Here is a 72,089-nt window from a genome sequence, read left to right on the forward strand (position 1 = left end):
ACAAACAATCTCCCAGATGTAACAGTGGCCAAAGGACCTAGGGTAACGGAGAAACTGAAGGAAATTCGCATCAGGCACAAAATGGTGTTGGATAAACTGTTGGGACTGAAGGCTGATAAATCCCCAGGGCCTGATGGTCTGCATCCCAGGGTACTTAAGGAGGTAGCTCTAGAAATCGTGGACACATTGGTAATCATTTTCCAATGTTCTATAGATTCAGAATCAGTTCCTGTGGATTGGAGGGTAGCTAATGTTATCCCACTTTTTAAGAAAGGAGGGAGAGAGAAAACAGGAAATTATAGACCAGTTAGTCTGACATTAGTGGTGGGGAAGATGCTGGAATCAATTATAAAAGATGAAATAGTGGCATATTTGGATAGCAGTGGCAGGATAGGTTCAAGTCAGCACGGATTTATGAAGGGGAAATCTTGCTTGACTAATCTTCTGGAATTGTTTGAGGACGTAACTATGAAAATGGACATGGGAAAGCCAGTGGATGTAGTGTACCTGGAGTTTCAGAAAGCCTTTGATAACGTCCCACATAGGAGGTTAGTGGGCAAAAAGGCGGGAGGAGAAGATGGCGACGCGACGCAGCGCGCGCAGCTCTCCGGTGAAATGATATCGTATTTGTAAGTAGGATGCCATGCACAATTCTGATTTAATGGAGACAGACGTGAGAAGCAGAGGAACATCTGGAGAAATTTCTGAAATGCCAGGTTCACTGCCGCTGCTAATGTGCAATCGAGAATCTCCGGAGGGAAGACCCCAAAATCCCCGGCTTTACCTGCTGCTGGCGACCGTGGCTGAGGTCGAAGCGTTCAGCAGAGATGGTGCTCGGTACTCAGTGTTGGAGAGCTGATCAGAGCTCGAAGTTTTCGGACGACTCAGAGTCGCACTGTGGTCGGGCATGGCAGGGAGAGTTTTCTTCCTTCTGTCTGCGTGAGATGTGGGACTTTCGAGAGACTTTGAACTTTTTTACTGTGCCATGGCCTGTTCTTCATCAAGTTATGGTATTGTTGCACTGTTGTAACTATATGTTATAATTATGTGGTTTTTGTTAGTTTTTCAGTCTTGGTCTGTCCTGCGTTTCTGTGATATCACACCGGAGGAACATTGTATCACTTCTTAATGCATGCGTTACTAAATGACAATAAAAGAGGACTGCGTGTCCTCATAATCTAATCTAAAATTAGAGCACATGGTATTGGTGGTAGGGTACTGACATGGATAGAAAATTAGTTGGCAGACAGGAAACAAAGAGTAGGGATTAATATGTCCTTTTCAGAATGGCAGGCAGTGACTAGTGGGGTACCGCAAGGCTCGATACTGGGACCGCAGCTATTTACAATATACATTAATGATTTAGATGAAGGGATTAAGACAGGGGTTCCCAACCTTTTTTGCACTGTGGACCAGTTTAATATTGATGATATTCTTGTGGACCGGCCGACTGGGTTGGTGCGTGTTCAAGTAGGGTTAAACTCAACTCAGCATGTCTTTTACCGTTAGGGTTGCCAACTTTCTCACTCCCAAGTAAGGGACAAAGTAGCAGTCAAACACGGACAATGTTTACAGATCGGTTTTGACCTAATCTTGCCGACTAGACTGTACATACATTATTTCTACTTTATATAGGCTGTGTATTTATCATATCATTCCTGCTTTTACTATATCTTGGTGTTATTTTAGGTTTTATGTGTTATTTGGTATGATTTGGTAGGTTATTTGTTTGGGTCTGGGAACGCTCAAAAATTTTTCCCATATAAATTAATGGTAATCGCTTCTGTGCTTTACGCCATTTCGGCACGAAAGGTTTCATAGGAACGCTCTACCTTAGCGGGGGAAATATGGGACAAGGGCGGTCCCGTATGGGACAAGCCAATTTAGCCCAATATACGGGATGTACCGGCAATACAGGGCAATTGGCAACCCTATGTTCAAGCTCAACAGTGCATGACAGGGAATGAGGAAAGGTGCAGCTGACTCGTATCTTTTCCTCGTGGCCTGGTAGCGCATGCTTTGCGGCCCGGTGGTTGGGGACCACTAGATTAGAAGTAACATTAACAAATTTGCAGATGACACAGAGCTAGGTGACAGTGTGAAATGTGAGGAGGATGTTATGAGAATGCAGGGTGACTTGGACAGGTTGGGTGAGTGGGCAGATGCAGTTTAATGTGGATAAATGTGAGGTTGTCCACTTTGGTGGCAAGAACAGGAAGGCAGATTACTATCTGAATGGTGTCAAGTTAGGAAAAGGGGAAGTACAACGAGATCTGGGTGTCCTTGTTCATCAGTCACTGAAAGTAAGCATACAGGTACAGCAGGCAGTGAAGAAAGCTAATGGCATGTTGGCCTTCATAACAAGGGGAATTGAGTATAGGAGCAAAGAGGCCCTTCTGCAGTTGTACAAGGCCCTGGTGAGACCACACCTGGAGTACTGTGTGCAGTTTTGGTCTCCAAATTTGAGGAAGGACATTCTTGCTATTGAGGGAGTGCAGCGTAGGTTCACGAGGTTAATTCCCGGGATGGCGGGACTGTCATATGTCAAAAGGTTGGAGCGACTGGGCTTGTATACTCTGGAATTTCGAAGGCTGAGAGGGAATCTTATGGAAACATATAAGATTATTAAGGGATTGGACACGCTGGAGGCAGGAAGCATGTTCCCACTGATGGGTGAGTCCAGAACCAGAAGCCACAGTTTGAGAATAAGGGGTAGGCCATGTAGAACAGAGTTGAGGAAAAACATTTTCACACAGAAGGTTGTGGATCTGTGGAATGCTCTGCCTCAGATGGCAATGGAGGCCAATTCTCTGGATTCTTTCAAGAAAGAGTGAGTGAGAGCTCTTAAAGATGGCGGAGTGAAGGGATATGGGGAGAAGGCAGGAACAGGGTACTGATTGTGGATGATCAGCCATGATCACAGTGAATGGTGGTGCAGGCTCGAAGGGCTGAATGGCCTACTCCTGCACCTACTGTCTATTGTCTATTGACTCTCACCTCCCCTCCCTCCTGTGTCACTCAGTTACTCCACCCCTCTGTTCATTCCTCCCACTCCACTCTCCCCAAGCCCCAATGGAGTCCGTCATTATGGACTCTCGCCATCCAGGACACACCGTCCTCTCACTGCTACCATCATGGAGGGGAATTCAGGAGCCTGAAGACACAAACTCAACATTTTAGGAACAATTTCTTCCGCCCACCATCAGATTTCTGAACGATCCATGAACTCATGAACACAACCTCACTATTCCTCTTTTTGCGCTATTTACCTATTTTATTTTTATTTGGAATGTACAGGAATATTTTTTATGTCTTACACTGTACTGCTGTCAAAAAACAAGAAATTTCACAAGAGATGTTAGTGATAACAAACCTGATTCTGATCCTGAATCTCTTATCACTGGCCATAAATCTATGTCCTCTAGTTATATTCACCCCTGATCAGTGGTAATATTTCCAGCAGGAGGTCCCACACCACCAGCTTCAGGAACATTTATCACCCCACAACCATCAGACTCCTGACCGGCGTGGATAACTTCACTCACATCAACTCTGAACTGATTCCACAACCATCAGACTTCTGAACGGCGTGGATAATTTCCTTTAATTTAGTTAAAAATATTTACTCATTTATTGAAAGGTTCAGCAGGGTAACGGGTCCTTTCGGCCCAACAAGCCCGTGCTGTCCTATTACACCCATGTGACCAATTAGCCGACTGACCCGAAAGTCTTTGCAATGTGGGAGGATACAGGGACAGAGACGTGGGAGAGGGGGAAACACCGAAACATCGTCCCTCTCTCCCTCCACTGACTCTCCTCCAAAATCTTTGTCACTCTGAGACTCCTGACAGTAGGAGGGATAAAAATATAGGACTGACCATGGGGATCAGCATTGCCTTTGATGATTCCAGTCACTCATTCCCGAGCTGGACTGTCCAGCTGTGGGCCTGTGAATGTCCAATGTCCCTCTTCTCTACATACTCTGCTCCCCAAACTGTCTATCCCCCTCTCAGCACCACTCCTCCTCTCCAGTCCTCTTTCTTCATCCCACATCAGAGACCCCACAGTCAACCCAACAATACTCTCTCTCCTCTACCCTTTCCAACTTCCCTCCACCCCAGTGTTCAATCTTTCCCATCAGACTCCTCCCTTCTCCTCCACTCTTTGCCATCCCCTCATCTTCACATGGTTCCAGATTAGGCACACTGAGGAGTGGGATGGGGGAGGTTCTGGTCACCTCAGAATAGGAAGGATGTAAAACCTTTAGAAATGGGGCAGAATAGATTTACCAGCATGATATAACAACACACACAAAATGCTGGTGGAACGCAGCAGGCCAGACAGCATCCATAGGAAGAAGCACAGTCGATGTTTTGGGCCGAGACCCTTCACCAGCATAATACCTGGATTAGGCAGCATGTCAATAGACAGTAGACAATAGGTGAAGGAGTAGGCCATTCGGCCCTTCCAGCCAGCACCGCCATTCACTGTGATCATGGCTGATCATCCACATTCAGGAGGGAGGGATGGAGAGAGAGGTGGGATGCTGGAGTGGGAGAAATGTAGTGAGTGAAGACTGTGTAAGGAGAGTTGGGCAGAGAGATCAGTGAGAGTGACACTACAACTGGAGGGAAGGAAGGAAAGACTGACAAGAGAGTGATGCAGACAGAGTGAATGCTGTGAGAGGGAGATGTGAGGAGAGGGATTTGAGAGACAAGGGTGGAGGTGTTAAAGTGCAAAGGAGAGGGAAGTGTGTGTATTTCAGAGGACAGATTTGATCTGGACTTGAGCCTCCTGTTTCTGCCTTTGAGTCCCTTCCTAATCTAACATAAAACTTGTTTACTGCTTTCACTTTCTTTTGTACTTATTCTGAATACAGATTCTCTGTCGGACACAACTCGGGAACCCCAGGGATCACCAACTGGAGAACCAGGTCTGGGTTTGACCACCACCCCTGCAGGTTCTGTGAACACAGGTACAGATCCCCAGTCGGACATAACTTGGGAAGCCCAGGGAACAGCAACCGGAGAACCAGGCCCGGGTTTGACCACCACCTCAGCAGGGTCTGTGATCTCAGGTACAGATTTCAATCGAATACAACTCAGGATCCCCAGGTAGCAGCAATGGGAGAAACTGGTCCAAGTTTGTTCACCACCCCAGCAGGGTCTGTGAGCTGAGGTATCTGTGAGGGGGGAGGGGTCAATGAATGGAGCAATCTCTCCCTTGATATTCACCTGGGTTTTGTCTAAGAGAATAGAATAGAATATCTTTATTGTCATTGTTGTGGAGCAATGAAACACAGTTTAGCAGCTCAATGTTTTGCAGCATAACAAAGAATATATACATAAAATAAACTCTAAAACCTCAGGAGTGCAGTCCAAAATTAATAATATATGGATTGGGGGTGGGGTAGGACTATTGTACACCTGCCATTCCTGGAAGTGTGATGCATTTAGCTGCTGCCGTCTTAGGAGGGGGGCAGGAGAAGGGAAGGAGGTGTTATACATTTTACTGCTTGTGGGTAGAAGCTGTTAAGGAGTCTCTATGTTTTCGTCCTTAATGCTCTGTATCTCTTCCCTGAAGGTAGAGGGGAGAACAGGTGATGTCCAGGATGAGTGGGATCCTTTGAAATACAAGTAGCCTTCTCTTGAAGTCTGCCAGTATAAATGTCTCTGAGGGAGGGTAATGTTGTGCCAATAACCCGCTCTGCTACCCTCACCACCTGCTGCAAGTCCTTCCTGTTCTGTTCTGTGCAGCTGGCAAACCACACTGCACAGCAATACGTCAGGAGGCTCTCTATAGTTGTCCGATAGAAGTTGATCAGCAGGTGATGAGAGAGGAGAGTGTGCTTTAGCTTCCTTAGGAAGTAGAGCCTCTGTTGGGCCTTCCCCACCTGATAAGAGTCCAGTCACAGAAGTTTTGGGAGGGAGAGTTGGTGAACAGGGACAGGATGGTTTTAGTTTATTTTCAAATCAGAGACCTCTTTGTCAAATTGCTGTTCTGGTGGATACCCATTTTAATTCTATGTCCCACTCCCACTCTGACATGACAGACCATGACTGACATGATGAGAGCACCCTCAGGTTCGAGGAGCAATACCTCCTATTCTGTCAGGGTAGCCTCCAACCTGATGGTGTGAATATCAATTTGTCTAACTTTTGGTAGTTTCTCCTCTCTCCCACTTCTCTCTTTTTCCATTCCTATTCTGGCTCCCCTCTTAGTCCTTCTCTTCTCCTCATCTGCTCATCTCTTCCATCTGGTCCCCCTGCTCCATCTCTTTAATCCATTGTCCACTGTCCTGTCTCATTGGATTTCTCCTTCTTCATCCCTTTACCTCTCCCACATATCACCTCCCAGATTTTCGCATCATCCTGTGCCCTCACCCAGACATTGTCTCACTCTTTTGGCTTCAACGATCACCTACCAGCTTGTACACTTCCCACCTTCTTATTCTGGCCTCTGCCCCCTTCCCTTCCAGTCCTGATGAAGTGTCTCAGCCCAAAACATCGACTGTTTATTCTTCTCCAGAGGTGCTGCCTGACCTTCTCAGTTTCTTCAGTATTTTGTCTGTGTTGCTCTAGATTTACAGCATTTGCAGAATTCCTCGTCTGTACATCTCCCTCCTGGCACTTATCCTTGTAAGCGGAACAAGTGCTACACATGCCCTTACACTTCCTCCCTTACCACCATTCAGGGCCCCAGACAGTCCTTCCAGGTGAGGCGACACTTCAACTGTGAGTCGGCTGGGGTGATATACTGTGTCCAGTGCTCCTGATGTGGCCTTCTATATATTGGCAAGACCCGACGCAGACTGGGAGACCGCTTTGCTGAACACCTACGTCCTGTCCGCCAGAGAAAGCAGTATCTCCCAGTGGCCACACATTTTAATTCCACATCCCATTCCCATTCTGATATGTCTATCCATGGCCTCCTCTACTGTCAAGATGAAGCCACACTCAGGTTGGAGGAACAACACCTTATATTCCGTCTGGGTAGCCTCCAACCTGATGGCAAGAACATTGACTTCTCTAACTTCCGCTAATGCCCCACATCCCCCTCGTACCCCATCTGTTATTTATTTTCATACACACATTCTTTCTCTCACTCTCCTTTTTCTCCCTCTGTCCCTCCGACTATACACCTTGCCCATCCTCTGGGTTCCCCCCCCCCCTTGTCTTTCTCCCTGGGCCTCCTGTCCCATGATCCTCTCATATCCCCTTTGCCAATCACCTGTCCAGCTCTTGGCTCCATCCCTCCCCCTCCTGTCTTCTCCTATCATTTTGTTTCTCCCCCTCCCACTTTCAAATCTCTTACTAACTCTTCCTTCAGTTAGTCTTGACGAAGGGTCTCGGCCTGAAACGTCGACTGTACCTCTTCCTAGAGATGCTGCCTGGCCTGCTGCGTTCACCAGCAACTTTGATGTGTGTTGCCTGAAGTTATTGTCCCTGTTGTGTTGTTAAGCTCTGCCCATTTCCCATGTCTCTGTTACTTTGTTCCAGACCTGGAGGTTTCCACATTGGAACAGTCTACAGGACTGTCGACTGGAGAACACTCCCAGGAACTGTCTTCTGTCCCAGCGGGAGACACATCCTCAGGTACCAAGTCTCAGTCTGCCTGTGTTCATTCAGTGTCTGTCACTCTGTGAGGTTGAACCTCCCGTGGACCAGTTCACCTACTGGATGTACAGTGCATTGTGGGGAGGGGTGTGAATGATGGAGTCAGTGTTTCCTCTCTCCTGTCTGTTGGGTTGGGTTTGGTGAGTCGTGAGGGATGAGGCTCTGTTGGGGGTTGGTGAGAGTGGGGTGGGAGGAATGAACAGAGAGGGGTGGAGTGACTGAGAGTGACACAGGAGGATGGTCACAAGGAGAGGGAAGTGTGTGTATTTCAGAGGACAGATTTGACCTCGACTTGACCCTCCTGTTCCTGCCATTGAATTCCTTCCTGATCAAATATAAAGCCTGTCCACTACTTTACCCTTCCTTTGTACATCTTCTTATTGCAGATTCCCAGTCAAATACAACTTGGGAACCCCAGGCATCAACAACCGGAGAACCTCGTCTGGGTTTGACCACCACCCCAGCAGAGTCTTCAAACTCAGAAGCTGATCTCCAGTCAGACACAACTCGGGAACCTCAGGCGTCAACAATCGGAGAACCCAGTCCAGATTTATCCTCCACCCCAGCATCGTCTTCAAGCTCAGAATCAGATCCCCAGTCAGACACAACTCAGGAACCCCAGGGATCAGTGACTGGAGACCCTGGTTCAGGTTTGACCACCACCCCAGCAGGGTCTGTGAACTCAGGTATCCATGGTGGGGACGTGTTTCCCTTCTTCAGTCCTCAATATTCTTCTGGACTTTGACTGAGGGTAGTGGCTGGTCACGGACATTCACGAGGGAGAGTTGCTGAACAGGGACTGGATGGTTTTGGTATCTCTTCAGATCAGAGACCTCCTTTTCAAATTGTTTTCCCAGTGGCTACCCATTTCAATTCAACTTCCCATTCCCATTCCAACATGTCTATCCAAGGCCTCCACCACTGACCTGATGAGGTCAAACTTAGATTGGAGCTGCAACACCTCATATTGTGTCTGGGTAGCGTCCAAACTGATGGCATGAACATTGATTTCTCGAACTTTTGGCAACTTATACCCCTACCAATTCTCTCTTTTTTCATTCTCTTTTTGGCTCCGCTCTTAGCCCTTCTCTTCTGCTCACCTGCCCATCATCTCTCTCTGGACCCCCTCTTCCATTCCTTTATTCTCTGGTCCATTGTCCTCTCTCTTTAGATTACTCCTCTTCAGCCCTTTACCTCTTCCACATGTCACCTCCCAGCTTCTCAATCACCCCCTCCCTCACCCACCCACCTTCCTACTCACCTGGCTTCACCTATCACCTGTCAGCTGTACTCCTCCCCACCTCTTTATTCTGGCTTCTTCCCCCTTCCTTCCCAGTGCTGATGAAGGGTCTCAGCCCAAAACATTCACTGTTTATTCCCCTCCAGAGATGCAGCCTGATCTGCTCAGTTCTTCCAGCATTTTGTGTGTGTTGCTCTGGATCTTCAGCATCTGCAGAATCTCTCATCTTTATGAGTTATTGTCCCTGTTTAATCTCTGCCACTCTCCCATGTCTCTGTTACTTTGCTCCAGACCTGGAGGCTTCCACAATGGATCAGCCCGATGGATCATCTACAGGACAACCCACCCCATCACCGTCCTCTGTCTCAGTGGGAGAGACATCTTCAGGTATTAGATCTTGTGACCATCAGGGTCTCTCAGTCTCTCACTCTGTGATGTCAAACTTCTCATAGACCAACTCAGCTGTTGGATGTGCATTGTAACAGCTGGCAATGAGTGTTCAGTTATTCCTTCCCTCCTGTCCGTGTGAAATTTCTGCTTCATCCAAGATACTCACAGTTGGTGTGCTTTGTTATGGTCATGAATATAAAACACAAAATAATTGATTCAGCCCCTTCAAGTCAGTATTTAGTAGGTGTACTTTAGGCAGCAATTACAGCCTTGAGTCTGTGTGGAGAGGTCTCCATCAGCTTTGCACATCTGGAGACTGCAATTTTTCATCATTCTTCTTTACAAAACTGGTTAAGCTCTGTCAGATTGCATGGTGATCGTGAGTGAACAGCCCTTTTCAAGTCCAGGCACAAATGCACAGTCGGATTGAGGCCTGGACTCTTCCTGGGCCACTCCAGGACATTAACTTTGTTGTTTTTAGGCCATTCCTGTGTAGCTTTGGCTTTATGCTTGGGGTCATTGTCTTGCTGGAAAACAAATCTTCTCCCAAATCACAGTCCTTTTGCACACTGGGTCAGGTTTTCCTCCAGGATTTCCCTGTCTTTTGCTGCATTCATTTTACCCCCTACCTTCACAAGCCTTCCAGGGCCTGCTGGAGTGAAGCATCCCCACAGCACGATGTAGACACTACCGTGCTTCAGAGTAGGGATGGTGTGTTTTTGATGATGTGCGGTGTTTGGCTTACACCAAACATAATGTTTAGTCTGATGGCCAAAAAAAATTTTGGTTTCATCGGACCACGGAACCTTCCTCCAGCTGACTTTGGAGTCTCCCATATGCCTTCTGGCAGTGTTCATGTGAATTTTTTCAACAGTGACTTTCTCCTTGCCACTGTCCCATAAAGCTGCGACTGGTGAAACACCCAGGCAAGAGTTGTTGTATACACAGTCTCTCCCATCTCAGCCACTGAAGCCTGTAACTCCTCTAGAGTTGTCATCGGTCTCTTGGTGGGTCGCTGTCTCGTCCCCTTCTTGCTCACTCTCTCAGTTTTTGAGAACAGCCTGCTGGAGGCAGATTTCCATTTCTGGATGATTGACTTAACTGTACTCCAGGGGATATTCAGTGACTTGGGAAATCTCCTGTTTCCATCTCCTGACTTGTGCTTTCCAATAACCTTTTTGTGGAGTTGTTTTGAGTGTTCTTTTGCCTTCTTGGTTTAGTTTTTGCCAGGATACTGACTCACCAACAGTCGGACATTCTGATTAAATCCTAAGGGGACCAATATCCTAGTGGGGAGATTTGCGAAGGCTACTGGGGAGACTTTAAACTAGGACGGTTGGGGGGGTGGGAATCAAATTGAAGGGACTAGGAGAGAGGAGGTTAGTTCACAAATAGAGAAAGCTAGTAGAAAGTGTGTGAGGGAGGATAGGCAGGTGACAAAGAAGGGGAGTGCTCAGACCAAAGATGTAGGGGAGAAGGAAGAAAAAGATAATAAAGTTGTTGCACCATTAGGGATAAACAGAGAGTAAGAGCTGGATAGTTTCTTAAATGCATCTATTTTAATGCTAGGAGCATTGTAAGAAAGGGGGATGAGCTTAGAGCATGGACTGATACCTGGAAATATGATGTTCAGGGATCTGTACTGGGTCCAATGTTGTTTGTCATATACATTAATGATCTGGATGATGGGGTGGTAAATTGGATTAGTAAGTATGCAGATGCTACTAAGATAGGTGGAGTTGTGGATAAGGAAGTAGGTTTTCAAAGCTCGCAGAGAGATTTGGGCCAGTTAGAAGAGTGGGCTGAAAGATGGCAGATGGAGTTTAATGCTGATAAGTGTGAGGTGCTACATTTTGGTAGGACTAATCAAAATAGGACATACATGATAAATGGTAGGGCATTGAGGAATGCAGTAGAACAGAGGGATCTTGGAATAATGGTGCATAGTTCCCTGAAGGTGGAATCCCTGTGGATAGGGTGGTGAAGAAAGCTTTTGGTATGCTGGCCTTTATAAATCAGGGCATTGAGTATAGGAGTTGGGATGTAATGGTAAAATTGTACAAGGCATTGGTGAGGCCAAATTTGGAGTATTGGGTACAGTTCTGGTCACCAAATTATAGGAAAGTTGACATAGAGAGTACAGAGGAGATTTACTGGAATGTTACCTTGGTTTCAGCACCTAAGTTACAGAGATAGGTTGAACAAGTTGGGTCTTTATTCTTTGGAATGTGGAAGGTTGAGGGGGAACTTGATAGAGGTGTTTAAAATTATGAGGGGGATAGATAGAGTTGACGTGGATAGGCTTTTTCCATTGAGAGTAGGGGAGATTCAAACAAGAGGACATGAGTTGAGAGTTAAGGGGCAAAAGTTTAGGGGTAACATGAGGGGGGGATTTCTTTACTCAGAGAGTGGTAGCTGTGTGGAACGAGCTTCCAGCAGAAGTGGTAGAGGCAGGTTCTATTTTGTCATTTAAAAAAAAAATGGATAGTTATATGGACAGGAAGGGAATGGAGGGTCAAGGGCTGAGTGCAGGTTGATGGGACTAGGTGAGATTAAGAGTTCGGCACGGACTGGAAGGGCCGAGATGGCCTGTTTCCGTGCTGTAATTGTTATATGGTTATATGGTTGTAAAGGTGTATTTTACTGCAATCAATTGAAACACCTTGACTGTACACAGGTCTCCAAAAACAGATCTCCGTTCAACTAATTTTGGGTGTGTGTGTATGTATATGTACACTACTACTGCAAAACAAATGAATTTCATGACATATGCTGGTGATATTAATTCTGACTCTGAATAGAAGATGTCAGTGAAGGGAATGGCTGGATGAGGTGTGTGGGTGCGAAAGGAGGAGATGGGCATTTAGAGAGAGTGGTGTCAACTGTGCCTTAGGAGAGTAATGTAGGGGATGAGCGGTTTGATTTGTTACACCCGTGATGTTTATTGGGTTCTTACGAATTGGTACCTCCCATTCTCTGCAGCCAGGTTCATCCTGACCAGCTTTTCAATGTCTTTTTCTGTAATCACTCGCACGTCCCCACCCACCCTGTCTCTCTCCTTACAGATCCCCACTCAGACACAACTCAGGAACCCCAGGGAGCAGCAACAGGAGAACCTGGTCTGAGTTTGACCACCAGCCCAAAAGGATCTACAAGCTCAGGTATCCATGGTGAGGATTCTTCACTAAGGAGGACATAAATAATCTTCCGGAAATAGTAGGGGGCAGAGGGTCCAGTGAGATGGAGGAACTGAGCGAAATACATGTTAGTAGGGAAGTGGTGTTAGGTAAATTGAAGGGATTAAAGGCAGATAAATCCCCAGGGCCAGATGGTCTGCATCCCAGAGTGCATAAGGAAGTAGCCCAAGTGGATGCATTAGTGATAATTTTTCAAAACTCGTTAGATTCTGGACTAGTTCCTGAGGATTGGAGGGTGGCTAATGTAACCCCACTTTTTAAAAAAGGAGGGAGAGAGAAACCGGGGAATTATAGACCGGTTAGCCTAACGTCGGTGGTGGGGAAACTGCTGGAGTCAGTTATCAAAGATGTGATAACAGCACATTTGGAAAGCGGTGAAATGATCGGACAAAGTCAGCATGGAATTGTGAAAGGAAAATCATGTCTGATGAATCTCTTAGAATTTGTTGAGGATGTAACTAGTAGAGTGGATAGGGGAGAACCAGTGGATGTGGTATATTTGGATTTTCAAAAGGCTTTTGACAAGGTTCCACACAGAAGATTAGTGTGCAAACTTAAAGCACACAGTATTGGGGGTAAGGTATTGATGTGGATAGAGAATTGGTTAGCAGACAGGAAGCAAAGAGTGGGAATAAATGGGACCTTTTCAGAATGGCAGGCAGTGACTAGTGGGGTACCGCAAGGCTCAGTGTTGGGACCCCAGTTGTTTACAATATATATTAATGACTTGGATGAGGGAATTAAATGCAGCATCTCCAAGTTTGCGGATGACACGAAGCCGGGTGGCAGAGTTAGCTGTGAGGAGGATGCTAAGAGGATGCAGGGTGACTTGGATAGGTTGGGTGAGAGGGCAAATTCATGGCAGATGCAATTTAATGTGGATAAATGTGAAGTTATCCACTTTGGTGGCAAAAATAGGAAAACAGATTATTATCTGAATGGTGGCCGATTAGGAAAAGGGGAGGTGCAACGTGACCTGGGTGTCATTACACACCAGTCATTGAAAGTGGGCATGCAGGTACAGCAGGCGGTGAAAAAGGCAAATGGTATGCTGGCATTTATAGCGAGAGGATTCGAGTACAGGAGCAGGGAGGTACTACTGCAGTTGTACAAGGCCTTGGTGAGACCACACCTGGAGTATTGTGTGCAGTTTTGGTCCCCTAATCTGAGGAAAGACATCCTTGCCATAGAGGGAGTACAAAGAAGGTTCACCATATTGATTCCTGAGATGGCAGGACTTTCATATGAAGAAAGACTGGATGAACTGGGCTTGTACTCGTTGGAATTTAGAAGATTGAGGGGGGGATCTGATTGAAACGTATAAAATCCTAAAGGGATTGGACAGGCTAGATGCAGGAAGATTGTTCCTGATGTTGGGGAAGTCCAGAACGAGGGGTCACAGTTTGAGGATAAAGGGGAAGCCTTTTAGGACCGAGATTAGGAAAAACTTCTTCACACAGAGAGTGGTGAATCTGTGGAATTCTCTGCCACAGGAAACAGTTGAGGCCAGTTCATTGGCTATATTTAAGAGGGAGTTAGATATGGCCCTTGTGGCTACGGGGATCAGGGGGTATGGAGGGAAGGCTGGTGCAGGGTTCTGAGTTGGATGATCAGCCATGATCACAATAAATGGCAGTGCGGGTTCGAAGGGCCGAATGGCCTACTCCTGCACTTATTTTCTATGTTTCTATGTTTCTATTACTGAATGGAATGTTGTTCCCAATGGTCAGTCTCTAAAATTCATCCTGTGTCAGACTGAGGGCGATGATGGAGGATTGGGAAGGAGAGGGATGGTGTTGGTTTCACCACAGACCCAGTCTCCCATTCCCTGAACTCCTGCCCCACTTTGATGACCTGTTTCAGTGTTTCCACTCGTCTGTCTCTCTGTTCCTCATTACAGACCCGGAGGAACCATCCTCTGCCCCAACAGGTACCTCAGGTACAAAGTCTTGTGACTGTTGGGGATATTTGATCTCTCCCTCTCTGTCTCTGTCTGTCTCTCTCACTCTGTCTGTCTCTGTCTCTGTCTCTCTCTCTCTCTGTCCCAGACCTGTTCACCTGCTTGACCTGCGGTGAACGACGGTGTTTCGGGGAGATGGAGGGCAAAGGGGCCAATAGGTAGGTAGGTGGCTGGAGAGGGAAAGTGTGGTCAGAGAAAGAGTCACAGTAACTGGGAGAGTGGGCATGCAGGGGGTGAGGAGTGACAGGAAAGTGATGGGGAGACGGAATAGGATTCATCATTAAAGACACTTGTCACTCAGGAATGCCCTCTTCACATTGCGATCATAAAGGAGGAGGAACAGGAGCCTGAAGACACACAATCAGCGTTTCAGGAACAGATTCTTCCCTCCATCATCAGATTTCTGAATGGACAATGAACCCATGGTCACTACTTCCATTACTCTGTCCTCTCTTTCTGCACTACTAGTTTATGCGGATGTGTGGTTTGTGTGTGTGTGGAGATCATGCCGATGACATTAAACCTGATTCTGATTCTGAACAGAGAGATCTGATGTCACTGAGGAAGGGAATGACTGGGTGTGGAGGGAAGGATGTGCGGGTGAGGAGAGATGGTAGGACTGATTGAGGAGAGGGAGGGTGACTGAGGGGTGGTGTGGGGAGGCTGACTGACGTCTGGTACGGCCCGAATACAGAGAGATGGTGAGTGAATGAGGGAGGTTTCTTGCCAGTTTCCATAAAACGTTCCTCCATGAGTCCATTCTCCATGTGATCATAAGTCTTCACTCCTCATTAACACACCACACCCAATAGCAGGAGCTGTAATCTTCTGCACCAATGACCGCATACTGCTCTAATCTTACACGTGGATGTAACTGACATCATTTCCCAGCCCATAAAACTGTCCGATGCAGGTAATTGGGAAATCTCACATTCCATGTCTCTGTCTCTCTCACTCTGGATTCATCCATCTTTCTCTTTCTTTTCTCACTACCACTTCCCACCCCACTCACTGTCTGTCTCTCCCTCATTCTCTGCCTCTCTTCACTACCTGTACACGCTCTCTCCCTGACCCCACCCCTGCCCTTTTCTCACACTCTCCCTGCCCCTGTCTAAAGGAATATTGACATAGATATTTGATGAGGGTGTGGGGAGGAATCAAGGTGTTAGAAGGTGGGGAGGGGGGAGAAGAGATTGCATGATCGAAGGGACGGAGACGAGGGAACACATCCTGTGAGCAGCCCTTGACCTGACAGTGACACCATGTTGACACTGGGCTGTTTTGTTCAGGAGAAGAGGACGGGTGGATTGACGTGCACGTGACATCGAGTGGAGACATGAGTGAGGAAGAAGTGCAGGAAGCCGTTCGAAATAAGGTGAGAGAGTGAACTGAACGGGATGGGGTGGAGGGAGGGCGGGACACGGGGACAAATATCCTCTCCTTCCCTTCCCCTCCTCCTCCCATTCCCTCCCAGTCCCTCATTTCTCCATCACCCTCTCAATTTTCTCTCCTCTCATCCTCCTCTTTCCTCTTAGCTCCCTCCCTCTCTGTCACACCTCGGCCTCCCGTCTCAATGCTCCTCTCCTCCCGTTACTCCTTCAACTTCTCCTTCGGCAGTCATTCATCTTTCCTCCTCTCTGGCTGCAGCTCCGGGAGATGTTCGATGATCCGGATCCTCAGATCGAGCTTGTGCAGTGCACGTCGGAGCCTCCGGAGGAGTGAGGGAGCGACCCGTCAATGAGTGAAGGAGTCTGCAGTTCCATCTCCCTGACGCTTTACACCCTCTCCCTTACTCCAGCCTGCTTTAGACAAGTATACAGCCCACAGAGGGTTAATAATAGGAGAGCCCTGAGATGTTGCTACACTCTGCTGATTCCCCAGGGTGCCGCAGCCTACAAGCTTTTAGTTGGTCAGAGTGTGAAGTATGATCCCATTGAGTAGGGACGCCAGAAGCCTAGAACTGAGAGTGAGCACACAGACCCGGCCTGTTTCAGGAGGAGCAGATCTCCCGAATGATGAGATTAATCACAGAACATCCTGGGTATGGTCCCGTAAACACCGACACCCCTCACTACTGGACTGGGTCAGTGTGAAATGTCACACACTTTCCACAGTGTATGGTCTGTAAACACTGACACCCCTCACTACAGGACTGGGTCAGCGTGAGACGTCACACAACTTCCACAGTGTATGGTCCCGGTAAACACCGACACCCCTCACTACAGAACCGGGTCAGTGTGAGACGTCACACACCTTCCACAGTGTATGGTCCCATAAACACCGACACCCCTCACTACAGGACTAGTTCAGTGTGAGACGTCACACACCTTCCACAGTGTATGGTCCCGGTAAACACCGACACCCCTCACTACAGGACTGGGTCAGTGTGAGACCTCACACACCTTCCACAGTGTATGGTCCCCGTAAACACCGACACCCCTCACTACAGGACCGGGTCAGTGTGAGACACATGGCTGAGTTTACAATAAAATGGGAAAATTAGCTGATGTTGGGCCTCATTGCATTAATATATCATCAATAATTTGCTCTCAACTGATTGAACTGAAATTATGTGTGAAATAATTGCTTTTTGATAAAAATGCAGAACCATGAAGGCTTCATGGTCTGTGGATGTAGTGAGGAAGGTCCCCGATCTCCAGAGGTACTGAGGAAAGTCTCCTGTCCACCTTTGCACAGACATCTGTGTACACTCGCAGACCACAGAGCAATCCTGCACATACCCACCCAGTCAACATAACACCCCGACACATCTCTGTCTGACACAGTCCCGATCTCCATCTCACACTCTGACACACTCTCTTCTCCATCTCTCACCCTGACACACTCTCATTCTCCATCTTTCTCTCTGACACTCTTGCTCTCCATCTCTCTCTCTGACACACTCTTGTTCTCCATCTCCCTCTAATGCTCTCGTTCTCCATGTCTTCCTCAGACGCACTGTCATTCTCCATCTCCCTCTGATGCACTCTTTTTCTCCATCTCTCCTGCTGACACACTCTTGTTCTCTATCCCTCTCTCTGACACACTCTCATTCCCCATCTCTCTCTCTCTCTCTCAAACTCATACTCCATCTCTCTCTGACACTCTCATTCTCCATCTCTCTCTCTGACACACGGTCTTACTCAATCTCTCGCTCTCTCTGATGCACTCTCATTTCCATCTCTCACATTGAACAAGTCAGTCAATCTTTAACCACAGATTCCCACAAACGGAGAGAGGGAGATTGGGACAGGGCATTGGAGAACAGAGTGCAGAAACTGTCTAATGTGTCCTCAGTCTGCAAGGGTTTAAAGAGTTGAAATCCAAGGGTTCTTTGACATTCCTGAATATTATTTAGTAATTATTCAGTAATAAGCTGATGATTTGCATTGCTATTGCTTGTAGTGCGTGCTCAATAAACATGGAACTGTCTGAACGGAAGATTTTGAGAGATGTGTTCCTTTTATATCATCTGTAATTGCGGGTAAATGTGGAGAGCTGAGCACTGGCGCCCTCTGCTGGGGAGAAACAGTGGGCAGAGCAGAAACAGTGGGTGCTGTGAGGTCAGGGAGTGTGTGTACGGGTCACTCGGGTGGGTGGGTCGGGGGCAAGTCCGTCAGTGGACTTGGGGGAATTTGCAGCGTCTGCCCTGACGGGGTGGGGTGGGGAGTGATTTGAGTGACGATGAGGAGGTGGAGAAAGAAACTGACCATTACTCTCTCAGGTGCCTATTTTGTTCTCCTCCCTCCCTGTACGCTCATTTTGTCCTTCTCGCTCTCCCTCCTCTCTCTCTCCCCACCATGGCACCATATCCCTGTACAGGGAAGAGTACGTATATCTGCAGAATGTCTGCCTTCGTCCTTTCCTCCGGTTTCCCTTCTCTCCTCCAATGTTCTCTCTACCCTTCCCACTCTCTCATTCTCCCTCACATACTTTCACTCCAGCCCTCCCTATCATTTTATCTCTCTCTCTCTCTATCCCATTCTCGTTCACTCCTCCTTTACCTCAGCTACCCCCTCCAGCTCAGCACTCACCCCCCAGCGCAGGGGAGGATCCAGTCTCCTCCGCAGGGGTAGGGCCTGGATGGCGCCAGCAATCCTGGATCATCATCTATTTCCGCTGGGCTTCGATGATCTCCGGGATCTCGGGTTTGAGGTCCCCCACCCCTCCTCCCACCCAACCCGGAATCCGTCCACATCTGGCATCCCGGCCAATTCCTGACACGTGGCCGCTGTCACCGAACATTTGACAGAGAGAAGAGGGGGGTTAATGACGCGGTCTGGGAGTGGAGGCGTTAATTTAAAAAGCAGGGTGTTAATGTCCGGGGCCAAAAGAGGAGGGCGTTAATGTCCCGGGCCAAAAGAGGAGGGTGTTACTGTCCCGGGCCAAGAGAGGAGGGTGTTAATGTACTGGGACAAAAGAGGAGGGTGTTAATGTCCCGGGCCAAAAGAGGAGGGTGTTAATGTAATGGGACAAAAGAGGAGGGTGTTAATGTCCCGGGCCAAGAGAGGAGGGTGTTAATGTACTGGGACAAAAGAGGAGGGCGTTAATGTTCGGGGCCAAAAGAGGAGGGTGTTAATGTAATGGGACAAAAGAGGAGAGTGTTAATGTCCCGGGCTATGAGAGGAGAGTGTTAAGGTACTGGGTCAAAAGAGGAGGGTGTTAATGTCCCGGGGACGAAAGAGGAGGGTGTTAATGCGAAAGGCCAAAAGAGGAGGGTGCTAATGTACGGGACCAAAGGAGGAGCGTTTTTATATCTGGGGCCAGGGGTACAGTTTGTTAATGGCGGGGACCAGAAGAGGAGGGTGTTAATGTCTGGTGGCGAAAGAGGAGGGTGTTAATGTACAGGGCTATAAAGAGGAGGGTGTTAATCCACCAGGCTGGGAGGGGGGACAAGTAAATTAGTCCGCATTGAACTATTTACTTGTGTCGTCCCATCGACCTGAACCCAGACCAGACCTCTCCCATCCGTGTACCTGTCCTAATTTCTCTCAAACATTGCAATCGATGCTGAATCCATCACTTCTGCTGGGATCTGGTTTCACACTCACACCACGCTGAGCAAAGTTCCCCTTATGTTCCCCTTAAACCTTTCACCTTTCAAAACACGAGAAGATGCTGGAAATCCAGAGCAACGCACACAAAATGCTGGAGCAACTCAGCAGGTCAGGCAGCATCTGTGGAGATGAATCGATAGTTGACTGTTCGGGCCGAGACCCTTCTTCAGGGCTGAGAAGGAAGACGGAAGATTCCAGAATGTAGAGTTTGTAGACGGTGAAGCCAGGTGAGTGGGAAAGGTCAGGGCTGAAGAAGGAATCTGATGGGACAGGAGAGCGGACAGTCGGAGAAAGGGAAGGGAGGGGGAACCCAAGGAGAAAAGTAACAGGTGAGAAGATGTAACAGGTGTGAGTGGCGAATAGGGGTAGGGCCTGGGGTGGGGGGGGTGGTGGGGTGATTTGTTCTCCGGAAGGAGAAACCGATATTCATGCCTTCAGGTTCCAGGCTACCCAGACGGAATACAAGGTGTTGTTCCTCCACCCTGAGGGTAGCCTCATCTTGGCACAAGAGGAGGCCAAGCACTGACACATTGGAATAGGAATGGAAATCGCAATTAAATTGTTTGGCAACCTGGAAGTCCTGCTTGTGGCAGATTGTGTGGAAGTGCTCGATGAAGCGGCCCCACAATTCAGGCCAGGCCTCACCGATGTAGAGGAGGCCGTACCAGGAACACCGGACACAGTAGATGGCCCAGCAGATACTCAGGTGAAGTGTTGCCTCACCTGGAAGGACTGTTTGGGTCTATGAATAAAGGTGAGGGAGGAGGTGTATGGGCAGGTGGAGCACTTTGGGAATTTGCAGGGATAATGAGGGAGGGAGATTAGTGAGGAGGGATGAATGGACAAGGGAATCGTGAAGACAGCAATCCCAGTGAAAAGCAGATATGGCGAGGTGGGGAGGTAAAACTGTTCTGAGTTAGGATCCCATTGGAGATTGCGGACGTTGTAGAGGAGAATGTGTTGGATGTGGAGGCTGATTGGGTGGTAGGTCAGGACAAGAAGACTCTCACTATTAAGGTGGCGAGAAGATAGGGTGAGTACAGATGTACAGGAAATGGAGGATGTGTGTGTGAGGGCAGCATCAATAGTGGAGGGAGGGATAACCCCATTCTTTAAAGAAGGAGGACATCTCCGATGTCCTGGAATGGAAAACCACGTCCTGGGAACAGATGCGTCAAAAACGAGGAAACTGAGAAGAAGGAATAGCATTTTTACATGGGATAGGGTGGGAAGAGGTATTGTTGAGACAACCGTGGGAATCAGCAGGTTTATAAAAGATCTCAGTTGACATTTTGTCTCCAGAGATGGGGACAGAGAGATCGAGAACAGGGAGGGAGGTGTCAGAGATGAACCTAGTGAATTTAAGGTGGAAGTTTGAGGCAAAGTTGATAAAATTGACGAGCTCTGCATGGGTGCATGAAGCAACGCCAATGCAGTCGTCAATGTAGCGGAGGAAGCGTGGGGGAGTGTAACCGGGGATGGTTTCAACCATGGATTGTTCTACGTAGCCAGTGAAGAGGCAGGCCTAGCTGGGGCCGATGCGAGTGCACGTGCCTACGCCTCGAGTTTGGAGGAAGTGGGAGCAGATCAAGGAAAATTTGTTCACGGGGAGAACGAGTGCTGCCAGAGGGAGGAGGGTGGTGGTGTAGGGGGATTGCTTGGTTCTTTTCAGAAGAAGGAATCAGATAGTTTTGAAGCCTTCTTGATGGGGGATAGAAGTGTTCAGGGACTGAACATCCATGGTGAAGATGAGGCGGTCAGGGCCAGGGAATGAAAGGTACTGAGGGGATCGATTTTTACCTTTCACTCTTAACCCATCACCTCTAGTTATAATCCCACCCAACCTCAGTGGAGAGGTATGTTTGCATCTATAGGCCTCAATTTTGTACACAGTCGGAGTGGGATCCATTACCATTAGAGGCCACAGTGAGCCTCAGCACCCTTTCCCCTGCTCGGCACTCTCTGCAAGCTTTGATAATCTTCCTCACTGTCCACTACACTCCTAAACTTGGTGTCATCCGCAAATTCTCTGATCCAGTAAACCACATTAACATGCAGATCATTGACATAGATGACCAACCATGGATCCAACACTGATCCCCGGCACCCCACTCGTCACAGGCCTCCAGTCAGAGAGGTGACCATCTACTGCCACTCTCTGTCATCTCCCACAAAGCCAGTCTCTCATCCAATTTACTCCCTAATGTCGAATGTCGAGCAATTGAACGTTTTTACCAACTACCCATGCCATACCTTGTCAACTGCCTTGCTGAAGTCCACGTAGACAGCATCTACTATCTTGTCTGAAACAACCTTCCTGGTAACTTCCTTTAAAATCTTTATTGAACCTACCAACCGCAGAGCCATGCTGACTATCCTGAATAAGTCCAGGTCTATCCAAATAAACCTCCCACCACTGATGTTGCGTTTACCTGCCTGTAATTACCCTGTTTCCATGGTGAATTTTCTGTTTGGATTCAGAACTGGATTGCCCACTGAAGGCCAGGTTGTTCTAGGCTTTCTTTCTGGAGGTCTGTGATTCCTGGTGTTCCACAGGGATCTGTACAAGGAAGGTATGATGCAGATTTATAAAACTCTCGTGAGGCCACATCTGGAGTGTTGTTTACAGTTCTGGGTGCTCATTATTGGAAAGATGTCGAGGCTTTGCAGAGGATGCAGAAGAGGTTTACCAGGATGTTGCCTGGATTAGAGGGCATGTGTTATTACAAGAGGCTGAGCAAAGTTGGGTTGTTCTCTCTGGAATACAGAGGCAGAAGGGAGATCTGACAGAGGTTAATAAGATTATGAGAGGCATAGATAGAGTAGATGGAGAAACCTTTTTCCAAGGGTTGAAACGTCCAACACCAGAGGGCATGTATTGAAGGTGAGAAGCAGGTTTTTTGCACAGAGAGTGATGGGTCTCTGGAATGTGCTGCCTGGGGTGGTGGTAGAGGCAGAAACATTAGAGACTTTTAAGAGATGTTTAGATAGGCACATGAATGTGAGGAAAGTGGAAGATATGGACATTGTGTAGGCAGAAGGGATCAGTTGGGTTGGCATTTCATTACTAATTTATTCGGTCCAGCATGACATTGAGGGGCCGAAGGGCCTGTTTCTGTGCTGTACTGTTCTATGATTGACCCTGACCCTGACACCAGGGAGGTGATGAACCTTGCTGTCAGCTACAGAATTACTCACTCTTCCTGTCACTGATGATTCCCCACAGTCCCTGCTCGCCATGGAATTTGCCCTCCTCCGCTCAGCATCAGAGACAACCTGGGTACAGGAAGGGAAGAGATGAAATATGAGGGCAGGCTGGACAATAACATAAAGCAGGATACCAAAAGTTATTTTCAGTTAGATAAAGAGTAAAGAGGAAGTGAGCGTTGATACTGGACCACTGGAAAATGATGCTGGTGAGGTAGTAATGGGGGACAAAGAAATAGCAGACGAAATTAATGGGGACTTGTCATCTGCCTTCACTGAGGAAGACACTAGCAGTGTGTCAATGGTCTGTGAGTGTCAGGGAGCAGGAGTGAGTGCCATTGCTATTACAAAGGGAAAGTCCGAGGCAAACTCAAAGGTCTTAAGATGGATAAGTCCCCTGGACGAGATGGACTACATGTCAAAGTCCTGAGAGAGGTTGCTGAAGATACAACAGATGCATTAGTCATGATCTTTCAATAATCACCTGATCCTGGCATGGTCCAGGAGGACTGGAAGATTGCAAATGTCAGTCCACTTTAAGAAGGGAGGAAGGCAAAAGAAAGGAAATTATAGGCCAGTTAGCCTAACCTCAGTGGTTTGGAAAGTGTTGAAGTCTACAATTAAGGATGAGGTTTGGCGGTACTTGGAAACTAATGATTAAATAAGTCAAAGTCAGCATGGCTTCTGTTAAGGGAACTCTTGCCTGACAAATCTGTTAGAGTTTTGTCATATGAAGAGCCTTTGATGGATCTAGGTCTTCATTCACTGGAATTCGGAAGAATGAGGGGTGAACTCGTTGAAACCTATCAAATGGTGAAAGGCCTTGATAAAGTTGTTGTGGAGATGATGTTTCAACTCGAAGGAACGTCTAAGATCAGAGGAGACAGCTCCAGAATAGAGGGGCGTCCTTTTAGAATGGAGTTGAGGAAGATTTTCTTTAGCCTGAGAGTGGTGGATTTCTATGCCATGGGTAGATATGTATATTTAATGCGGAGATTAATAGATTCCTGATTGGTCAGGCCATGAAAGGATACGGGCAGAAGGCAGGAGACTGGGACTGAGAGGGAAAGTGGATCAGCCGTGATGAAATGGTGGATCAGACTGTCATAAGGTGGGAGTGGCTGGGAACTGACCAAAGTGCAAGACACAGACACTGAAGTACTAGGGACAGGACTAGGATACAGGGCGATGGCAACGACATGGACACGAAAACCAGGAACCTGGAACAGGACTGGGCAAGAGAGCTAGGAGCCCGGGCTTGGACTCCGAGCCAGAGACTGGACAAGGACCCGGTACCTGGGTCTTGCCTTTCACTTGGACCCCAGGACTAGGCAAGGACGAGGCTTGGCAGGCAGGCAGGACGAGGCTGCAGTCTTCAAGCTTGAGGCTAGAGGCGAGGCTTGGCAGGAGGCAGGATGGACTCCGAGCCAGAGACTGGACAAGGACCCAGTACCTGGGTCTTTCCTCTGGCTCGGACCCCAGAACTAGGCAAGGACGAGGCTTGGCAGGCAGGCAGGCAGGCAGGACGAGGCTGGAGTCTTCAGGCTTGAGGCTAGAGGCGAGGCTTGGCAGGAGGCAGGAGGCAGGAGACGAGGCGAGGCGAGGCGAGGCTAGGATGGAGGCTGGAGGCAGGAGGCTTGAGGTGAGGCTAGGCTGGAGGCTGGAGTCAGGAGACTTGAGGCGAGGTGAAGCTAGAGGCTGGAGGCAGGAGGCTGGAGTCTTCAGGCTTGAGGCTAGGCAGGCTCCTCCGGGGAAGGGCGTGAATCACCTGGTCTGGACGCAGATCACCTGGGCAGCGCACGGATCACCACCCGACGGAGGTATGGGACAGGAAGGGAGCTAGATACAGGGTGGCTCCAGGACAAGACTGCAGGCGAGACGAGGCAAGAGTTACCAGCAAGACAAGGCAAGGGTTCAGGCAAGGCAAGGCAAGGTGAGACGAGAGCTTCAGGCGAGGCGAGAGTTACCGGCAAGACAAGGCAGGGCTACAGGCCAGGAAACAGAAGGCAGAGGAAGGGATACAAGGAGTAAGGACAAGAATAATCCAGCAGCCACACCCTGGTCTCTGAAGGTACTTATGCAGCCAGCCCCAACAAGCATCAGCTGCCTCAATTAGCTCAACAAGAACAGAAACAGGGTAGATAGGAAAACCTGGAGCAAGGGTCGATGGACCGGACCGTGAACCGGAATACGGACTTCATGGACCGGACCATGACACAGACTCGATGGGCCCAATAGCCTAATTCTGCTCCTATATCTTATGGCCTTATGGTAATCTACCATAGTCCTCTTCACTATGAACAAGACTTCGTGCTTTCGTGTCATCTGCAGAAGTACTGATCCTGTGACGAGAGACGTTGACAAAGTTGGTTCGGACCCACATGCTGGTTTGTCCGATGCCAGGATCGAGCTGCGGTCTGAAACTGGAACGAGAACTGAGGAACAAAACCAAACGCTAGATGAGATCTTCAGTTGAGCTTTCTATTGCGCATTAAGGCCCTGTACAAGTGCTCTTTAAATACTAAATTTTTGGTGCCAAAGCGCGATTGTAATTACCTGAAACCTTAAAGGGCTGCACCAGTCTTTCATACTGTGGAGAGTGAGAGAGTCTAAACTCCGGAGCCTGGCGCGGTTGGGTGTGTCTCGTAACAGATGCAGCCTTCTGCCTTTACATTCAAATCGCTCACATAAATGGCAATTAACAAGGGTCTTGACACAGATCCCTGCAGAGCCCGTCTAGTGACCGGCCTCCATTCAGAGAAACACACTTCAACCAACACCCTCTGCTTCCTGTCTCTGTCAATTTTCAATCCAACTAATTAGCTCTACGTTGATTCTATAAGCTCAATATAATAGTTCTCCCTGGAGAGATCTGACAGAAAATTGTAAGATAATGACGACAGAGATAGGGTAGATGGTCAAAGTTTATCTCCTGGGACAGAAATGTCAAATACCAGAAGGCAAAGATTTAAGACGAGAGTAAGAAATTAAATGGAACATTTTCGAGGCAAGTTCTTTGACAAAGAGAATGACAGCAACCTGGAACACGCTGCCAGGGAGGCGGTGGGAGCAAATACGTCAGAAATGTTTAAGAAACATTTAGACATCCCCCACCCCCGTCTTTCCTTTGTGCATCCCTTTCTATAGCGAATGAAACATCAGAATCCTCAAATATTGAGCTACCACTCCTGCCCGTGTCTCACCACAGTTCTGTGACAGGGGAAGGGAAATGGTGGAGGGAAGTGAGAAGGAGGAGATGGGTTGGTGGGAGGGACCCTAGAACCAGGATCGGAGGCACCAACCTCCTACGGTCACTTTAGCAGAACCCATTGGGTGGGTTCTGAGGTTCCAGGAGCAGGGAAGTAGTGGGAGCCCAACAGCATGGAGGCCGGACCTTATCCCTCTGCAAACCCCTTTCTCCTCCCCACTGACAAAACCCCCTTCTCCCCAGTTCTCTCCTGTCCATATTCCCGGAGGTCCTGAACACCCTGAACCGCAGCCTTATCCCATCACCCTCAGATCTTCAGCCCTCCACCACACCCTCACCCTCACAAACCCCATTTCTCACAGGGACACTAGTGAGTAGATAGGCTCCAACTAACCGAGAGAAATCTCCTCACATCCTCTCTCCTCTCTCTCCCCACACCCTCACCCTCATAAATCCCAGTTCTCCCAGGGACATCGATGAGTAGATAGATCCCAACTACCCGAGTGTAATCCCTCTCAGCCCCTCTCTCCCCCAAGTACAGATTCCTTCTTCTCCAGCCTTTTTTACCTTTCCCACCCTTTTGGCTTCACCTATCATCTTCCAGTTAGTCCTCCTTCCCTTCCCCCACCTATTTATTCTGCCGTCTTCCCCTTTCATTCCCAGTCCTAAAGAAGGGTCTCGGCCTGAAACGTCGACTGCACCTCTTCCTACAGATGCTGCCTGGCCTGCTGCGTTCACCAGCAACTTTGATGTGTGTTGCTTGAATTTCCAGCATCTGCAGAATTCCTGTTGTTTGCAATTAAACATGTTGTTAGCCAGGGCATCACAAGATGAAGCAACTATTTCTGCAAGGGTTTACTCGATTTCTTCCTTACTTTTCCACAAGGTCCAAAGGTAAACTTGCTGTGGCCGTGGGGATTTTACCCACCTCAGGGTAACCAATACCTCTCACGTGGTAACCGGTGAACATCACTGACGGCCCTTGGTTTTGGCACGGTACATAGCAGTTAGTGTAACGCTTTACAGCGCCAGCGACCCGCGTCACTTCCGCTGTCTGTAAGTTTGTACGTTCTCTACGTGGGTTTCCTCAAGATGCCCCGGTTTCCTCCTACATCCCAGAGACGTGCGGGCTAACAGGGTAACTGGTCACATGGGTGTAATTGGACTGTTACTGTACTGTATCTTTCAATAAATAAATCAATCAATAGAGATGGAAATGAAGCTGACATCAATACGGTGGGAGATGCGATAAAAGTGAGATTGTGCGTCTCTTGAAAGTAGAATGTTAAGTGCCGTCAGCATCTTACCCAGAACGTCAGCTTCAAGTAATATCGCTTCAAGAGTCGGTATGGCATTCAGGGCACAAAAGGAAAAAATGGCTACATCTCAGTTTGAGTGTACAGAAGGACCAAATGCGTGGTTTATAGCATCGATACCCGGATACAACAACAATCACCACAGCAGCAGCGAGAATGCAAAACCGAGCTCGATATTTTCAGGTGTAATACCAGCCTCTGCCCCGGGGCGGCGCTGTGGTCCCGTCAGTGCCGATGGAATTGATCTCACGGAATTGTGGGAAGTAAAGTGCCATATTTACTGATGAACCGGAGGGAAGGAAAAGTCCCCAAACGCCAGCGGCTTCCAGTGAGACCGTCATTAGTTACAGTCACTGAACAAACACACCAATTTAACTGTTTCCAGCTCAGAACGACTACCGCAATATCAGTTGAAACAAACGTGATATTAAACATATAAATTTCTCAAAGCTCCAGAACGATGTTAGGTGCTGGGAATAGTGAGGGTGGAGCGCCGCGGGTGGAACAGGGGGCAGAGAAGGGTGCCAGGGACGGGTGGGTGTTGCATAGGTGCAGACACACCCAGAACTGAGACACCGGGCAAGGTAATTTTATTGCAAACAATTGGTTTATTGATCATCACCGAATGTCTCCCTGGTGCTTCCTGTTCCCTCCCCTCTCCCCTCCCCTTTTCCCAAACATGATTCCTGTCTCCCTGCCCCCTTCCCACTCTCAGTCCACAATAGAGACCCGTATCAGAATCAGGTTTGTCATCACTCACATATATCATGAAATTTGTTTTTCGGCGACAGCAGTATGATGCAATACATAAAACTACTACAGCACTGTGCAAAACTCTTAGGTTTCCAAGCTATTTATATGTGCCCAAGACTTGTTCACATTACTGTGCAATGAATTTGCTGTGGTGTGGTCATCAACAAGAAAAACATGCGATAGAATAACCCAACTTTCAGCAATGATGAAGAATAAAGAATGTTATAAAATAAATTAGTGATTAAAGTACGGATATGCAATAAAGTGCATTTCTACAGTAAATATTATAAAAAACGGTTTAAAATGCTGACGGTGCAGTGACGATGGTGAGGTAATAGGTAGAGGAGGTGGGGGAGGTCTAACTAAAATACTTGACCAGATTATCCACGCAGAAACGGGGAGAACGTACAAACTCCTTGTAGGTAGCGGCAAGGAGAGTGGAGAACAGTTTAGGGGAGATAGAAACATAGAGACATGGAAAACCTACAGCACAATACCGGCCCTTCGGCCCACAAATTGTGCCGACATGTCCCTACCTTAGAAATTACTAGGCTTACCCATAGCCCTCTATTTTTCTAAGCTCCATGTACCTATCCAAAAGTTTCTTAAAGGACCCTATCGTATCCGCCTCCGTTGCCGGCAGCGCATTCCACGCACTCAACACTCTCTGCGTAAAAAACTTACCCGTGACATCTCCTCTGTACCTATTCTCAAGCACCTTAAACCTGTGTCCTCTGGTGGCATCCATTTATGCCCTGAGAAAAAGCCTTTGACTATCCACACGATCAATGCCTCTCATGATCTTATACACCTCTACTTTTCGTGATTTTTATTAACGACCTGGATGTGGGGGTAGAAGGGTAGGTTGGCAAGTTTGCAGACGACACAAAGGTTGGTGGTGTTGTAGATAGTGTAGAGGATTGTCGAAGATTGCAGAGAGGCATTGATAGGATGCAGAAGTGGGCTGAGAAGTGGCAGATGGAGTTCAACCCGGAGAAGTGTAAGGTGGTACACTTTGGAAGGACAAACTCCAAGGCAAAGTACAAAGTAAATGGCAGGATACTTGGTAGTGTGGAGGATCAGAGGGATCTAGGGGTACATGTCCACAGATCCCTGGAAGTTGCCTCACAGGTGGATAGGGTAGTTAAGAATGCTTATGGGGTGTTAGCTTTCATAAGTCGAGGGATAGAGTTTAAGAGCCGCGAGGTAATGATGCAGCTCTATAAAACTCTGGTTAGGCCACACTTGGAGTACTGTGACCAGTTTTGGTCACCTCACTATAGGAAGGATGTGGAAGCATTGGAAAGGGTACAGAGGAGATTTACCAGGATGCTGCCTGGTTTAGAGAGTATGCGTTATGATCAGAGATTAAGGGAGCTAGGGCTTTACTCTTTGGAGAGAAGGAGGATGAGAGGAGAAATGATAGAAGTGTACAATATATTAAGAGGAATAGATAGAGTGGATAGCCAGCGCCTCTTCCCCAGGGCACCACTGCTCAATACAAGAGGACATGGCTTTAAGGTAAGGGGTGGGAAGTTCAATGGGGATATTAGAGGAAGGTTTTTTACTCAAAGAGTGGTTGGTGCGTGGAATGCACTGCCTGAGTCAGTGGTGGAGGCAGATACACTAGTGAAGTTTAAGAGACTACTAGACAGGTATATGGAGGAATTTAAGGTGGGGGCTTATATGGGAGGCAGGGTTTGAGGGTCGGCACAACTTTGTGGGCCGAAGGACCTGGAAGGCGCTGTACTATTCTATGTTCTATGTTCTATCAGGTCACCTCTCATCCTCCGTCGCTCCAAGGAGAAAAGGCCGAGTTCATTCAACCTCTTTTCATAAGGCACGCTCCCCAATCCAGGAAACATCCTTGTAAATCTCCTCAGCGCCCTTTCTATGGTTTCCACATCTTTCCTATAGTGAGGCGAATTTGACTGCTACTCTGGCCCGTTGCCAACCCTACCTCCCACCACCACCCCCCTCCGCCACCGTGTCGGTCCGGCCCGCAATAATATTATCAATAATACACCAGTCCGCGGTGCAAAACTGTTGGGGACCCCTGCCATACGCCTTCTTAACCACAGAGTCAACCTGCGCAGTTGCTTTGAGCGTCCTATGGACTCAGACCCCAAGATCCCTCTGATCCTCCACACTGCAAAGAGTCTTATCATTAATACCATATTCTGCCATCGTATTTGACCTACCAAAATGAACCACTTCACACTTATCTGAGTTGAACTCCATCTGCCACTTCTTAGCCCAGTTTTTCATCCTATCAATTTCCCGCTGTAACCTCTGACAGCCCTCCACACTGTCCACAACACCCCCAACCTTTGTGTCATCAGCAGACTTACTAACCCATCCCCCCACTTCCTCATCCAGGTCATTTATAAAAATCACGAAGAGTAAGGGTCCCAGAACAGATCCCTGAGGCACACCGCTGGTCACCGACCTCCATACAGAATATGACCCGTCTACAACCACTCTTTGCCTTCTGTGGGCAAGCCAGTTCCGGATCCACAAAGCAATGTCCCCATGGTTCCCCTGCCTCCTTACTTTCTCAATAAGCCTTGCATGTGGTACCTTATCAAATGCCTTGCTGAAATCCATACACCTACAACTTTACCTTCATCAACGTTTACTCACATCCTTAAAAAATTCAATCAGGCTCGTAAGGCACGACCTGCCCTTGACAAAGCCATGCTAACTATTCCTAATCATATTATACCTCTCCAAATGTTCATAAATCCTGCCTCTCAGGATCTTCTTCATCAACTTACCAGGCACTGAAGTAAGACTCACCGGTTTCCTGGGCTATCTCTACTCCCTTTCTTGAATAAAGGAACAACATCCGCAATCCTCCAATCCTCCGGAACCTCTCCCGACCCCATTGATGATTGAAAGATCATCGCAAGAGGCCCAGCAATCTCCTCCCTCGCCTCCCACAGTAGACTGTAGTAACTCTGATCTGGTCCCGGCGACTTATCCAACTTGATGCTTTCCAAAAGTTCCAGCACATCCTGTTTCTTGATACCTACATCCTCAAGCTTTTCAGTCTGCTGCAAGTCATCACTATAATCACCAAGATCCTTTTCCATAGTGAATACTGAAGTAAAGTATGTCAGAGATAACTTTTTCTTTATACAGTGCGGTGGTTTTTTGGAACAGTCTGGCAGGGGCGTGTGTATCTGCGACATTTAAAAGACACTTAGGTGGACAGAGTAATAGTTACGGGAAAGTAGGTTTACACAGGTGGAGAAAACATGGTGGTCCGAAGGGCCCCTAGTGTGTTGGACAAGTTCTTTGTTCCTTGTTCTACTTTGGTCCTGTCTTCCAAAGTCAGACATAAAATACCTCCCAGTTGTGTTGAGGAAGAAGGTTGAGAAAGTGAAAGGCATTAGTATTATGGTCAGAAACATTGAATTGGCTCGTTGGTCTAGAGGTATGATTCTCGCTTAGGGCCTGAATTTGCGAGTATGCGAGAGGTCCCGGGTTCAAATCCCGGACGAGCCCCTCTGAATAACATGTTTTAGGACTTTATTCAGTGAAGCACAGGAGAATGAGGGTAGATGGTTAATGGTATACGAAATTATGAGGGATGTAGATAAGGTCAATGTCTGCAGAATTTCCCCCTCAGGTTGGGTGAAATGACAACTCGAAGTCACAGGTTCAGTATGAAAAGTTATATATTCAAGGAGAATCTGTGGGGGGAACATCTTCACTCAGAGGATATCGCTTGAGTGGAACGAGATGCAGGTTGAATTGTAACAATTAAGAGAAGTTTGAATGAAAGGGATTTGGAAGGCTATGTTCTTGGAGCAGGTACACGGACCGAGTCAGAAGGGCGGTATGGACTAGATGGACCGAAGGGTCTGTTGTGTTCTGTAGTGCTCCTTGACTCTATAATTCCATGAGGGTGTCATGGTCCGGTCCGTGAAGTCCGTATTCCGGTTTATGGTCCGATCCATCGATCCTTGCTCCAGGTTGTCCTGTCTACCCTATTTCTGGTCTTGTTGAGCTCTAATTGAGGCATCTGATGCTCGTTGGGGCTGGCTGCATAAATACCTTCAGAGACCAGGGCGTGGCTACTGGATTGTTCTTGTCCTTCCTCCTTGTATCCCTTCCACTGCCTTCTGTTTCCTGGCCTGAAGCCTTGACTTGTCTTGCTGGTAACTCTCGCCTCGTCTCGCCTGCAGTCTTGTCCTGGAGCCACACTGTACCTAGCTCCCTTCCTGTCCCTTGCCTCCGTCAGGTAAGCCAGGCCCTCTTGTCGTTACCTGCGGTTGGTTCTGTCGGGTGGTGATCCACGCCCTGCTCAGGAGAACGGCGCCTTGCCCAGCAGGAGCCTCCAGCCTCCTGCCAAGCCTCGCCTCAAGTCTCTATCCTCTAGCCTCAAACCTGAAGATCCCAGCCTTCTGCCTCCTGCCAAGCCTTGTCTCTAGCCTCTAGTCTCAAGCCTGAAGACTCCAGCCTCCTGCATCCTGCCAAGCCTCGCCTCAAGTCTCTAGCCTCTAGTCTCAAGCCAGAAGACTCCAGCCTCGTCCTGCCTGCCTGCCAAGCCTCGTCCTTGCCTAGTTCTGGGGTCCGAGCCAGAGGCAAGACCCAGGTACTGGGTCCTTGTCCAGTCTCTGGCTCGGAGTCCAAGCCGGGCTCCTAGCTCTCTTGTCCAGTCCTGTTCCTGGTTCCCGGTTTTCCTGTCCATGTCCTTGCCCTCGCCCTGTGTCCTAGTCCTGCCCCTAGTACTTCAGTGTCTGTGTCTTGCACTTGGGTCCGTTCCCAGCCACCGCCCTATGACAGAAGAATTGGAGCCAGGATATAAATGGAGTGGATGGGAAGTGTTGTGAAGCTGCTGGCCAACTCCTGCCTCCATATTCTTTTGTTCTTGTGTTACTGAAATTCAGGTCAGTAAATAGAAGCAAATACCGTGAGTATCACACTCTCTACATTGAAATGAGATATAGATAGTGAACATGCAAAATAGTCTTTCAGTAGATGACCATCTTCCAAATTTCTCTGACGTCTCGAGAAGTTCTTGCAGAGCAGAGTGTGTCAAACGTAACCTTATTGTTTCACAAAGGAACTGGGAACCTATGGAATTAGAGCAATTCATGTATACAAAATTATGAGGGGTAAAAACCTGGTTAGTGCAAGCAAACCTTTTCCACTGAGGTTGGAACTAGAGGTTGTACACTGAGGGTGATTCCTGAGCGAACATTACTACTTTCTCCACAATCCCTTCAGCTACCTCTTTCAGAAATCTGAGCTGTTGTCCATCAGGTCCAGGTGACTTGTCTATCTTCAGAACTTCCGGCTTCCCAAGCAGCTCCTCCTTAGTAATGGAAACCTCATTCATTTCTGCCCCCAAACTCTCTCGGATTTCTGGCCTGCTGCTAGTGTCTTCCACCGGGAGGACTGGTGCAGGATAGTTATTAATTCCGTCCGCCATTTCATTGTTTCCCTATTTCTAACTCTCCATTGTCATTTTCCAGCGGTCCTATTTGTACTCTCGCCTCACTATATCTTCTTATGTATCTGAAAATAAAACATATTTGGTATCACCTTTGATATTATCAGCTGGCTGTCCTTCGTATTCCATCTTTTATCTCTTTAGCTGCTTTCTGTAGGTTTTTCACGCTTCCCAGTCCTCTAACTTCCCACTAATAGCTGCTATATTATATGTGACAAATAACAGTCATAGTCATAGTCATAGTCATACTTTATTGATCCCGGGGGAAATTGGTTTTCGTTACAGTTAAAACAATAAATAATAAACAGTAATAGAAATAGTAAGAGTAATATTACTATTAGTAAATAGTAAATAGTAATAGTCATAGAAATAATAAATAGTAATAGAATAGTAATAGAAAATATTAATAAATAGTTAAATAGTAATATGTAAATTATGTCAGTAAATTATTAAATAAGTCCAGGACCACCCTATCGGCTCAGGGTGTCTGACCCTCCAAGGGAGGAGTTGTAAAGTTTGATGGCCACAAGCAGGACTGACTTCCTATGACGCTCTGTGCTGCATCTCGGAGGAATGAGTCTCTGGCTGAATGTACTCCTGTGCCCACCCAGTACATTATGTAGTGGATGTGAGACATTGACCAAGATAGCATGCAACTTAGACAGCATCCTCTTTTCAGACACCACCGTGAGAGAGTCCAGTTCCATCCCCACAACATCACTAGCCTTACGAATGGGTTTGTTGATTCTGTTGGTGTCTGCTACCCTCAGCGTGCTGCCCCAGCACACAACAGCAAACATGATAACACTGGCCACCACAGACTCGCAGAACATCCTCAGCATCGTCCGGCAGATGTTAAAGGACCTCAGTCTCCTCAGGAAATAGAGACGGCCCTGACCCTTCTTGTAGACAGCCTCAGTGTTCTTAGACCAGTCCAGTTTATTGTCAATTCGTATTCCCAGGTATTTGTAATCCTCCACCATGTCCACACTGACCCCCTAGACGGAAACAGGGGTCACCAGTACCTTAGCTCTCCTCAGGTCTACCACCAGCTCCTTAGTCTTTTTCACATTAAGCTGCAGATAATTCTGCTCACACCATGTGACAAAGTTTCCTACCGTAGCCCTGTACTCAGCCTCATCTCCCTTGCTGATGCATCCAACTATGGCAGAATCATCCGAAAACTTCTGAAGATGACAAGGCTCTGTGCAGTAGTTGAAGTTCGAGGTGTAAATGGTGAAGAGAAAGGGAGACAAGACAGTCCTCTGTGGAGCCCCAGTGCTGCTGATCACTCTGTCGGACACACAGTGTTGCAAGCACACGTACTGTGGTCTGCCAGTCAGGTAATCAAGAATCCATGACACCAGGAAAGCATCCACCTGCATCGGTCAGCTTCTCCCCCAGCAGAGCAGGGCGGATGGTGTTGAACGCACTGGAGAAGTCAAAAAATATGACCCTCGCAGTGCTCGCTGGCTTGTCCAGGCTTTTTTTTAATCTTTCAGGGCAAATGCCTTGAGGAGTCAACGAGAGACTATTTCGCGACCAGTGACCATAATTCCACGAGGCTGAAAATAGTTCTGCAGAAAGTTAGGGCTGGTCCACAAATTAAGTTGTTAATTTAGTGTGGGGCCAATTTGAGAGCGATTAACTGGGGGTTTCCCAGGATTTATTGTTGAGAACAGGCTGATTTTATTTTCTGGTAAATAGACATCTAGTTTTCAAGCTGTGATATCCGGAGTTCAGGTAGAGCGTGTTCCAATCAGAGTGACGGGCAAAGCTGGCAAGAGTACGGAGCATTGGATGATGAAAGATATTGAGACCCTGGTCAGGATAAAGGAGGCGTAGTAACAAATACCAAATGCTGGAGAAACCCAGCAGGTCTGGCGGCATTTAGGGAAAGTGAAAGCAAACAGTCAATGTGTCTGACCGATAGTGCAGAATCTCCCGTGTTTAAAAGAGACACAATTCAGGCTGAGGCAGTCGGAACCAAGAGTATCCTTCAGCGACTGTAAGAAGCGCAGGACACTGAACAGGAAAATCAGGAGGGCAAAGAGAGGGCATGGTCCCCATCTATCAGGAAAAGCAGAGGAAAATCCTCCGGGAATATATAAATATATTGCGAAAAGAGGGCATGGCACTGATCTATCAGGAAAGGCAGAGGAGAATCCTCCGGGATTATATAAATATATTGTAAACAGAAGGCATGGCACTGATCATTCAGGAAAGGCAGAGGAAAATCCTCCGGGATTTATTGCGGGAAACGCATGATCAAGGAGCGAATGGATCAGTCCGGCCGTCTGTGTGGAGCCCGAGGGGATGGGCGAGATTTCAACTGAATATTTCCTACCTGAATTTAGCGCGGAGGATCGAATGGAAGCGAGGAAATTCAGGGACGAAGACGGTGCTGTCCTGAACCATGTGGCCATTGTAAACGATGAGGTACTGTCCGCCTTACACTGCAGAGAAAATGCGTGCTGTGTATCCCCAGGGTCCGACCAAGTGCATCTAGGGCATCGCGGGAAGCCGGAGAAGAAATGAATGGGACAAGGGCAGAGGTAGCTTTACTATCGCGAGTCACGTGGGGTAGTGGAGTCTGGAGGGTGGCGAACGCTGAGCCTTCAGTGACGATCGGCTACAAGGACAGGACAGGGATGAATAAATCATTAATCCACATATTGATGGGAAATTACCTGCGGGTGATCCTGAGAGACACGATCTACCAGCAGTTGGAAAGACGAGATCCGTGCAGGAATGCCCAGCATGGATTTCGGGCGAGTAAAACGCCTCTCGTGAATGTCGTTGTGTTGTTTGAAAAGGTGACGCAGAGGATGGACGAGGGCAGAGCGCCTCAGGTCACCTGAACACGATCCCATTGTGCCCTGGGAAAACTATCTGCCTATCCAGAGGATATCCCGACGCAGACTGGGAGATCGCTTTGCTGAACACCTACGCTCTGTCCACCAGAGAAAGCAGGATCTCCCAGTGGCCACACATTTTAATTCCACATCCCATTCCCATTCTGACATGTCTATCCACGGCCTCCTCTACTGTAAAGATGAAGCCACACTCAGGTTGGAGGAACAACACCTTATATTCCGTCTGGGTAGCCTCCAACCTGATGGCATGAACATCGACTTCTCTAACTTCCGCTAATGCCCCACCTCCCCCTCGTACCCCATCTGTTACTTATTTTTATACACACATTCTTTCTCTCACTCTCCTTCTTCTCCCTCTGTCCCTCTGAATACACCCGTTGCCCATCCTCTGGGTCCCCCCCCCCCCCCCGCCGCCTTGTCTTTCTTCCCGGACCTCCTGTCCCATGATCCTCTCGTATCCCTTTTGCCTATCACCCGTCCAGCTCTTGGCGCCATCCCTCCCCCTCCTATCTTGTCCTATCATTTTGGATCTCTCCCTCCCTCTCCAACTTTCAAATCCCTTACTTACTCTTCCTTCAGTTAGTCCTGACGAAGGGTCTCGGCCTGAAACGTCGACTGCATCTCTTCCTAGAGATACTGCCTGGCCTGCTGCGTTCACCAGCAACTTTTATGTGTGTTGCTTGAATTTCCAGCATCTGCAGAATTCCTGTTGTTTGCCTATCCAGAGGTCTATGCATCTTATCATCTTGTACAACTCCATCTGGTCGCCTCACGTCCTCTTTCACTGCAAAGAGAAAACCCCCCAGCTCGCTCAACTAATCCCCATAATCCGCGCAGCATCCCGGTAAATCTCCTCTCTAAATCTTCTACATGATTCCTATAATGAACCCTACCTTGTGTTATAAATCCCCAGGGCTGACCAGATGCATCTTCTGATCCTGTGAGAAGATGAGGAAGAAAACTCGGCGACCTTGCGGAAACATTTGCTTCATCTTCAGGCAAAGGTGATCTTCCGGGGGCTGCAAGGTGTCTAACGGCGAGCCATTATTTGAGGGTAGCCCAGGCAAAACAAGGAATTACAAGCCGGTGAGCCTGACACTCGCGGGGATACGTTACCGGAGGGGTTAATATTGTCAGCACTGCCGTGTGCGCAGTAAATCCAATCTCACAAAGCTGTTAGACTTCTTCGGAGAGGTAACCTGGAGGATCGATCTGTGTAGGGCGGTGAGCGGTGACTACACGGACTTGAGCAGGTCTTTTAACATAGTCCTGCGTGGATGTCTACGCTGGAAAAGCAGATGGCGTTAGGTTTAGGGTGTGCCAGCTAAGTGGAGACGACGCACCGGCTTTATGGGAGGGAGCCGAGTGATGGTGGAAGGTTGTTTTTAGGACGGGAGGCTCACGAATTGTGGTGCCCTACGTGGATCGCTGCTGTGTACACTGTTTTTGCATCTTTGTTCATACAAATGATTTTGATGAGAATGTACAAGGCTCGTATATTAACTATGCCGATGAGTTTAAACTAGGCAGCGAGGAAGACAGAATTTGGTGACCAATACGTCCGTTCATAATAAACTTACTTTGAAGATTAGCAAAATTATCGGGTGATCCTGAGCAGCTGGGTAAGCGGACCGAGGAATGTGAAATGTCTTTCTATACGGATAAGGGAGAGCTGTTGTATTGTGAGAATCAAACCGGTGCGGGACTTGTTCAGCGAACGCTTTGGTGCCCCAGCAGTTTGCGTGTGTTCCGCTGTCGTATTCAACCGTGGCGTTGAAGGGAAGCAGCAGGAACATTTGTGTTGGCTGAAAAGGAGAAGGTGCAGGAACGGTACGGCATAGGTAGGAGCGGCGTAGTAACATAGAACATAGAACCGTACGGCACAGTACAGGCCCTTCAGCCCAGTGGCGTTGTGTCGACTTTATAATGTAGTCCATGATGAATCTAACCCGAGAATTGCAAGTGAATGAAACTCTGGAACGAAGGTTAGAAATTTCCATCGAGAGGATGGGGGCGGGGGGTGGGGTTTGTATGTGGGAGCGAGAGCAACTGGCTGAACGCAGGAAAGTTTACACAGAGCGTGGGGTCGTTGGAGAAGGCAGACGCCAGAGTCTAGTGGAAAGACAAAACACCGGACGAAGTCAGCGGGTCAGGCAAGATGTGGAATGGTCGACAATTCTAGTATCTTCAGGGTCTCGACCCCAAACGTTAACCATTCTCTTCTCTCCAGTTCCCCAGCTGTTCGTGTTCCTTCTTTGCTTTGAAGGGACTGTGCACTCTTCTAAACACCCGCTGGATAGAAAAGAAGGGAAGAGTTAACCGTTGGTTCTCGCCAGTGATGGGGACAATTATAATTGACATCCAAACAACACTAGTCCCATGTTACACATACGGCGCAGGTTGAGAGGGAGGTTCTGAGGTCACGTGGTGCGCTGCCCTTCATTGGTCAGAGATTGAGTTCAGGTGCCGCGAGGTAATGTAACTCTGTCAGACTCTGGTTAGACCGCACTTGGAGTATTGTGTTCAGTTCAGCTCGTCCCGTTATAGGAAACATCAACGATCAGGGATCAATGATCAACCGTTTCGCCGATACATTTACGTGTGTTCGGAAGTTGACGTGGTGTGTTGGGACGACATGCAACAAAAACAACATTTACCGATGAGAAAGCATAAACAATTACATAAATAACGTTCGTGGTTACAGTGCGGATATGGAACAGAATGTGCATAAATAACACAGACACCAGCGTGTATTTACAATGTAAACAACATGATGAAATGTGGTTAAAATTGTTTATGTTGTGGTGCAGTGACTGGAGTGATAGATAGAGGGCGCTTGGGGACGGGTGGTGGTGCTGAGCAGAATTGTTGATCGGAATAACTGTCTGGGGGAGGGGTGGGAAAACATTTAAAAATCCTTTAGAGAAGTTTCAGAGGAGGTTCAGCAGGATGTTGCCAGGATTACAGCACGTCTTGTGAGGGAAGGTGGAACGAGCTGGGACTTTTCTCTTCGAAGCTACGGAGAATGATAGAGGTGTATAAGACTAAAAGAGACACAGACAGGGAGGACAACAGCACCTTTCCCCAGGGTGACAGCGGCCTTTACAAAAGGACATGCGTTAAAGATGAGTGGAGGAAAGTTTAGGTGAGAGGTAAGTTGTTTTTGTTTTGTACAGTCTGGTGGATTCTGGGAACGTACTGCCGGGGTGCTGGGCGTGGTTGACACAATAGGGACATAAATAGATACTTGGATAGACAGTTGGCTGTAGAGAAAATAGCGGATTATGAGCTGGGTAGGAGGGAATGGTCCAATTGAAGGCAGAGTGGGTCTGCGTGGGTGGGCACAGCATCGTGGGCGGAAACGCCTGTAGTGTGCTGTACTGGTCTTTGCTCTTTGATCTACTTTGGTCGTAAAATTACCTCCAGATGTGTGAGGAAGGAGATTGAGGAAGTGAAAGGCATCAGTTTTATGCCATAAATATAGAACGGGCTCGTTGGTCTAGAGGTATGATTCTCGCTTTGGGTCGAAATTGTGAGCATGCGAGAGGTCCCGGGTTCAAATCCCGGACGAGCCCCTGAATGACATATTTTAGAACTTCAGTCAGTGGAGGGCAGAAAAATGTGGGGATATATTTAGATGTTTACAAAATAGTGTTATAGTGTTGGCACGGGGTCAAGTGGTTAAGGCGTTCATCTAGTGATTGAAGCTCGCTAGTTCGAGCCTTGGCTGAGGCAGCGTGTTGTATCCTTGAGCAAGGTACTTAACCACACATTGCTCTGCGACGACACCGGTGCCAAGCTTTATGGGTCCTAATGCCCTTCCCTTGGACAACATCGGTGGCGTGGAGAGGGGAGACTTGCAGCATGGGCAATTGCCAGTCTTCCATACAACCTGGCCCAGTTTTAACTTTCCAAGGCGCAAATCCATGGCTTCATGAGACTAACGGATGCCGATAATTGGTCAATGCTTGCAGGAAATCCACCCTCAGGTTGGGGAAGATGACAACTCGAGATCAAAGCTTTGGAGTGGACGGTGAAATATTCAAGAGGAACGTCTTGGTGAACAGGCAGATGTGTAACAAATGTGGACGGTGGACGGCGGTTGTTCTTCATTCTTATTAACTAGAAACCAGATTATTAATAATGCAAGAGAAATGGGTCACGAGAACGAAACGTGGAAGGGGACCCGCGTGTCCGTGTACACGAAGCAAGAATTCAGGTGGCACAAGAGATTCTGCAGATACTAGAAATCCAGAGTAACACAGATAAAATGCTGGAGGAACTCAGCAAGTCAGGCAGCATCTCTGGAGAGGCATAAATAATTAACTCTTCAGACCCTGACCTTTCGTCAGGACTGACAGGGATTGAGAAACAGCGAACAGTTGGGATGACATGTGCTACGCCACGCTTTATTGAAAGAGAGGATAAGGACAGGAGTGTCCCCAATGCAGCCGCACGGGGCGTTTAAGAGTCGCGGTTGTGGCCATTTTATCGGATGAGAGGTGTTGATTTCATGTAGGGAACGTGTGCTGCTCTGAAATCCACTTGCAAGGGCGAAGGGAGGATGGGCGACCGGGCTGATCGTTCAGTGCTGTACACACCGCCAGGCGGGATCTCAATGACCCGATACAACGGACGGATGGAAAGTGGGCCGACGTTAAACCCGAGGCTGATAGGTTCTTGATTAGCAAGGGCTTGAAAGGGGATGAGGCGGGTGGCTTTGAGATTAACCAAGCACGATGGGATGGCGGAGATGAACTGATGGGCCGAACGGCCTAATTCTGCCCCTATGTCTTATTGTCTGATGTCGTGGACTCCACACCCGGGGATTACGTCATCAAGATATTTAGAAACGTCACATACAATGGTGATCGGGACACATCTCGACACCAGGAGGGCAGAGGAACGATTCGTTCTGTTACATCGAAGGCACCAGACTCCAAGGAGCGGATTATATTTCTGAAAGACATTTATTATATTTATTAATACTCCAAGGGTCAGCTGATATGGGGGGAGGGGTGTTGTTGCTGTGTGCTCGGAGGAACAGTGCGCCGATGTTCAAAGGCCACGAGGCAATGCTACAGCTCCGTAAAACCCGGTTAGTCCTGTACCGGGAACACTGTGTCCACTTCCAGTCGCCCCGGTATAAAACAGACGCGAAAGCTTCAGACAAGGTGCAGAGGGAATTTACCAGGATGTAACCTGGATAAGAGAGCATGTCTTATCAGGGTAGTTTGAGCGGGCTGGGGCTTGTCAGGGGTAGAGAGTGGGGGTGTCGTGACTGCAGTAGCACTGGAGGCGGATATGTTCGGGGTATTTAATAAACTGTCTGATAGGCACATCGGTGATAGAAAATGGTGGGATACACAGAAAGGAAGGGTTAGATTGTTCTCCCACTAGATAAAACTCGGCACAACGTCGTGTGCCGAAGGGTCGGTACTGTGCCGTGCTGAATTCTATGGGTATTTTCCTGGTGGAAAAGGTGCAGAGGGCAGACTGGCCTCCTGCCGTTTTGTTTTCTGTATTTTTTGCGTTTCCTTAGTGCGATGGCCCAAAGCAGCATCACCCGCGGTTCGGGCATGGGTCGTCAAAAGCCCGGGGAGCCGGGCAGGTGATCCCGGGGGCGCCTGCGCGCTGCGCTCAGGTGGCCGAGGCGCTGACGATACGAAGCAGCGAGGTGACCGGATACACCGCCGCGCTCTTCAGCTGCTCCCGGAACCGGGACTGCGTCGCCGCGTAAATGAACGTGTTGGTGCAGCAGCTGACGGTCCGCAGCATAAATCCGACCAGCGTAAAGATGAACTGCGAGTCGTTCCGCCCGGCCGCCGTTCCCGTGATCTGATAGTAGACGAATTCCACGACGTGCGTCAGCCACAGGAGGATGAAGCTGCCGGAGAGGGTGAAGAGTAAAATTATAGACCTCCTCCTGCTCGCCATCTCCTGGTCACTCCGGTTCTCCCCACTGCTCTGACCCCGCAGCCCCTTCCGGACCCGACTGGCCACCAAAATGTGCCTGACTGTCAGAGCGTTGAGCAGCAGAATGGCAGCGAAAGGGAGGAGCGGGGTTAAAACCGTGTTTAACCAGTCATAGCTCATCCAGCCTGGTTCGGTGAAGAAAGCGATCATTGGATAGCAGCCCCGCGGCACGTTGTCGATGATCACTCTTGGGACATACGTGAAGTAGTAGGGGACATTCTGCAGACACAGCAGAGCGCCGGTTGTCCCCAGAACCACAGCCGCAGTCTTCCCGGTGCAATATTTTGTTTTCAGCCGCCGGCAACAGATGGCAACAAAGCGGTCGATTGTGAAAGTGACGGTGAACCAGACGGAGCAGTCGGTGGCGGAGCGACGCAGCACGGTGATGACACTGCACACGGGGGTGATGTTGAAGAAGCACTCCGGGAAATAATGGAAGTTGATCCGGTACAGAATAACCTCGGTGAGGATCAGCATCAAGTCCGCCGCCGCCATGGCAACCAGGTACCGAGTGGTGCAGGTGGAGAGACCGCACTTTTCCCGGGACAGGATGGCAATCGCCACTAAATTCACTGGGGGCAGAGAGCAGGGATGAGAACGGGGGAAATAGTGAAATCGTGTTAGAGCACGCAAAATACACTCGGTATCCACTTTATTAGAGACACTGGTACACCCGCTTATGAACACAAATATCTCATAACAAATGGCGCGGGAGCCGCTCAGCGCTTAAAAACATGCAGACATGGTCGAGAGGATCTGTTGGTGATCGGAACAAATATCATAATGGTGAATAAATGCGATCTTATTAGAATAATTGTTGGTGTCAGACGGGTTGACCGAGTATTTTAGAAACTGCTGTTCTGCGAGGATTTTCATGCACAGCGATCTCGAGAGTTTACAGAGAATGGAGCGAGAAAAAAAAAAACGTCCAGTGAGCAGCGGTTCTGTGGACGAAAACGCTCCGTTAATGAGGGGGGTCAGGTAGGAACGGATAAACTGTTTTAAGCGGACAGAGAGGCGTCAGTAACTCAAAGGGTCGCACACTACAACAGTGATGTGCAGAAGAGCATCTCTGAACATACAAAACGTCAATCCCTGAAGAGATTGTGTGTCTTCAGGTTCTTGTCCCTTCTCCCCGTTGATAGCAAAGAGAGCGGGAAATGGCCTGTGTAGTGGGGATCTTAATGATGACTGACGCCGTCTGGACCCAGCGCATATTGATAATGTCTTCGCTTGTGTTCAGACTGGTGCCCGTAATGGAGCGAGTTGAGTTGACAACTCTGTAGCTTTTTCCGATTGTGTGCCGCGCTCGCCCACCCACCCGCCACGAAAGCCAGTCAGAATGCTCTCCACGGTCTGTGTACTCTATGGAAATTTACCGCTGTTATACAAACCTTCGGTGACATATCAGATGTCCCCAAATTCGTGAAATATGACCGTAATTGTAAAATATTGGGCCAGGGTCGAACTTCAGAGATGTCGATACCCAGGAACTCTGCCCATCGTGATCTAATGCACCTCCTTCAAGTCTCCTTCCCGTCCGACTTGGTTTCAAGAGAAAAGCTCGAGTCCGTTCAAACTTTCCTCCATTTGGGCAGAAGCGGGATTTTTTTTCTCGGACGAAATAAGGGTGGGGTTTGGAAACCGTCCCAGCTTGCCAGCAATGTCCAAATTTCAAAGTAAATTTGTTATCAAAGTACGAATATGTTACCGTATACTAACCGGAAATTCGTTAACTTGCAGGCGTTTTCAGTAGACCAAAGAAATACAATAGAATCAGTGGAAAACGACATACAGAGACCGGCAGATAGAAGATAACTCGGACACAGAGAAAGTCCGATTAGGAGTAAGTTACTCAGCCGTTCACCGACATCAGTCAGTGCAATTCTAGCTGATTCTCAATTCCAATAGCATATTCTATTCTATCACCAGGGCTTTTGCAGCGAGAAATCTCTCTAATTCACACATAAATAGTCTGAGCTCGCTGGCGACTCCCACTGTTTGCGCCAGAGAAATTCACCCGTCAGTCACCCTCTACGTGGAGAAACCCGCCCACCTCATTCACAATCATCTTGTTGTGTACTGGAGTCGGTAACCCTAGCGACTGGGCATGCGCAGTGTTGCCAACGGAACAGAACTGCGACCCGCGGACCTGGAAACGACTGGGAGAATGGGCAAAGACGTGGCAGATGGAGTACCGTGTCGGAAAGTGAATGGTCATGCCCTTTGGTTAAAGAAATGAAAGGTTTGACTAAATGAAGAGGAAACTCAAAAAACTAAGGTGCAAAAGGACTTGGAGTCCTTGTGCTGGAGTCCCTAAAGGTTATTTTGGAAGTTGAGTCTGAGGTGAGGAAGGCAAGTGCGACGTCAGCATTCATTTCAAGATGACTAGTGTGAGGGGATCCTGAAGTACCCCTATTAACTGTGCTTTTGAAAAGAGAGAGAGAGTTATTTAACACCGACTTGTTTGTAAGAGAGAGAGAGAGAGAGACGAAGACTAAATGCTTGGACTATCACCTTAAGGCACGAGAAAGAACTAATTAACTTTTGAATTTCTGTTGGAGTTGGAGACAGCACCGAGCAGCTCGGAAGTTGCTGTGGTGACAGAAGGCGGTGTTATTTAATGGACACTCGATGTTATGATTTTCGGCAAGTTGCTGACATTTTCTTCAAGGCTTTTGCCTGCTTGCATTTCTTACACAGACAAAGGAAGGAGAGATTATTTGAATGACAGTTGATGCTCAGTATGGGAAGACAAAAGAGGAGGTCAGATGATACAGACCTCAGACACATGTTTGGACACTGAATGAGCATTGTTGTGTCCGCAGGAAAAGTGGGTTTTGGAGGATTGATCAGACTGATCGATCCATCGCTCTTGCAGTGGAAAAGAGGAAAAGCGTTGACTGGTGGGGAATAGTCCATGTGTCCAACCTCACCTGGGGGATAGCTCCACCACAGGAAACCGGTCCCCTTTGTTATAGTCACAGTCGGTGACTTTTAAAGGATTTCGAAGGACAACGAAAAGATCGACGGCGTCAGCTGACCTGAAGACTCAAATCTCTCCCTCTCTCTCTCTCCGTCAGTACTCAACTCAATACCACGAACTGAACTGGACTGAACTGAACTTTACTCATCATCGTAAGACTGCATCTTTTTACCCCTAGACTTAAAGAAGCTTGGTTTTCCATACAAATATATCCACACTTACTGATATACTTACTCATATATATAATCATTGCTAACCTGTTTGATTTATCTACATTTATATTACTGTATTGCGTAGTTACTAATAAATATTATTAGTTTATAGCAATACTGGACTTTAAAGTGTTTTTCATCTCTGCTGGTTCTTTATTTCTGTCACGGGGTACGTGACATAAATTGGGGGCTCGTCCGGGATATGAACAAATTAGTCGGGAGGCTGGTTTGAATTGATTGGGGGAAATCCTTTTTGATTTGGTTGTGTGGAAATACAGCAGATCCATATCTGTGTGGAAATACAGCAGATATGGATGTTAGTGTTGAGGAGTTTCTTTTGGAACCAACCCCGGATTCGTTGGATGATGCTACGAGGGTTGTGCTGTTGGGAATTGCTCAAAAGTTAAAACTAAAGGTGACCACTATCATGAGGAAAGTTCAGATGCAGACAGTGATAGCTCAGCATTATATAGATAAGGGAACATTTGATGAGGAGGCGTGAGGCTTGTTCGTGTTCGGTGAACCTGCTGCGGATGAGTTTCAGCTTCAGTTGGAAAAATTAAGAATGGAACATGAATTGAAATTGTAATTGAAATTAAAACAGCTCGAGGCTGTTGAAGCATGAAGAGGAGGGTCGGTGAGGCTAGAAGGGCAGCAAGACAGAGAGAAGAGGCAGAAAGACAGAGGCAGCTCGAGAGGGAGAAATGGCAACGTGAAGATCACGTGGTAGAAAGACCGAGACAGTTTAAAAGGGAGAGGTTGCAGCAAAGAGGTTTAGTGTCGGTCCCTGATGATTTTTACAGCTCTGAAGGGCTTGTTTGTGTGATGAATTTAAAAGTTGTGTTGCTGATGAGGGAGGGGCATATCCAGATGCAGAGGATGCCGCTACCTTGCAGAGGTTTGATAAGAAAGCAGACGAAGAAGTTTTAAACCACGAGGTTAAGCTTACTCCAGAAAAGAGTTTGCCAGAGAACAGCTGTGAGGTTCGGGGTGACATTGAAATTGAAACTGGAACAAGTGCTGACAGCCCAGAGGAGGCAGCTGTTCCGATTGAATGTGTTCAGGTTGTTGAATACCTGTGAGTCCACAGGATTCTGAACCTCATGTTGAAGTCTGAGGTGCCTGGCTTGGTTGGAAAGGAATGCAGCTTTTGTGTGTCAGATGATCTTGGTTCAGTGAATAAGGGGTTAACCTTGGTACCAGTGGAATGTGAGGATTCTCAGTCATTCATATTAGACCGTGTTTTAAAAGCTGGTGAGATGAGTGTTGCTGAAAATAATGGGAAAAGTGCTGTTTCTGGACTTTTGGATAATGTGCTGGGAAAGGTTAGATTGGTTGCATGACCTTTGACCCTGCTTGCAGGACAACGGCCTGCTGAGGGAAGATGCGCTTCTCTGTTGAATTTTGTTTGGACATTTGGAGGGAAGCACTTGCAAGGTTACGTTGTTCGGGAAAAGAAGAATTGTTATGATGTTGGAGTGGACGTTGCCATGGAAGCATTCGTAGTGAGGGTCGGAGAAAGTTGATAAAGACATCGTTTGGCCTCTGTCATAATATATACATGATTCTCATCAGCCTGATGATGGTACTGAATTTGGTAAACAATGGAGGCATGTTGACATCTCTCCAAGATAAGAGTGTTTCAGCAATTCAGCTGATGAGTAAGCAGCCTGTTGAGGGCTATGATAGCAAACCCAGAGGTTTAATTTATAATGACGTGTCACAGAACTTTCTACCTTCCAGATTTCGGCAGGACAGAGAGGGTAGTGCAGCTGATAAGAATAAGGTGTATGAGAAAGGTTTGTCTTTATTGAGGAAGGAATTTACAGCGGAACAGAAACGAGATTCTGGAATGGTGGCTTTAAGGGTGATAGCTCTCATAGGAGAGGAGGTTCGGAGAGAGTCAGTGGGACATTACCTTAAAAATGGGGCGTTGATGAAGAGGTAGAGACCAGCCACAGTGCGTGCAAGTCACGTGGTGGTTCTGAACGGTTACAGGTCTGAAATTTTAAACATGGCTTACAGTATGTCTTTAAGTGGACCTCATGGAGTGAGAAAGACAGTGAACAGGGTTATGAAGGAATTTTACTGGCCTAGTTTAAGGAAGGATGTAGTGAATTGTGTGGGCCCATTGCAAAAGACTGCAGATGGTTATCAGTATGTGTTTACAATTGTGTGTGCTCTGTCTAGGTCCCCTGAAGCAATGTCTATTGGAAACATCGAGGCCAAGACTGTGGTAACAGCATTCAGTAATTTTACACACTGGTAGGTCTGCCCAGAGAAATTCAATTTGACCAGGGCAGTAACTTTACTTCGGGAACATTCCAGGGGATAGTTAGAGAATTAGAAGCTAAACACATGGTGTCATCTACATATCTCACAGAGTCCAAGGGAGCCTTGGAACGGTTCAACTCAACTCTTAAGACCATGATTAAAGCACATGATGTGAGAAATGGGAAAAATTGGGATGAGGGGATTCCCCTCCTCTTATTTATTGTTGGAGATTCGATTCAGAAGGCATTGAAGGGTAATTTGTTGGAATCTGTATTCAGTTACAAGCCAAAAGGACCTTTGACCCTACTCAGAGAAATATGGTCTGATTTAGAAATATGTGTCAGTGTGCTTAATTATGTTTTAAAATCCTGGAAAGGACTTAGTAAGCTTTGTGACTTTGCCAAGAAAAGTTTACAAAATGGTCGAGTCAAAATAAGACACTTGTTTGCTAGAATTGCAGCTGGGAGAATTGTTATGGAACAAGATGGAGTCATGGAATCTGATAAAGGAGTGGAAAAGCATGTTTACCCATTAAATCTAATCTCACCCAGTTGTCAGAATTCCATTGTTTTGGAAAATATTACTGATAAGGTCCATCAGTTGGACCCTAAACCACAAAAACAAGTGAAAGGACTAATTGGCATTTTGAAATGGTGCACAGGTGCAGTGCATCACGTCGTTATAAATTCAGCCCAGCCCATGAAACGACATCTTCACAGTGAGAACTTTGAGAAAATTAAAACGGTTGAAGAAGGAATTAGAAACAAGAGAATGGATGACTGTATTGATAGAGTGGGGAAGGCTAAATACCTTATTAAGATTGACTTGTTAAAAGGATACTGGGGTGTTTCTTTAACAGAGAGGGCTAAAGAGATATCAACATTTGTGACACCGTCTAGACTGTATGAGTACAATGTTTTACCCTTCAGGATGAAAAATGCACCATGGACATTTCAAAGAATGCTCAATTCTTTGATTGGAGGTTTAGAAAACACAGGAGTTCATATCAATGATTTAGTGGTCTGGAATGACACGTGGGAAGAGCAGATGGCAGTTGTAGAAAAACTGTTTGACAGACTTTCCAAGGCCAATCTTACTGGGAACCTCTCTAAAAGTGAGTTTGGCCATGCCACAGTTACATATCTGGGTTATGTGGTGGGCCAAGGCCAAATGGATCCCGTACAGGCCAAGTTTCAAGCTATTGCTGAGGTTCCCGTTCTGACCAGCAAGAAAGCTTTGAGAAGGTTTTTAGAAACGGTTGGGTATAATTATAAGTGTTAAAAGAACTTTGCTGACATCGCTCTCCCCCTAACAAAACACCTGGGGAAGAGTGAAAGATTTGTATGGAATGGCGTTTGCAAGGAGACATTTGAACGTCTGAAAACCATCCTGTGTTATCATCCTGTGCTCAAAGCACCAGATTTTTCAAAACCATTTGCTATAACAACAGGCGTTAGTAACGAAGCTGCTGGGGCAGTACTGCTACAGAAGGATGTCAATGACATCGAACATCCAATAGCTTATTTCTCAAAGAACTTTAAGGTGCACCAGAAAAAAATATTCAACTGTTGAAAAGGAATTACTAGCACTTATTCTGGCTTTACAACATTTTGAGGCCAATGATCAAAGATCTCAAAATCTTTCTGATGCCCAGAGAGCACTTATGGTTTACATGGGTTGTAATCCGTTGATAATTCTAACTAAGATGAAGGATAAGAATAGAGGGTTATTAAATTGGAGTCTGGTATTGCAGGAATGTGACTTAAAATCAAACATGTGAAAGGTACTGACAATATTATAGCAAATCAGTTATCCAGATATTAAGCTGGAAATTGTACACATTTTTGCTCTGTCATCTGATGACCTTATCTGTATTGTTTCAAACTCTGTAATTCATATTTAGACAAAAAATCGTCTTCGTCATTTTTTTTTCTCTGAGGAAGGGGAGTGTGAAGGGATCCTGAAGTACCCCTATTAACTGTGCTTTTGGAGAGAGCGAGAGAGCGAGAGAGCGAGAGAGCGACGAAGACTAACTGGCTGGACTGTCACGAGAAAGAACTAATTAACTTTTGAATTTCTGCTGGAGTTGGAGGCAGCACCGAGGAGCTCGTAAGTTGCTATGGTGACAGAAGGCGGTGTTATTTAATGGACACTCGATGTTATGATTTTCGGCAAGTTGCTGACATTTTCTTCAAGGCTTTTTGCCTGCTTGCATTTCTTACACAGACAAAGGAAGGAGAGATTATTTGAATGACAGTTGATGCTCGGTATGGAAAGATAAAATAGGAAGTCAAATGATACAGACCTGAGACACACGTTTGGACACTGAATGAGCATTGTTTTCCCGCAGGAAAAGTGGGTTTTGGAGGATTGATCAGGCTGATCGATCCACTGGTCTTGCAGTGGATAGAGGAAAAGGGTTGACTGGTGGGGAATTGTCCATGTGTCCAACCTCGCCTGGGGGATAGCTCCACCACAGAAAACCGGTCCCCTTAATTAAAGTCACAGTCGGTGACTTTTAAAGGATTTCGAAGGACAACGGAAAGATCGACGGCGTCAGCTCACCTGAAGACTCAAATATCTCCCCCTCTCTCTCTCCATCACTACTCAACTCAATACCACGAACTGAACTGAACTGACCTTTACCCATCATCGTACGACTGTATCTTTTTTACCCCTAAACATAAAGATGCTTGGTTTTTCATACATATATTTCCACACTTACTGATATACTTATATATATAATCATTGCTAACCTGTTTGATTTATCTACATTTATATTACTGTATTGAGTAGTTACTAATAAATATTATTAGTTTATAGCAATACTGGACTCCAAAGTGTTTTCTATCTCTGTTGGTTCTTTATTCTCGTCACGGGGTACATGACACTAGAATAAAAAAAAGCAGGGTTGTAACGTTGAGACTTTATAAAGCACTGCTGTCGTCCCACGGAGCACTTTGAGCAGTTTTGAGCCCGTCATCTCAGAAAGGATAGGCTGAAACCGGAGAGAGCTCAAAGGAAGTTCACGAAAATATTTCCAGGATTGAAAGGCTTGTCATACGAAGAACGTTCGATGGCTCCGGGGCTGTATTCACTGGAATTCAGAAGAATGAGGGGTGACCTCATTGAAACCTATCGTATGGTGAGAGGTCTCGATAGAGTGGATGCAGAGAGGACGCTCCCTCTGGCGGGAGAGTTTAAGACCAGACGACGCAGCTTCAGAATACGGGGGGCGGGGGATCCTTTTAGAACAGAAATGAAGAAGAATTTCCTCAGCCAGAGAGTGGAATTCGTTACCACAGGCTGCTGTGGATCTCACGTCTTAACACAGTTTAACGCTGTGGTTGACAGATTCTTGATCATTCAGGGCATGAGAACTCAGGACATTGGGGCTGAGAGGGAAAATGGATCAGCCATGATGAAATGGCGGAGAAGACTCGATGGGACAAATGCCCCGCTTCTGCTCCTGTATGTTATGACCTTATGGTCCCATGGGACATTTCAGCTCCAGCTCTCTACAGAGGCATTTAGGATGCCTTTCTCTTGATGTCAAAAGTTCCCTCATTGAGGGGCAGTGTATCCGGGGCGCTGTCACCGCTTGCTGCGCCCGAGTGATAGTTTTCAATGGATGATGCACTTCTCTCTCTGCTTATGTCGTCAACGTGCACACTGGCTTGTCAGACATGACCTTCCTTCCATGAAGCAACGCTGGCCTTTTCTAGTCTCTGCCAAGTATCTGTGCGCTCTTTCCTCATAAAGGAGCGACCACTACACCTATGCCTGATCCCAGGCCAACTGATCACCAGTTACCTGAGCTTTCTCAGTCTCTCACTTCCTCCCTCTCCGGCAGAAAGATTTACTTCCCACACATATAGTGTCAAGACCTATTATGTTCTGAAATCGCAATGATTATCGTTTCATAATAATTGGAATTTTGGAAGCAGGTGACGAAAGCATCTGGGATGTTGATGAAAAAGAAGAACAGCGTGCAGTTTATGGGTTTTCTGGCATAATTTAAAAGTGAATGGAGGAAAGTATATATGGGGATGCCAGAGGTATCATACTTTGCATAGACTGATGAGTATGTGGAACGCCCTGCCACGGTTAATGGTGCCTACAAAATAGAACAGAGAACAGTTCTACATAATACAGGCCCTTCGGCCCACGTTGTTGTGCCGACCTTTTAACCTACTGCAAGATCATTCCACCCTGCACTCTAACATTGCCCATCATTTATCTTTCATTTTTGTGCCTAGCTAGGGGATTGTTAAATACTCCTGATGCATCTGCCTCTACCATCATCTCTGGCAGAGTGCCTCAGGCACTCACCGCTCTCCGAGCGAATAAACGGATTTACCTCTGACTTCTCCTGCATTTTCCTTCAATCACTTTAAAACTGTGCCCCCTCGTATTATCCATTTCCACCTTGGGAAAAGGTCTCTGAATATCCAGTTGCTCTATGCCTCTTATTATCTTGTACACGTCTGTCAAGTCACCTCTCATCGCCCTTCTCTCCAAAGAGAAAAGCCCGAGCTCACGCGAACTTTCCTTATGAGGTACTGTTTATTCCCGGCAAAAACCTGGTAAATCCTCCCTGCATCCTCTTAAGGGTTTCACATCCTTTCTGTAACAAGGAGATCAGAATCGAGAGCAATATTCCAAGTATTGTTTTCGTTTTGTGTTTTTACTATTTCTGTATTAACTGTCATAACATCACACCCGGAGTAACACTATTTGAATGGCTGCGTTCACTTACCAGGAACACCGATGACGGCAATGATAACATAGACTATTTTCTCAACACTGTGATAGATGTACAGCATTTTCTGCGCGAAGTGTTGTTCACCCTACACCTCCGGTAACCCTGTCCGAGTGAAACTTCGAGGCGTTACAGGGCCAAAGTTTTTATCGCCGTTGAGATTCCCGCGGGGACGTGGAAACTTCAACAATTAAAAATAGTGATTTTCGAAATGCATGTTAAAAATAAACATCAGCCGAGCGAATTCCCTGCTGGGATTTTCATTTGCTTGTTTCAGAGAATTAATTGCGAAACTCCTAAGAATGGAAAATATGACACATTAGAGAGTGGATATTTAGAGCGGCGATCTTACCGCCATGAGAATATTGTTTCAGGGTCAGTGACCCGCCTGCGGTTGTTGTGTAAACCAATCCGCCCAGCTTGGCAGGAGAGACGTGGCTCATCCCCGTTCTTATTTACTTGTGTTCCTGTATTCTGGAAATTAAAGAGGACAAAGGACAACAAACATCTTGAGTTTTTGCTGTAGGTACCAAAGAACTAAAAAGTCAAAGTCAAAATAAGTTTGTTATCAAAGGACATAAATGTCTCCTTACACTATCTTGAGATTCATGTTCTTTCAGGCGAAAACAAAGCAATACAATAGAATTAATGTTAACTATATATAAACAAAGACTGACAAACAACCAATGTGCAAGAGAAGACAAAAGGGAACAAATAAAAATAAAAATATGAATAAATAATACAGAGAATATAAAGTCATTGAAAGTGGGTCTCTAGATTGTGGAGTCAGTTCAGAGTTGCAGTCAGTGAAGTTACCCACACTGGATCAGGAGCCGGATGTTTGGATGGTGATAACTAGTTGTGGAAAGTCGTTTATAACTGGATGGGTATCTGCCACAATCCTTTGCAATCTGGAGCCATTCTTAAGGATTGTAGTTCGATAAATGCAGCCGCTGAGTTTCTAAAAGGACCAGAGAGATGCAGGGAATAAGATACATTGCAATTCCAGACGCCAGGGTTTTCCTCAGGCCACACGGCTGCGAATGACTGTAGAACCAAACGGCGGTTCAGCACAGAATGAGTGGCCGCTCAACACATATCGTCCAAGGGGCCTTCTGGAGCCGTTTACAGTCGGCTGAGCAGGTTCAATATCACTCCACACCTTTCCTATACAAGTAATTTGACATATCACGCCCATCCAGGGCCTATTAACAAACAGATTTGCAGCTCTGGCTAATGCAATGTCCATATATTGAATTGAGTAGAGAGCTTCATCGCAGATCAACATTTCAAACGAATTATGTTCATGCAATCTATTGATCCGAATATACTGCTGGCAAGAACACTCTCATATGTCTCTTCAGTGCACCACACCGCCCCCCCACCCCACCCAACCCCGAATTGGTTTAACTCCACTCTCTGTACCAGTGCCTCTTACATATGACTTGGACAAAACTGTATGAGATGGGTTATTAACTTCAAACTTTCTGTGGAATCACTCATGTGAGAGCTGTATAACTCATCTCCTTCTAGCTTAGGCCACGAACTTATCAGTCACCTCTACTGTGGACAGTTTCTGGAGGTCCAAGATCCGTATGCTCCACGACCTCTGGACTAAGTGTGTAAATGCAGGAGAGGACTACGTTGAAAAATAAATGTGCTAGGTTTTCTAAGATTGACTCCTTCTACCTTAGGCCACGAGCATATCAATCATCCCTCGTAGCACATTCCAATCAAAGCTATCAACCCTGTTTCTGACCAGATAGTCTCACTTCCAGACGAATTACCATGATGTTCCACTTGATCAAAAACGCAACCCTCACTCTCCTAGTCATGAACGATTAAAATATGGAGGAATACATTGGATACGAATGGGTCAAGGAGCGTGGAAGTAGACAAACCGATTGCTTTTGTTCTTGCCATGTGGATGAAGGAATGGAGGCTGCCGTTTTGTGAAGCTGTTCTGTATACTCCATTTTGTGAACTTTCTTGTAAATTGCTCTGCTCAGGAGTACCTGCATCAAAGCGATTTAAAGTGAATTGATTGATACTCCTGATACTCTGCTGCGCTGGAGATCATTTTCAAGTAAGAAGTTATTTGCGAAGAACTCTCTGGTCCGATGGAACATGCAGGTTTATGAACGGAGGAGACAGTGTTTGACCTGACTAACACAAACCACGCAACTGGCTGCTCTGCTGTGATTCCGAACAAAGAGACAGAACACGTTTGTCACTTGGGACAAGGGCAATAAAATTATGCTGGCTTGGAGCAGAGTCAGTGGGAAGCTGACACACATTAGCCAGATTGGACAGAGCCAACGAGATTGAATCTCAACATTTGCACAGATAAGCAGAGTGTAAGAAGATGAGGAATTGAACACAAAACAGCGGCAACTCCCGAGACTAGCTATCGCAAGCACGACCCCATGCCGGGTGCTGGGAGAAGATGTATCGATCGCTTGACCAATGGGAGATCTCCTATTTCAGTGTTGTAAATTGGAGGAGTTTTTGGTACAGGGGGAACAGTAGAATTTATGTTTGAGTTGTTGGCCGGGGATCAAAATGGTTACGTAGAGTCAATAAAGTGCAAGTTTTGATTAATTAATAGTTGTGTAGAGACTTGCCTAACCTAGATTAGTTGATGATAAACAACACTACCTCCACGTCTATCACTAGTGTAGGATCTGTAACCCGGAACGCTGATCTGTCAGTATTGCTCATTCGTCAGCCGTGATTGTGTTATAACTCCCACATCCCAGTCCCGTGTTCCGATCTATGGCCTGAATCCATCTGCCGTATCCATCACTCTGATATCCCAGTCCGTGTTCCGATCTATGGCCTGAATCCATCTGCCGTATCCATCACTCTGATATCCCAGTCCGTGTTCTGATCTATGGCCTTAACCCATTTCCAGTATCCTTCACTCTGATATCCCAGTTCCGTGTTCTGATCCATTGCCTGAATCCATCTGCCGTGTCCGTCAGTCCGATATCCCAGTCCCGTGTTCTGATCCATGGCCTGAATCCATCTGGCATATCCGTCACTCCGATATCCCAGTCCCGTATTCCAATCTATGGCCTGAATCCATCTGCCATATCCCTCACTCTGATATCCCAGTCCGTGTTCCGATCCATGTGTCGTGGTCCGGTCCGTTCACTACTCATTTCAGTTAATTTCCTTTTCCCCGTGTTCCACTGGGCTCCTTGATTAGGGCACCTGATCCTCATTCGAACCAGCAGCATAAAAACTCCGGCTTTCAGCTACTCGCTGCTGGTTCGTCACCATAGCCGGTGTGGCTATGCTCGTTCCGCGGCAGCCTAGAATTGTGGGCTCTGGTTGCTTTGGTGCCTGTGGCTGCTTCGTGAATTCAGTCGATTTCGTGTCCAGCTGAGTCGCCGGCCGTTTTGCCGCCACTCCGAGCTAGGATGCGAGTTCTATCGTTTTCATGTTCGGCTGGGATTTGCTGGCCGATTGTCGCCACTCCGAGCGGCCAAGAATAAGGGACCGTCTTCATGAGCTTCTCCGTGACTAGATACTAATGGGCTGTCATTGTTTCTTTTCTATCGACTTTTTTCCAGCTGAGTAGTTCCGGCCATGTGCCGCTACTCCGAGTTACGAATTCTGTCTCTTCGTGTCTAGCTGAGAATTGCTGACCATTTGCCGCTCCTCCAAGCCAAGATATAAATTGTCCATCATTGTTTTGATGTTGTCGCCGCCGTGTTCCAGGTGAAGCGCAGGAGATCGAAGTCAAGTCCAGGTCCTAGTTACGAGTTCCAAGTCAAGTCCACGTCCTGGTTCCGAGTTTCTAGTCAAATACAGGTCATGGTTCCGAGATCCGAGTCAAGTCCAGGTCCTGGTTCCGAGTTCCGAGTCAAGTCCACGTCCTGGTTCCGAGTTCCGAGTCAAGTCCAGGTCCTGGTTCCAAGTTTCAAGTCGAGTCCAAGCCTGTCTTCTGTGCCTGTCTCCTGCACTTGGGTCCGCCTCTAGTCGCACCAGCCGCCCATTGCAACACCATCTGCCGTATCCGGCACTCATTGCATTAAAATAAATACAGCTTCGCCAATCAGACCCTTTCTCTCCTTGTTCTGCCCCTGCCTCTGCGATCTCCCGAACTCGCTCACTTTCACTTCTTCAATTTGCCTTAAATATCTTCTTCCTGCACGACAGGCCTGGGTGCCAGACCCTGCCAGACCAGTTTGAGGCTTGCGATAGTTCAGCAGAAGATAATTCTCTTGATTTTTCCGATGCAATTCATGGAATCCAAAACGTTGTAAATGGTTTGGCGTAAGAAAACTGGAATGTAGGGGTGTGTGTGTGTGTGTGTGTGTGTGTGTGTGTGTGTGTGTGTGTGTGTGTGTGTGTGTGTGTATTTGTGTGTGTATTTGTCTGTGTGCGTGTGTGTCTGTGTGCGTGTGTGTCTGTGTGTGTGTGTCTGTGTGTGTGTGTGTGTGTGTGTGTGTGTGTGTGTGTGTGTGTGTATGTGTGTGTGTGTTTCCAGTATAACAGAGCCTGGATAGCTCAGTCGGTAGAGCATCAGACTTTTAATCTGAGGGTCCAGGGTTCAAGTCCCTGTTCAGGCGCTCACTTTATATCGCAGACTGATTCTCCATCAGCACATTCACATCCATCCGATGAAATGTAAATTTTCCCAGCCAAACCAACTGGCGGAATGTCTTCACCCAGAGGATGCAGAGAGCCTGAATCGAACTGCCAGCGGAGGGGATGGGTGCCGATTCGATTTGAACATTTCAGAGAGATTTGGGTAAGTACACGGGTGGACGGGGTATGGAGCGCTGCTGTCCGGGTGCAGCTCGATGGAACGAGGCTGAATAATATTTCAGCCCAGACTGAATGCGCTCGGGTCCGGCTTCTGTGTTGTAGCGCTCAGTGTCTCCGTGACAGTGTAGTGAATTTAGAATGGGTTGTAATTACCCAGAAAGCATTAAACCCCATATTCACCCACTGCAACTGCCCAGGACATGGCGCGTCCTTCGTCGGCCTTTAACAACCCACGTTAGCCGGCACCGCCTGTGCACACACAAAATCTTCCGGCCTCTCCACCAGTGCAGACCTTGTCCCGTTTCCCTCTGCGCATCTCCGTCCTCCTTTTTGATCCACAACATTCCTTCTCGATCATCTTCCCGCGCGGTAATTATCACATTACTATATATTTTTGTATAATAAAATATTTATTGAATCATAATAATTCAGAATACGCACCAAGATCTATGGAGCTTTATTCCCTCTTCCCGCAACTGAAATTCCGCCGCTGTTGTTCTTAGCAATTGCTATGGGTCTCGTTTTCCTATCGGAGTTTGAAAGCAATAATTCAAAATTATTTTTATTTGATAAGATGTCGCTCATTTTTTACTACTTCCGAATAAAAATGGTTGATTGTACTGATGGGCGATACCACCAACACCAGGGGTGCAGACGGAGCCGGAGCGCTCTGGAGCGCATCCGACACCTCTTTAAGAAAAAAAGCCGAAATAAACAAGCTAATTAATCAGGTGCCGCCCAGGGTGCTTTGAGTATCTCAGAAACTGCTGATCTCCTGGGATTTTTACGCACAACAGACTGGAGTTTAGAAAGAATGGTGCCAAAAACAAACAAAAAAAAAATCCAGCGAGTGGCTGTTCCGTGAGCGAAAACATCGTGTTAATCAGTTGGATCAGTTGCTAAGTGGACCGAAGCATCACAAGTGAGGTTCAGTTCGGATCGGTGAGGAGTGTTTCATATTGGGAAGTGAAACGTGCACAGTGTGTGGCGCGAAACGAGGAAGTGTTACAGAGCGGAGGTAACTAAAAACACAAGGACAAAGTTCGCCTAGAGTAGCTTCAGATAAAGGCAGAACGGTGATGAAGACGTTTCATCAGTCAGAGTATTAAATATTAAAGTTAGGACGTTATACAGTCTAACTTACACTGCACTTGGGGAGGTGATTGGTGAGATTGCATTGGCACATTCTGTCTGGTTGTTGCTACCCCATTTTCTACACAGAGCACTGACACAGGGAAGCAACGTCAATCATCAAGGACCCCCACCACCCAGACCGTGTACATTTCTCGTAACTGCCTTCAGGACCCCCACCACCCAGACCGTGTACATTTCTCGTAACCGCCTTCAGGACCCCCACTACCCAGACCGTGTACATTTCTCGTAACCGCCTTCAGGACCCCCACTACCCAGACCCTGTACATTTCTCGTAATCACCTTCAGGACCCCCACTACCCAGACCGTGTACATTTCTCGTAACTGCCTTCAGGACCCCCACCACCCAGACCGTGTACATTTCTCGTAACCGCCTTCAGGACCTCCACCACCCAGACCGTGTATATTTCTCGTAACTGCCTTCAGGACCCCCACCACCCAGACCGTGTACATTTCTCGTAACCGCCTTCAGGACCTCCACCACCCAGACCGTGTACATTTCTCGTAACCGCCTTCAGGACCCCCACCACCCAGACCGTGTACATTTCTCGTAACCGCCTTCAGGACCCCCACCACCCAGACCGTGTACATTTCTCGTAACTGCCTTCAGGACCCCCACCACCCAGACCGTGTACATTTCTCGTAACCGCCTTCAGGACCCCCACTACCCAGACCGTGTACATTTCTCGTAACCGCCTTCAGGACCCCCACCACCCAGACCGTGTACATTTCTCGTAACTGCCTTCAGGACCCCCACCACCCAGACCGTGTACATTTCTCGTAACTGCCTTCAGGACCCCCACCACCCAGACCGTGTACATTTCTCGTAACCGCCTTCAGGACCCCCACCACCCAGACCGTGTACATTTCTCGTAACTGCCTTCAGGACCCCCACCACCCAGACCGTGTACATTTCTCGTAACCGCCTTCAGGACCCCCACCACCCAGACCGTGTACATTTCTCGTAACTGCCTTCAGGACCTCCACCACCCAGACCGTGTATATTTCTCGTAACCGCCTTCAGGACCCCCACTACCCAGACCCTGTACATTTCTCGTAACTGCCTTCAGGACCTCCACCACCCAGACCGTGTACATTTCTCGTAACTGCCTTCAGGACCTCCACCACCCAGACCGTGTACATTTCTCGTAACCGCCTTCAGGACCTCCACCACCCAGACCGTGTACATTTCTCGTAACCGCCTTCAGGACCCCCAACACCCAGACCGTGTACATTTCTCGTAACCGCCTTCAGGACCCCCACCACCCAGACCGTGTACATTTCTCGTAACTGCCTTCAGGACCCCCACCACCCAGACCGTGTACATTTCTCGTAACTGCCTTCAGGACCCCAACCACCCAGGACATGTGCTTTGGTCGCTACCGTTATCAGGACCCACACCACCAGGTATCGGAAGTTAATACCCTCAGTTATCAGGCTCTTAAACCAGAGGGGATAACTTCACTCAATTTCACTCTCCCCGTTACTGAACTGTACCCGTAGCCTATGGGTTTACCTTTAAGTATTCTAGGCCCACAGATTAAAGAGAAGGGTATTGTTTTTTAATAAATAAAGCACAACACTGATTGTTGGCAAAACGACAGTGCAATGTTTCGTCTTTACTTCTGGAAAATACAAGGGGAATGAGTGGCAAAGTAAGAATGTGATCTGTGTTTGATTAGTCTAAGAGTAGGTTTGATGGGCTCGGTTGGCTGACGTGCCTGTATCCGTCGTGTATCAGCTGACGTAAAACTGAAGCAGCAGGGAGGGCGGAAGAGTCAGTAAGACAACGAGATACTTCTCGTACTGCAAAGCCAGGATTGCTGTGTTATTGCTTCGAACATCCGATTGTCGGGTAAATATGGACATTATGCAGAGAAACACAGACCGACAGACAGACAGATAGATAGCTAAGTAGACAGACATTATTCTCTCATAACGCAGAAAAAAATCATGCAGGGCAGAGGGAAATGCTTGTAGCTTAATTAGAATTCAGTATTAGAACTTGAACACTGGAAAGAGGTTCTGTCGGGTTTCGGCAGGACTCAAGTGTACACCAACGAATACTCCAGGGTTTATGAGGGAGCACAAAGGCAACAGTCTTTCAAAAACAGAAGGTAGGCACGAATCCGAAATGGCAGGCTGAGATCTTACCAGGGAAGGCAGTCAGGCATGAGCAGACAATCCAGAGCGCATAGGAAAAAAATCAGGTCCAGGAACAGGCAAAATCCAAAACACAGGAACGAGCAAAATCGGTTGGCAGAAGTCGCAATGACAGACTAGAACGACACAGGTCAGAACTGGGACGAACTGGCAGAGAATGCTAGTCAAGGCGGGGTTTAAATGGCCAGGGTAATGAGTGAAAAATTAGGAACAAGTGGGCGCAAATGAGGAGACAAGCAGGCAATTGGAGGAAGTCCAAAAAAGTAAAGGGGCTGGGCCAGAACCCACACGGCCAGGTGAAATAAAACAGAAACTAAAGACTGTCGTGATCCGGGGCTACCAGCAGAGGCTCTTCGACCCAGTGTTCAGGCCGGATCCTTAGCAGGTTCGCATGTTAAAGATTGACAGTGATATATGTCATAGCGGCCTACCCTAGAGTCGGAAAGGACTGGATAGTGCAGAGAGTATGTACCTTCAGGACCATGGACAGTGCAAAATGTGCACATTTATGATCGTGGACAGTGCAGATTGTTCAGCTTCAGGTCCATAGATAGTGCAGAGGGTGCAGCTTCAGCACCATGGATAGTGCAGAATGCGCAGCTTCAGCACCATGGAGAGTGCAGAGTAGGCAGCTTCAGGGCCATGGATAGTACAGAGTGCGCAGCTTCAGCACCATGGATAGTGCAGAGTGTGCAGCTTCAGCACCATGGATAGTACAGAGTGTGCAGCTTCAGGACCATGGATACTGCAGAGTGTGCAGCAGCTTCAGGACCATGGATAGTACAGAGTGTGCAGCTTCAGAGCTATTTCAGAGAGACTCGCGGGGTGGGTGACATTTCTGGTGTCTATCAGTTTTCCAATGGGAATTCCGGTATCCTTCCACTCTCCAAAAAAATATGGGTTGGTGGATAAACTGGCCGCTGTAAAGTTGCCAGTCGTATATAAACGAGTGTTCCAGTGGAGTGCAGTTGATTTGAGTCCCGAGCATGTTTGGTACAAAGTCCGTCATCAGTTTGATGAGCAGAATTATTTAAGGTAATGTACTGACTGAGGACAGTATTGTTTCAAAAATCTACCTAACCATGTAGTAAAATGTTTGATGTGATTTACGGCACAGTATTAATAGAAGTGTTTAGTTAAGTAAACCATTTAGAAGTTCACATTCTTAGAAGTGTTTTTCGGAACTAAGTTGACATTTCGTATTATTGTGCGGCTTTAAAATCAATTTTATTTGAAGTTTATATCGAAAGTTTGATACTGGAATAAATTATTGGTATTTTTTTAACAATTGGAACATTATTTACCGTGTAGTTTCAGTAAAATTGAGGACATCTATCAATCTTTCAAGCCATGGTCAATATAGGTGTTTCATGTTTGAGATCAAATAAAGTTTTTAATTTGAAATCTGTCAGTTAAAGAGGGTCACATTTGGTATTAATAGAATTAGAGTTGACTGTAGCAAATAGTACTGACTATCGGCCACAACTGAGCAAACGCCCACAGTGAAATAATACGGGATCTGTTGATTGACACCAGCCTGCTTTAATGATGAGCCTCATCTTTGATTGAAAGAAATTCGCCTTAATCTTTGATTAACTTATTTAGAATTGTCGGTACTCTGGGGTATTCATAGATAAGTACATCCAAACAGTTTCAAACATATCGACGCCAGATTTAATTAAAACAATTGTGAATCTGAATGATGATGTAACCTTATTGTCCCTGTGGAGATGTGGAGATGTATACTAAAGACAGCCGGAACAAATACCTCAGTGTCGTTGCTTGTAAATCAACGGAACAGATCCATCACGTTAGAACATGCTGGAGACATTCTACAGTATCAGGAAAGTATATTATATCATAATTGCAAATGTTGGTGTCCCTGGTAAGCACCTATAAATTTATTTTGTTGATTATGTAATTTTACACTCTAGATTGTCTCCCAGTTTGATCTATAGCTAAAAATGTTTGCCTGCTGATGCTATGGTTTTGCTTGAGCCAAGAGTGGAACAGTGATATCGTTTCCACGATCCTACATCCTCAATGTATGGCACTAGTAATGATAATTATACTAGTTCTAATGGTAATAGCGATAAGTAATAATAACAACCATAAAAGGAAATAATAATAATAATAATACTGGAACTACTGTTTTTTTTCTGAGCGTTTAAAGTTTATTGGAAGGTCAGATTGTAGAACCACAGAGAGACATCCGGCGAAGAAGTTGACAAGTAGCCCGGTTACTGCCTGATAATAAATAGTCATAATTCGCAGATAAAATCCATGTTGTTGAAGTTTTGGCGACCGTATTGAAGGATGCAAACAAATGCTTTAAAATAGTTGCGTATCGCAAATGATCCAAGTAATTCCTATTTTATTTGGCTTTTGGTGATACTATGTCTCTCTTTTTCCTCTGCTGCTGTTGGCTAAATAAGCTTTTTAACTGGTGAAACACAGCGAAAGTGTTAACCTTCTTCTGTTTGAAACCCACAGAATCGATTGCTCTGGAGTTACTGAGAGTGATCAGCTGCTCATGTTTACAACCGGGCAAATGGTCTTTACTGTGTGAGTAACTAATTCAATTGTCCCAGCAAATGTTCCCAGTACTCATTGGTCAGTGACGTCCCTCTTACAGTCTGTGAAATATTGCTGTATGTTTATAGATTGTTAAAAGTCCATTGATTGTTAAAATTAATTCACGTTTGCGCCAAATATTCCTTAACTATTATTTGGGGTCCCACCGCTGTACTGACCTATGCACGCAACTCAATAGCGTGACCGTGAGTGAAGGAATTCTCATGAACACATGTATTTAAATTTTAGCTTACCAATTCAGGCCAAGGGGATTTGTGAAGATAGATAGTTGCATTTACATCACCGAGGTGGGCTTAAAAAGCCCGTGTTTTGTGCGCTTCGATATTCCAATTGTATGAATGGAATGGAGATTCCCTGCTGGCCCAGCCGTCCCATCCAGACCAGTAAAGTTATTTCCCACTTGTCATTTCAGTCTTTACTTTGCTGGTCATTTTCGTATTCTGGGTCCCGGTTCGTGACGTTCCTGTCATTGGCAAATTTACTCTCTGTCTAGTTTATTTGGTCATCAGATCCCCTCAGAACGACTCCAGGCTGTCCACGCAACACATCATCTTCTCGGGGATCATTCCAATCGATTTTTTCGCACATTTCTGAGATATTCACGGGTTTCTTAGAGAGCGGAGCCTGAAATCTGATAGCAGATGCATCAGACAATGCAGATCTATTAGTCAAAGCGTTTCGCCATGACTTCCTGGCTCTTAGAGCCACTGAATCATCGAGACTTACGGAACGAAAGGAGGCACTTCAGACTATCGAGTCCCCACTGCCTATCAGACACCCATTTACACTAATACAATATCAATCTCTTATTCTCTCCACATTTGTTCAGTTCGGTTCAGACTACATCATCCACATGTACACCTGAAGCAATTTGCAGCGTCTAATTGGCCGAGCAGCACGCATCACTTCCTGATATGTGATCAAAGCGGCGCACCCAGGAGGGACCCGTGTGGTCAGAGTTAGAACGTGCAAACTCCACACAGACAGTCACCGAGTTTAGAATTGAATCTGATTCTCCGGCGGTGCTGTCAGGGACACGTAGGACAATCTGAACCATTTTTTCCTTATAACTTCCATGGGTTTGACCATTTACTTAATAAATTCAGATGGCGTTTGAACAGTTTTCTTGGTCTCTCTTTCCAATTTTGTGAGTTTATGGTTGGAACAGGAATTTATATTTCCATCTCTGGTATTGTGGTGTCTTCCAGAAATATCTTTAAAATAATAAAAGGCGGAACTGAACCAGAAGATATTGTTTCTCCTTTTCAGATTATTAGAGTATTTCGGCACAGAAGTAAACTTTCTTTCCATTCAGTCTATGCCGACATGATTTTAAACCTAATCCAATTTACCTGCACCAATAGATGTTCTTCAAAACCATTCCTATCGTTTTCACACCGATCCAAACCTCTGTTAAATATTACAACTGAAATCTTGCACTGGGATCGACTCCGCCGTTTTTTTGAACCTTCTGAATAAACTTGGGCCTTCTGAATAAACTTGGGACTCAAATCCCTCACAGCCCTGGTGTGTTTTGGACTTGATTTCTCCGCATATTCCCTGTTACTGCTGCAATAGGTGGACCTGTATCTTGGTTCTGACATAACAAGTTGAGTTTCGCTTTCAGCTGATGCCAGCACTTTGTCTCGGTTGCACACGGGGAGTTGGATGTTTGGAAGGGAGAATGATGGACATTATCACTTGTTAAACCTTCCGACATCCTCCAGTAGAGGGCAATATACACCGAGCACAGAAATCTGCTGCTCTGAGTTTTCTCGATGTTATTTCTCTTCTCTGTTTTTGCAGTGAATTTAGTGGCGATTGGGATCCTGTCCCGGGGAATATGTGGCCTTTCCACCTGCACAACTCGCTACCTGGTGGCCATGGCAACGGTGGACCTCATGGCTGTGAGCACTGCCGTTATACTGAGGAGGATTAGTTTTTATTTCCCAGGATCCTTCTTGGACATCTACCCATTGTGTAGCATTATCTTTGTACTGCTGTGTGTACCAAAGACTGTTCCGTTTGGTTCACCGTTACCTTCACGTTTGATCGATTTGTCGCCATTTGTCGCCAGAAACTGAAAACAAAATATTGCACCGGGAAAACTGCGGCTCTGGTTCTGATGATTACCTGTGTACTGATCTGCTTTAAAAACGTTTCTTACTATTTTATACATAAGCATAGAAGGATTGCATGTACATACGGTGACGCTGTGCTATTTGTATGTAGAAGTCTTCGAGTGCGATGGGGTGGGTTAATGTGTGAAGGTGTTGATCAGTCTGACGGTTTGGAGAAATCAACTGTTTTTGAGTCCGGTGGCCGTGGTGTGGATGGTGTGTAGCCTCTGTGCCGAGGAGAGTGGGAAAAAACAGTCTACAGAAAGGGCGGGTGTCATCGTTCAAGATATTACCAGCATTTTTACCGGCACCTTTCTGTATGTATGTACTCGATGGCGGGTAGACTGATGCCAATGATGTGTTGGACAGGTTTAACTACTCGTTGTACAACCACTGGAGAAAACCTCCATTCGACACACCAGAGGAGATCTTTTTTTTTCAGTGTCCAATTTGCTACCAATCTGCTAAGCTTCGTGAGTTGGGCGAAGAACTGAACTCCAGTGTTCGTCAGGTCTTTCTGCTCCCAGCAGTGAGAACCTGTACCAGTGATCTGGATCGAATCCAGTTTGCAGGAGCTGTCAGTGGTTGCTCACAGCTACACTAATCGCAGTTCGATTAACCATTTTACAGTGGATTTGTATATCACCTTGATTCTGATACCCAGGAAGATTTTTCTTCTAATTTTTTTTTAAATTTTTCTGTCCCCATCATTTTATAGTGTCGATTCACTCCACAGAATGATCTGAATGTCATAGTTTGGACAAGTATCGGTTTATTCCTTTATTTTGATCCCTGACATCAATGGAGACATCTATCGAATGCAATGTCGCTGACATTCACCGGGATATTGTTTGGGATGTTGTGACTCACGATCAGGAAGGATGGCAGAGATTCAGCTTGTCCTGCTTGCAATAGTGTCTGCTAACACTGACCTGGTAGATGTATGCAAGGTAATGAGAAGTACAGGAAAGGCAGATGTCACAGAAGACTATAATTAGGAAGCTTAGGTTTACGTTCGGGGATAATTCATCCGGAGAGTAAGAGTGGTTTTCTTCCAACTGTTGGAGCCCGGATTGTACTGCTTGAGAAGGATGGGTTTAGAGTTTTTCCCAACATGTCAAGACTGTTTATAGCAAGATTTGGAAAACCAATACATACAAGGTTACGGACCATGGGCTGGGAAATGGGCTTGGTTTGAATAGGAACGATGGAAATGGTTGATAAATGACCATTTTCTCGATTGTATGTAGCCAGATGCCCCCATGGCCACTGTTAAAATTCCCACATCCTGTGTAAATAAATTACGCAGTGAGATGATCATATCGATTCCCATTGCCAGTTTTGCTCTGATCCTCAGCACGAACCACAGTTGCGATGAAACTTCGAAACTTCGAAATAGCCAAACTTCGAAAAAAAAGTTAATCGCTATCAGCTCCCTAACTCAACACGGTGCAATTCGGGAGCAGAGTTTTCTTCCAGATGAATTAGTTAATGATTGAAATAATTGCTGGAGGGGTGGGACGGAATGGATGCGTGGGAGAGGGAAATGAAGTACCCAGCGACAGCATGTTCTGGGTCACGAATGCTAAATTAAATAAACTGCTCTGTGTTCCAATCTACGTGTGTTTCACGTTCCCAGCTGCGGAGCGACGACCATGTGAGTGGGGAGTACAGACGAATAAATTGCAAGGAAGTGGTTGATTGAAAATGAAAATGCTGTTGAGAGCAAAGGGAGGGGTAAAGTACGAGCCAAAAACTGCGTGTTCTATTTTACCTCTACTTCCCAGCCACTGGGGACAAAATACTGCAGCAGCACTTCCGGTTTTGATGGCAGTCAGCTTTGTGATGTTTTTAATATCTTTCATAAATTATGATAAAATAAGTGAGGTAAACAAATGCGTAGCCCCGTTATGTGAAATAAATCCACGTTGTAGTCAACGCCGTTAGATAGGATTTTCCAAGTTCGACAAGACATTCGCTCTGTCACAGACTCATAGAGAGATCCAGCACGGAATCACACACTCTGACCACCGAGTACAGGCTGTCCTTTAAGCTTCCATTTATACATTTACCCGACCCTAATCCATGGTACTCTCTCCACAGTTCCAAAGAAAAATCACCTTTGTGCCATTTCTACAGATTCGGGATAACTTACGGTCCCCGTCCAAGCCGCATGTTTCTTTACAGGACGGGGGAATTAAAGAGCAGGAAATCTTATCCCATCCCGTGATGAACGTGCAAATTCACGCAGATGCTAAACGATGTCACAATATCTTCGTGTCCAATTAGATCCTCGATTGCCTCACTTGCAGACCCCAGTCATTTGGGATAGGGAGCAACATCTCCCCCACAATCTCCCTCAGCACAGGAGCACCACAAGGCTGCGTGCTTACACCTCTGCTCTACTCGCTTTACACATGACTATGTGTCTAAGCATAGATCCAATGCCACATTCCAGTTTGCTGTTGTGAACCGAATCAAAGATGGTGACGAAACAGCATAGAGGAGGGAGATGTGAAGATTCAATTGCTAGAGTCTAGTCTGACACCAACCTACACACACACACACACACACACACACACACACACTCTCTCTCACACACTCAACTGAACATCACTCCACTCCCTTTGCAATTTCTGCTCATTTCTTTCTCAATTCTTGCTAAAACATTGTTTACATTGTTTACATTTACATTTACATCATTTATTATTATATTGTAATGTGTCCTTTACTGTGCCTATTGTCTTGTTCATTAATTATTGTGCTGTCTTTCGCTGTTTTTTTAACTTTATGTTGTCCCGTTTAAGTCTGAAGTCTAATGTATTGTTTCACGTAGTCGAGTGAAGTTTAGTATTGTTTCATGTAGCACCATGGTCCTAGAGGAAAGCTTTTTCGTTTCTACTGTGTACTGTACCAGCAGTTGTGGTTGAAATGACAATAAAAGCGACTTGACATGACTTGAGACCAAGGCACTCCCCAGTCCTCTCAGTGAATTCTCCAACTCCAAATTCAGTTTCGTTTGTGAATGCTGTTGAAAAGTATTCACTTGGTTTTAATGCCATCGCCTATAGCCTCTATGACTAAGGTCTTCAGTTCCTCACCTGAAAGTTTGTTTAAATGGCGTCACGACCCAGCTTACAATGCTCCCTCAGCCTGTAAATTCCAAAGGTCCAGGTACTTGCCAATCTCTGTGTAAAGTATTATCACTTGATTTATTCCCTGAATATCTCTCTCTCTCTCTCTCTCCATTCTGAATCAATACACTCAAATTGCACAAACCCTTCGTACGAGGAAAAAAAATCCAGAAATTTATTTCAACCATACTCCTCATAATGTTGCCAGATGGTATTTATTTATTAGTGTGCATTTTATCCCATGTGCATATTTTAACCGTAATTTAATTTATTTAATTTTTTGTTCTATCAAATCATTGAATGCGGTTTTTGTTGCAAGTCGCTCCAAAGTAGCACAACAAATTCCCAATACATTTCAATATTTACGGCGAGTAAAGTTGGTTCTGATTCTCGACAATAGATCTTTCTTGGTCATGTTCCTGTCTTAACTTTCTGAGCCCCCATAAAGCAGACAGAATTTATCTCGGCAATCTTCATAACGCAACTGCCTCACGATTCCTTTCCATCCACCTTCTGCTCCAGTTTTGACACCTTGAAAGGCCAATCCGTTCGTTAATAGACCCCAAGATGCTCCCGTTGATGTCCAGTTGTTTTACACTCCAAAATAGTACCAGCTCATCTTCGTCCGCATTATAGCACAGTGCATTTCTTGTCCTTTTCACCCAAACACCCGGAACATTGCCGGGTAAGTCGCCGTTCCACATATCAAAAGCTGCAAGGATTATTGTATCATGGACAATTCACGGATCGAGCCTTCCACATCACATGCCAGGTCGTTCAGTGGTTCGAGGCTTCAGAGGTTCAATGGATCCATTTAATAACACGGAACGAACAACCTGAGATCCTCACTCTTCACGGACATCTACTGAACAGAAGAAAACCCCAAAGAATGAATGACAGAAAAACGTTAAATCCCCAAAGCACCCCCACCCTCCCACGTACAAGCAGCAGCAAATCATCCACCCTTCCCAGCTCCCTCCCCTCCCCACCCCACTTGCGCTACCGGGAAACATCAGCGACCACCAGCCACGAAGTGAGCAATAGCAAAGACCCAATGAGAGCATGATCTATAGACCATCAAAAACTACAGTCCATAACCCATCACATCGACACGCACAGGGTCTCTCCCTCTCTCTCTCTCTCTCTCTCACTCACTAACAAGGGTCAGAGAGATGTTGCCCATCCCTCAGCGAGTGAGGAGACCAAAAGACAGCTCGCTGTTACCATGTTACAGTCAGCAGCGTTGGTTTTATTCCAAGTTTTTCTGACCAGAGAGAGAGAGAGAGAGAGATAGAAAGAGAGAGAGAGAGAGAGAGAGAGAGAGAGAGAGAGAGAGAGAGAGAGAGAGAGAGAGAGAGAGATGTCTCTCTCTGAACAACAACTTTGGTCAGTCCTCAACAGCACCAGGAGACTCTGCTCTGCAAGATGTAAGCCCCACCTTCTGCCATGATGTTCCGATGTTCCATTCTCCCGCGACACATCAGTTGCCGACAGTGGTCTACAGGGCCGCGCAAGGCCGCAAACCGAGCCGCACATCTTCCGAGCCGCCCTGCAGATGTGGAGAAACGGCCGATCGCCGACCTGCGGGAACGGGAAACCACCGCCGTGAAGTGCCGGAGTTTGAGTGCATCTGTAGATCACGGACGCCAACAGAACACGGGGCAGCTTTAAAGGGAAAAATAGGGAGACTTTAAAGAAAGGAATTTAATCTGTTTCGCAGATGAGCGGGAAGAAGTTGCCCCCCTCTCCGCCGCCATCTTACCTCCTGCAAGATATAAAATGGCGAAATCCGTTGGTGGACATGAGTAGTCGCATGACTCCAATTCCAATTCCAGAATGACCCCCTGTCTCCTATTGCAAAGCAATTTTCGGTCCCATTTTACAGCGTGTCCTGGATCCCTTAGTGACTAAGCATTTGAACTCCCTTCCCTCGATGGATTTTGGCAAGGCTTTAGTAAGTTCCATGCTAACCACATCCACCTCTCTGCCCTCAGCGACACATTTGGTTTCTTCTTCCAGCCTCTGTAAGGGATTTATCAATCCTTACGACTAACAAGGGGTCAGTTTTATTTCTGCAGACCTGCATTGTGCTTCCACCAATCCCTGCGCTGAATTCTCCAATACATTCGGAGAACGGCGAGACGTGGATTACGATGGATTACATTAGCTTTCAAATGACTTCTGATTCAGGATTATAAACACGAGCTCCTGCAGAGACGTTGGTCTTTGTAGTTGAAATTAACAGACAAGAGCAGTGTCACTAGGAAACTTAAATGAAATTCTCCAATCAGAATGCCTCCCCTTCTCCAAACAGAAACACACACAGTGGTGCACGCAGGAAGTTTTATTCACCTGAAATATTGTCATTTGCTGTCTTGAACTCTACGCTGTTTAATTCCCAAATATCCCAATATTATCAGGAGTTGGATATTGTAAATATATATGTCGGGGTGTAGTTGTGTGACAGGCGAACGTCACAATGGAAATCTACAACTTGGTGTACGATGAAAGAAGAAAAATGGATTTTGAGGTATTACCTTCACATTACGAAGGCGAGAGAAAGACAATAACAGGTAGGAGGACGCAAAGGTAGGGTCAGGATTTGGTCACATGGACCCCCAGCTCGCTCCACAACTCCATTAGATCACGACTGCGCAGGTTTGACTCAAGGTTTCGACTACTCTGACCGTTACCCAGAATTATTGACACGGTCAATAGTAATAATCTTACGGATCAGCAATTGTCCGATGTTGCTGGAGTAGAAGCCTACAAAAGAGGACACGTTCGTGTAAACGCGTTCGGTCGTGTGCGTGCAATAGTATGTGCATGTGCTGTTTATCTATATGGAAGCTGAATGTCCTTATGTGTATTTGAATGTGTATTTGTGTGCGTCCGCATGAGTCCATCTCTTGCCTCTATTTCCTTGTGCATGAATGCCTGGGTGCGTGCGTAGCCGTGTGTATACGTAAATGCCTCGGTGTATTTGTGTCCTTTGGAAATCTGCACAGATTCTGTTTGCATTTGATTATGACATTTGAGTAATGTCATATTGAGTGACATTATGGGTGTTTGTGCCTGTGGTTCTGTGCCTGTGTGTTTGTGTGTCCGTATGTGCGTCTTTCCGCGTTTTTGCATGTGTAACTTTGTATTTTTTCCTTTGTTATATCCTTGTACGTAGCTTTGTATCTGATTGTGCATGAGTCCGTATATGTGTCTGCACATGTGCAAAATAAGTAATACACAGAATGATAACCTAGGGTCAAGGAACCAACCTCTTTTTTGCACAGGTGTGCGGCCGTGCTGTGAGTTAACATAAAAGTTGGTGGCGTCCGGAAGTCTATTTTGATGGGTGTACAGATGAAGAGTGATGTATTCAATTATGGAAACAATCCAGAAATGACCTGCAGCAAGTATGACAACCTGATGTGTAAAGCATAAAACAGTCTCCTTCTTGGATGCTCCAGTTGGTTTCTCAGTATAATTAACCATCAGTTATAATATAAAAGGATAATGAAATTATTATGGTGGTACTCGGGGATTTAGAATTGACAAAGATTATAACGAACTTATACATCTTCGCCAGAGAGGGTCGGTAGTTTTTCTCTATTCTGATATGTGGAAAATGAAATATATTCGAAAGGAACCAATTAAC

The 72,089-nt window shown here is 46.7% G+C and overlaps 3 non-coding genes across 3 annotated transcripts; all 3 read left to right on the plus strand.

Annotated features, from left to right (window-relative positions):
- Positions 1-31,366: 31,366 nt before the first annotated feature.
- On the plus strand, positions 31,367-31,454 carry trnap-agg (transfer RNA proline (anticodon AGG)). The gene is given in 2 exon segments: positions 31,367-31,402; positions 31,419-31,454. It is a non-coding gene; the product is annotated as a tRNA-Pro (tRNA).
- Positions 31,455-39,772: 8,318 nt separating this feature from the next.
- On the plus strand, positions 39,773-39,859 carry trnap-ugg (transfer RNA proline (anticodon UGG)). Its single transcript is given in 2 exon segments — positions 39,773-39,808; positions 39,824-39,859. It is a non-coding gene; the product is annotated as a tRNA-Pro (tRNA).
- Positions 39,860-57,001: 17,142 nt separating this feature from the next.
- Positions 57,002-57,074, plus strand: trnak-uuu (transfer RNA lysine (anticodon UUU)). The gene has a single exon. It is a non-coding gene; the product is annotated as a tRNA-Lys (tRNA).
- Positions 57,075-72,089: the final 15,015 nt, after the last annotated feature.

The sequence above is a fragment of the Mobula birostris genome, chromosome 13 (genome assembly GCF_030028105.1).
Source record: "Mobula birostris isolate sMobBir1 chromosome 13, sMobBir1.hap1, whole genome shotgun sequence".
Lineage (NCBI taxonomy): Eukaryota > Metazoa > Chordata > Chondrichthyes > Myliobatiformes > Myliobatidae > Mobula > Mobula birostris.